At 48.2% G+C, this 66,803-nt stretch overlaps 1 protein-coding gene across 1 annotated transcript; it reads left to right on the plus strand.

The window, feature by feature from the left end:
• The first annotated feature begins 33,984 nt into the window (after window positions 1-33,984).
• LOC118245715 (maestro heat-like repeat-containing protein family member 2B) lies at window positions 33,985-59,609 on the plus strand. The gene is made up of 41 exons (XM_050710370.1): window positions 33,985-34,025; window positions 34,570-34,698; window positions 38,941-39,065; window positions 43,856-43,989; window positions 44,385-44,507; window positions 45,008-45,176; window positions 45,498-45,596; window positions 45,951-46,102; window positions 46,411-46,554; window positions 46,844-46,936; window positions 47,234-47,303; window positions 47,413-47,526; window positions 47,788-47,861; window positions 48,076-48,195; window positions 48,464-48,556; window positions 48,757-48,910; window positions 49,113-49,153; window positions 49,431-49,572; window positions 50,260-50,312; window positions 50,437-50,547; window positions 50,815-50,934; window positions 51,115-51,222; window positions 51,706-51,798; window positions 51,997-52,119; window positions 52,408-52,488; window positions 53,175-53,270; window positions 53,636-53,740; window positions 53,871-53,994; window positions 54,515-54,636; window positions 54,900-55,052; window positions 55,708-55,862; window positions 56,116-56,257; window positions 56,463-56,659; window positions 57,101-57,238; window positions 57,433-57,544; window positions 57,676-57,822; window positions 58,143-58,325; window positions 58,700-58,855; window positions 58,960-59,082; window positions 59,254-59,347; window positions 59,497-59,609. Exons 1-41 carry the CDS (start codon window positions 33,985-33,987, stop codon window positions 59,607-59,609), a joined length of 4,866 nt encoding a protein of 1,621 aa, XP_050566327.1.
• Window positions 59,610-66,803: the final 7,194 nt, after the last annotated feature.

A 66,803-nucleotide genomic window follows, 5' to 3' on the forward strand; every position in this document is an offset into this window, starting at 1 on the left:
AGGGTATCAAAACCATTATTTATTTTTTTATTTATTTATTGTGAATCAAATCTTTGGGCTTTGAACCAACTTCCCATCTATTCATTTGGAAGCCTAGCTTTGTGGGCCACTGATTTCAGTCTCATCCTTGAAATTCCTGACTCTGTATCGAAATCAAAGCCTTTTGTTTAAAATTGAGGCTTTCTACTTCTTCAGACAGTCACCTGATCTATAGCTAGAGTACACAGTGCTCCTACTAAAATCAGATGTCATGAAAAATAAGCCAAGTAACTGGGAAGTGCCAGAGAGATCTGGCTGGGATTTAGCTCTGTTTTCCCCCCAAACAAACAAAAACAAAGGAAGAAGAGACAGCCCCTACTATTCTCCAGATTACTTTATGTATCACTGTGCACAGAAGCTAGGTATTCCTTCCAGACCTCTTCCTTTTTCTAATGAAAAGTCTCATTTCCAAGATGACTGGAGTGTGAATTACCTTCTCCGTTCAATTACAAAGTCTGATCACTGCCTATTCTTTTTCACCACTGATAACAGCTGTTGAAGTAAACCGCTCATCTCTAGTTATGGAAAAACAGGCAGTAAGTCACCTTGAGATTAAAATATATATTGCTAAACCCTTTCTTGGGGATTTAGTGCAGTAATTGCTTGAGATGATGATGACCAAAGGGAATGTTGTATTTTTGTGGAATACTTCCAGGGATAACAGGTGAAATCCTCCACTGGTTTAAATCAGTAATGTTCTGCCAAGCTGCTGCTCTGGCTGCTGTAAATTATCATCTCTTCATTTGGGGTCATTGGCCCAGCACTTCCAGCTCTTGTAACTTGGGGTGTTTCCCTGAAATGTAAACCATAATCCAGGCATTTTCAATGTGAATAACAACACAGGTGCAGTAGATCTAATGTCTCAGTAGAGCTGAAATCCCTGGCAGTGTGCTGGGATATGTTTGTAGGTCAGGGGAGCAATTTGGCATGGCCTTTGCTACCCATGTAGCATGTTGAGAGGTAGCTAAGCAAAGCTCTCCCATGTGTTCGGGTTGTCTTCCAGCATGTCATCACTAAAATGCTAAAGATAAGCTTATTAGACTTTCATTTTTTCTAGAAAAAGATACGGGAGATTGGGGTGCTAAGGGCAGTAGGGAATTCGTTGACAAAGCTGTTGTAGTGCTTGTGCTTTTGCTGTGGTTCTATTGTCAGAGCTCAGGTGCCAAATGACTGGTGAGAGCAAAGGCAGACTCCAGTGCTGATCTCCTGAAGTTTTAAGGAAAAATGCAAAGACCTTGCCTGTACAGCGAGAAAACTCTGGATTCATCATACTAATGGGAAACAGAAGCCAAGAACAGGTTAGGGATAAAGTGCTACAGTTAGATAATATTTGGAAATTCAATAGGGCACTCTTCAAAGGTCAGGTTGTCTCATGTATTAGATGTCTGTGGAAACACTTCAGAGGTGGGAAAGCTCAAAGTGAAAGTCAAATGCTTAACCCCTCGCTTTAAAAGGTTCTACATGCACCTTACAAAAGCAGACTGAAAATGCCCACTGGTACTTCTCAGATTTTTGTTGTTTTTAATCTGCATTTGTGCATAGTTGTGCTTTTTTTTTATATGAGATACTATTCTGTTTCAGCAACAGACAGTTCTTACTGTATTTGGGTGTTGCAGAGCACTGTTAGCTCCCAGGCCTTATAGATAGGAAACAGGAGTGATTTGGCATGTTCTGGCAGTGTCAGCCCAGGCTTAGCTTTAAGCAACCCAGGTTGAATGCTGAGATCACGCACTACAGATTCTTTTCCAGCACTCACATCTTACCTTTTTGTCCACATAATGAAAAATAGCACAGTGCTAACAAATCTACTGTTCTTTCTTCACAAGTTCATGGCAAGACTTCCACAGCAGTCTTTCAAAAATTGAAGAGAAAGCGTAAAAAAGGTGGGATTTGGTCCTAAGGACTGGCCCTGAAAGGCCCCCGAAGGACAAAATCCATTTGCATGCTTTCCTTTGTTAGACTCTTCACAGAGTGTAAGGCAACTTAGGCCAGGTAGAGCTGCCACATAGTGCTCCTGTGTCATGGGTCCTCCTTTTGAGATGTCCAGCTCCTCAGGGTGAACGTTTTGTGAAAGTAAAGTACGTTATCTTTGTGGCATTAGCCCTTCAAGCAAGGTTGATGGCACCATCTGATCCATCTTGTGCGTATATTCTTTGGAAATAGCAGTCTGATACAAGGGGGTCTTCTTTTCTGGGGTTGGTGATTGCCAGCATGAGTCATAAATAGCTGAGCTAGAAGCATTAGTCCAGGTTATCCTAGCCCTGTGAATGTATCGGTTCTAAACTGAGATCATGGCCAAGCTTTTGCTGAACATGGTAGAGAAAACATCAACCTCTCCTTGCCCTTTGTCCTGGTTTATTGCTTCAGCTTTTCCTGTTCAGGTATGTGTCCCCAGCTCAGGCAAGAGTTCTGCTTTCATTTAGCAGGCGAGGATGAAATATGTGCGGTGAACAACGCCGTGATAACAAAGGAGGCATTTACTTTCCTGTACATCTCCATTACATCCTCAGCCTTGCAAAGCTGTCAGTTGGAGTCGGTCACATTTGCAATGAATTTCTTCCTTTTTCTTCCCCCACAGAAGACTTTATTTTCTGCTCTATATCACAAAGCAGCTTATTTTACACTGGAGCCCTCATAGCCTGGAATGGGTCGATTGGTCATTTTTTCCTCTTCCCTCTCTCCTGTATGCCATCCTGCCTTCATTCTGAGTATGAAGGTAAAGTTGAGGTGAGGGTGGTCCAGCACTCTTCCTCTACCACCAGGAGAGTATGTTCATCCCTAAACAAGCAAACGCTGTGGTTGATTTAAGGCATGCCCCGAGCTCTTTGGAGTTTGTCTGCTGTCAGCAATGTGGAAAGCAAGTGGACCAGAGCTGATGTGAGCATGTCAAAGAGACGGCTACATTTTTGCGGCGAAAACTCAATTTGAAGTTCTGTGTTTAATGGCATGGGACTCCGCAGACCCTGAATTGCATACTGTTATTCCAGATGTGCATTGTCTCTGTAGGAGACAATTTCACAGCGATTAACCATTTTAAGTTAGTCGAGTGCTATTTATAGCAGAAAGCACGACAGCAGACTCTTCAAAGCCCCGGTGGACAGAAAAGCCTATTGATCATTCAGTTGATTTTTATTGCTTGGTATTGAGCGGCAGGGCTGCCTGCTCTTGTATGAGCCATGTTTTCTTTTCTTTTCATTGTACTGGACTCATGAAAGAGCCTAGACTGGTGTGATATGGGGCGTTGTTTGAGTGGCATATCCCCTACTGCAGTGCACTGCATTGCTGTTGCACTCCAAAATTCCCATCACATCCAAAGGACAGAGCACTGACATGGGAAGTTTTGGGGGTGTTCCTTGTGCCATGGGGATACATCGGTCACTCCCCCCCCCCCCCCCCCCCCCCATTTATGTTGCCAAGTGCTGGAATGGGTACTCCAGATTCCATGGGGTGACATCAGGTGGAAAAAACAAAGGGAGAAACTGTGGCATAGCATAATAAAATGAAGCGTCAGGGATGCTTTGCACAGCATTGGTGCCTCGAGGCTGTTAATACAGTGCTGGAGGGCAGAGCGCTGGGTGAAGGTAATGGTTGGGAACTGTGTGGTAAATGGGCAGCTACACTGCTGCTGCTCTGTGTCGTGCCTGTGTGTCGTGGCAGACAGATCAGAGCGCTGTTGGGCCAGAACCAGCCACTTAGCTAAACTGTCTGCCTGCTGTAAGCAGCCCATCCTTGGGATAGGCTCTGTGAACACTGTCAGGATTGATTGAATGGGATCACATGGAAATCGAGGGCCCACCTCGACTGCTTCAGGGAGGGAATGAAGTCAGAGTGCTTCAGACATCGTGGTAAAGAACATCCTGAATGCACAGTGTCTTGTGTAAAGCACATTATTGCAAGCTCCTTCTGTCAGTTTTTTTTTTTTTAAAGACTTGAGAGGAGTGAAAGAAAAGTGTATTTGAGATGCAAGGACACAAAGCCATGTTAAGTTTCATTTATGGAGATGAATTGGAAACAGGTGTTTCACATAACTGAGGGGTACCATTCTGAGAGAGCCCTTGAGAGTCAAGAGAAAGAAATTACAAAGAGCAACAGTATATTCAGAAAGATAACTATAATCAAGTCCTTTCCATGGCTATTAAGGGGAAAAGACAACAACCACAAATGCAATGGAGAGATTAAAATTGACTTTGTAAAAAGCCATTTTTTATTTTTTGCTTCTGTGAAATAATTTCAAAACCAAAGGCAGGAATAATTGAAGCATTTACAGAATATATCAATAATACCTCATTATCCAGCTTTGCTTCAATCCACTGATTTCAATTTTCTTTTGAACAAGTGGCGTTTATCAGAGGACTTAGCATATGAATGGGGAGGGGGAGAAATGTAAACTACATGCTGCAGATTTACATGTCGTAGGAAGCCAAATAGCCCTCAAAACTAATTGTTTCTGAAATGCTTTATAAACCTTATCTTATGTGTTGACCCTAGTCAGAGCAATTAATTTCATAATGAATTCTTCCTGCACACACCCTATCTTATTATCCTTAGTCTAAATTAATAACATCATGGTAATAATTAGCAGATATGAAATTCTCCTCACTACTTCTCATGGCATGTGAGCTTGATATAAAAGAACAACAAGGATGACAATTAGAGGAAAACATGTCAGCTGTACGGATTGTTATGCACCTTCACCCTAGCATCTGCAGAATAGGCTTTATTTAAATGGAAATATCTTTGATATTCTCCCTTTCTTTCTCCTTCTGTTTTCTTTCAACAGCTTTTCTTCCTTCAAAGGAGAAATACCTGTGTTTAGATTAGTAAGACAGCCATGAAACTATATCCTCAGCCCTTTTATCACCTTTGCCTTTACTGAATGCATTGCTACGTATCAATCAATTACTGAAATGAAAACTCTCCTCTGATATTTGAAGGTAGGTCTTTCTACAGGCATGGCTGGAAGGTGATAGTCCCTGTCAGTCCAGAGCCCTACCTTTTGGCCCAGCTCTGTGACAGCTGTAGGATTTCATCTCTCCTTTATTCAAAGTCACTTTTCCAGCCTGTGCAGTCCCAGGAAAACATGATGCACCTGCATAAGCAAATTATTGCCTGAAGCCAGCAGCTTGAATAGTCACAAACAGCACAAGGTGCACGAAGAATTGCTTCAGAATGTTTTATTTGTGCACCTGACTGATGATGTTTGATCTACAGCTGTATGGTAATAGGAAAAAAATCTGTTTTGTTGTTTGTTTGTTTGTTTTTAAAGTGTAATGATCACGACCATGGAATACTAAGCACAAAAGGAGAGTCTTCTCTGAAGCAGAAGATAGAGGTCACTTTGGTTCTTGAATGCCAGCAGAAGAGTTCAACCTTAGCTTTTCCCTGGGGTAACTGAAGTTAGAAGAACACGTTCCCTTGATGCCATTTCAAAAAGGTGGCTAATGCTTCCCCCGTAAAGAGATATTTTGATGTTTTGCAAAGAAAGCAGTGGCAGAATCACATTGACAGTTGAGATGCAGGTGACTGTCATAGAAGTGGTCCTTTGCATCATTTTTTTTCCCCAAATCATTTGTGAACAGCTTTCAAACTGTTTTTTGAAGCAAGTATCTTGAAGTGCTGCCTGTATCATAAAATCTGCTTTCAGTGTGCAGGTTAAAATGTTACACACAAGATGTGGTCTTGCTATAGTACTGCTAATAAACAAACATTAGCTGTCTAATGTGAATCCTAGATCTTTCAACCAAGGTCATGGTCCAGTTGTGTTTGGTGCTGCACACATGGGTAGTTGGAAAGATTCAGAAGGTCTCTGCAGAGCAGATGACAAGGATAAGTCTGAGAGGCAACCATGACTTGCCTGGTGCATCATTTCTACACAGTGAGGGCCTACCAGCATCAAAAACATGGCACGGGCAATGACCTCCACAAACCTTGTTCTGTAATGTTCTCAGATCACCTTTGGCTTTGGTTCGGGACATGCAGTTGACGTGAGCAGGTTAAGCTAATGCGAATGAGTTCCTTCTGGTGTCTACTGGTTATGTGTGGCACCCAGAAGCCCTTCATTTCTCGTTTATTCTTCTATCAGGGGATATTTGGACTTTATCCAAGGTACTTTTTGGGTTATTCAAATACAGGGACTGATCTTCAGCCTCACTTTAACTCTGTTACAGGCAGTAATTCCAGCTGTGGCTCTGCTGATGACTTCTCTGCACCAATGCTGATTTAACTAGCTTGAAGTTCAGGTGCTCTTGGGACAGATGTTAGGAGGTTCAGGGCCTGTTTAGGCACTTAATATCTAGGAAAATTTTAGATAACAGGGGTCACTAGTGGTCACTTTTTAGTGACCTAAAAAAAGTGGGATCTGCAGAGCTGCGTTGTCTTGAGAAAATAAGCTGTTTGTAATCTCGACAGCCCAGACTTCATGGTGGTTTAACAGTCTGCAGTGCAGCCTGTGCATGTCTTTGCTCTCTGACCCAACGAGGCAAGTAAAATAATACAGTAATAAATATAAAAATAAGTAAAAGTAATGCAGTAGAAACTGCGGGCAGACTTCTGCCTTAATCACACACAGGAATGTCATTTGGGATGACCTCAGGCTGGAGGGCATGCTAAGTGACTTCCAGCCTGTCAAATCCGCCAGGCACCCAAAACATCTCTGCAGATCTGCATGCAAGCAGCAGGGCTGAGGTGTGGAGGTAGCCCAGAACATGTATTTCAGTGTCTGTGCCGCTAGAGTGCACCTCTTACATAGCCAATGCTGAGGCAAATTCTCTCCTGATGCCTTTTATCAAGCACAGGGTTTCTCACTGAGATTAGGACCAGCTCTGTTACTTGATTCTGTGCCAATCCGTATTCAGTTTTTGAGCTGAACTAATACCAAAGAGAAGTCCTGTTAAAGACTAGTTGTTTCTATATTGAAATCAGAGGATGTTGTTGTACTCTGAAACCCTAGTTTAGTATTGGTCATAGTGGAACTTGACAAATGCTTAATGTTTGGCACATGCTTAGTAGTACAAGCTTTAATTACCTTGCTGAATCAGGATTTGCTTTAATAGAAAATTGGTGGGAAGTGGCAGGTAATTTGCCAGATCAGGTAAGACATGGTCAGCCTTGGAGATTGCATTGAACGGTAAGTGATGTCGATCCTTTAATATAGAAAGCTGAGGTGGTATATCGTGTATCTGTTCAGTGAGCTGAGAAAAAATTCCAAAATTAGATTAAATTGTGACCTTTCTGCAAGGGAAGAGAAAAAAAAGTGCTTAAATTCTGTTATCTTAATAAAGAGACAGTTGCTTCTAAACATACCTTTTTCTTTTTTTCTTTTTTTTTTTTTTGGTGTTTCCAAATGCTGAATCATCATTTCATGTAATTTTTTGTCTTCTGCTTAAAAACAAAACAACAAAAAACATAACAACAAAAAACATTTAAACACTTTCCCTTCTACAAGCAGCTTCACCAGGAATATTTTTCCTATGCAAAACTAATTTTTCAGTGAAACCCTTTCTTTTGGACAAGAGAGTATTATTAAACATGTGCTGCATGCCATGGCTTAAATGTGATTAAATTTCACTTCTGGAAGAAAAAAAAAAAAAAAGGTTAAAAAGAAAAAACTATATAACCTAGCCTCCTGTGTCCTGAATCACAGTATAGAGGAAGTTACAGTAGAGTCTCCTTCCTACCTTGTGCACCTAGCCCCCTTGTGTCACTTCTTATATCCTCTTTGTGTATCACTAAAGACTCATGATGAATTCCAGAGGGGCAGACCTGGACAGAAAAGTCGGTTTAGTACACAAGCAAGTCCTTCACACACAACTGAGACCAAATCTCGCAGGTAAAACTGACCAGGAAAATGAAGGGGAAACATTGTAATGTTACCTGTGTTTCTCAGCTGCAGGAATGGACGTCTGGTCAAACCATAGAAGCTAAATCTGAACTGAAGCTGGTGGATAAGAAACATTGTGCAGTTCATCTGCGGTGAGTCATGAAATTTCAATTCTTTTCACTTAGGCCTGTCAGGAACAAACACTGAAATAAGATTTTTCATTGGTATTTCAGATTTTGATTTTAAAAAATGGTCTATGGCTTTCACAGAAACTATAAACCCTGTGTCATTTAATGAGCTCTAAAATACTGTGGCTTAAGAATTTTCTATGGGCTACCAAAAATTATGAAAGGACTAGTGAAGATTATTCTGGATATTTTTTCAGCTGCTTTTGCTGGGACCCATTAGGTTTGTGTCAGTATTGGCCACACCTGTCAACTAATTTTGCTATGAGTTAAATCACAAAAGTCCTCACTTGCATCATTGTTTACAGAGTAGAGATTTCTTGACATCAAAATTCTTCAGGAAAACAAAAGCAAAACAAGAAAAACCACACCTCATTAATGCTTCATTTTGAAAAAAAAATAAGATAAAATTCTGCAAAAGTATGAGAACTGATTCAATCCTAAAACTTCTAAGATGAAAAACTGTTTTGGAAAACAAGAATACACATTTATATTCTCAGTCCCTCCTGCCACAGTGTGAGTCCACCTTCAAATCATCTCTTGGAAGTTCAGGCTGTTTTTCCGTGGGCAAAAACAGCTGCAACATTGAAAAAAATATATTTTCTTGTACTTTTCTCCACTAACATGAAGTATTGTAGAAGCCCCAAATTATTTTGCAGAAAATGGTTTCTCAGTATTTATATTTTTTGACCCTAATGTGCATCTGATTATGACCCAGTACCAAAGATGAGATAAAGAGTCCTCAGTAAGATAAAACACAAGGGATGAATGATGAATTGGGAAAAAATGAAGCTGAGCAGGAGCAAATTTGGCTGTACATACCTATGAGATGAGGGTAACCTGATCTGCTCACCCTCTTGAGGGTTTGAGGAGTTAGGTTATCATCAGCAAGATGCCAAACTAATTTGATTAAACTGCTAGTGACGTTCCAAACCAAAGAGCCTATTTCATATGAATACATCTCTGATGAGTTCATTGGAAGTGCAGCCAAACCACAGACTAGCCAGGAGCTAAGTCTTGACTTTTCTGCTTTTGTCACCTTAATCTAGTTGAAGCTCGAGGCTGAGGGGAATGGATTCAGTTACCCACTTCCCTTTTACCACCTTCTTTGCCATCTGAGAGCGTGTCTCCAAAAGCATTTTGCCAGCAGCCTGCCAGACAGGTGACAGGGAACGCAGCTGGCCCAAAGCTCCTTTGTAACCCCAATCGCAACTCTTAAAAATGTCCTTTAAAAGATATGCTATAGAGCCATGGTTTTAAAAACAGTTATCGTCTGCAATAACTGAACATGGGTTGAATTTGGCTTACTATTTCACTATGAGCAGAGTGAGGCCTAGCTGAGTGCCTTACTGCCTAGCCTGATATATTATCAGGGTTCCAAGAATTGTTGGAATAATTATTCAATTATGAATATTTGAATTATTCAGAAAGCCAGAAAGTCTTCCAAAGTATTTCCTATGCAGAGAGCGCTGCTGGAGCTGCTCAGATAGTTATGTCATGTTTGCATCTCAGCACCTTTTTGAAAACCTCAAGAACTGCCAGGTGGGCAAAGGCAGGGTGGAGAAAGGAAAACCCTGAGGTCTTTGATGAACAGGGTGGGCATCTGCCGATTGAAACAGCACCAGTGAAAGCCAAATCTACTTCTTTATGACATAGTAGATTTCCTTATGTCTCCTGAAATGTTTTGCTCTCACTAAGTGCAAGCACTTGTGATTGTGATATTAGTGGTACCTCAGACACATTACTGCTGGCTTTAGTTTGTGTACCTAATTAAAGCTGGAATGGCTCATGGCTCACTGCAGCTTTCCATGGCTGAGGCCTCTTGACATTATGTATGCGACTGCTAAGTGACACAGAAACACAACTAAGGGAGAAGCGGAGAGGAGCAAATGGCTAAGGAAAGGTCACAGCTATACCGCTTGGCTGCTTCGTAGGAATAGAAAGAAAAGTTCTGCTCCTCTTGAACTCGTCCTTTTCTGTTCTTTGTTGGTAAGATTAGCTTATAGATTGTGACATTGAGGGCTTACATTTCCTTTTATCAGTTTGGAGGGCTATGAATGCATGTAAAGCAATAAAGTAGGAATATGAATGTAGACAGTATCTTTTAAAACTGCTGGCAATTGGCTGTTGTGCCGACAGTGTCATTTTTTCTTGTGCTTTATGCTGCTGACACTGTCAGATCAGGGCAAGGCACTTAAACATATTCTGTGTTTTAGGAAGATGTGTTGGCATATTGTCTTTTCAGAGCAAATTTGCCAAGCCCAACCAGAAATGCCACTAATAAATATTAATATCATGAGCCCAGGCATGTAGCAAGAGCTCAGCTGACATACCAGCCTCTGAAATACAGCAGGCAGGAAAAAGTGTACAGTCTGATCAGGGGTGTGGAACAGATGCTGTAGGAGCAGCAACCTAGCAGATGAGCAGGTTCAAAGCAAGCATAAGGAAATGCTTTCTTGTACAATATGCAGTACATCTGTGGAACTCGTCACCATAGGGCGGTGTGGATGCTAGGAACTTGCAAGGCTTCAAAAAAGTGACTGAATAAACTCAGGCAAAACAGAAAGCCACTCCAGAGTGCTAGTCCCCATCAACACATCTCCTTCAAAGGGCCTTATGTCTTGGGTTGCTGAAGCACGTAGCTGGGAAATGCTGCTCTGAGCTTGCTTTGGTCTTACCCTCTTACAGAGACACCTACTACTGGCCACTTTCCAGAGCAACCCTCGAGCACAGTGTTTGCATCAGAGAGAGCAAGGAACTTCACAGATGCTTGCTGTGTAGTTCGATCCTTAAACCAAAACTAAACAAACACTCATGCCACATAGAATCTTACATGCACTCAGTCAGGAAATCTTCATGTAAAGTGCAGGATTACTGAATGGCAGGGCCAGGTTTCTTATTTTGATTTTTTTTCAGTGTAACATGCTATTTCCTTTAGGGTCAAATCTACATGCAAATTAAATGCTTCCTGTAGGATTTCTGGACTTAATTTCAAAAACAGTGCAGTGACACAGGAGTTCTCCAATTTGGGGAAAACTCTGCTCAAAATATCCTTCCTGCCCTGAAGAGCTTATAGTTCTTAACTCTTTAGCCTTTCAGGTCTGGGACTTTAATGCACGTTGGCATACTTGCTCTGAATTAATACCATACAAGCAGACTCTGTGACAAAAGAGTTTTAGGAAGCCCCTCCTGAACAAGTACATCAAGAAAAAGCTGTTCTAAGTCTCTCCAGTTAAGACCAGAAACACGATAAAATGGGGTTTTGAAAGGCAAAGGGGAGAGCATAAAAGAAAGTGGAGAGAGAGTGAAAGGAAGCAAAATTTCAGATGGTCAGAGGTGTGCCTAAAAAATAAAATCGGGGCCAGCAGATTAAAAACCATTCCAAGAGGAAAAGACCAGTGGCCTTGCTGAGAGACTGACGGTTTGGCAGGGCAGAGGTGGGGCTTTGTCACACTTCACCACCCTGACTTGACTTAGGCTGACTGACAGTGTGTCTTTCCAATTTCCAAACCATTAACTGTTTCATCTGGCTCATACTGCCTTTGTTCTCTCCTGAACATTCGTTTCTTCCTATTTAGCACAGTGCCATATATCCTGCAAGGGCATTGTGAAAAAATGTCTGCTGTGTGCAGTTTCAGATGAAAACATGAAGCAATCCAGACTCTTATTGCCCATCCCCTTTCCTTTAATGATCTATGTAATAGATGCAATTTTTTATTATTATTTTTTTAAGCAGTGAACTGACTTTGCCAAACACATCCTTTGCAGGACATGGAATAGTTTTGGCATGTAGAGTGTGATGAGTCTTCAATATGCTAGAGAATGTGTACTATGCAAGCCAAAAGCAACTTGCAAGTCTTGTGCTTAGATGTTTACATTTTTGGTCAAGATAGTCTATATGTTATGCTGTTATGCTAGAGGTTCTCAGCCAGAAGAGGGCTGCATTGTGCTGAAATGTCCATGGTATGTTTTGGTTCCTAGGTGTTGTTCAAACTTTAACAAGAGTGAAGTAACACTGATCCCAAAGGATAAGTCTGCTCAGTAGAGTGAGATCTTTCAAATGCAATCTTTTTGTTAACAGGCATTAAGGTCTCATGAAAATGTGTCTCCTGGTATCAGCTGATACCCATGTTTTTGCATCAGGGTTTGAGAATGTAAACAAGGGCAGCAAAGCATTGCAATGTATTCATGTGTTTAAATGTTTCTACTGCTGTTGTGAAACATAAAACATCAGATTTCAGGTAAACAGCTGGCCTCTGCCATGATCATCCTGAAATGAAATCCTCATATTTAAATTGATGTGCACTGTAAAAAACAAAAACAAACAAACAAACAAAAAAAACAACAACTAAAGAAACAAACAAAACAGAACCGCCAAACAGCAGAGCCTTAAAATGAAAACCAGGGAACAGCTGTGATTCTTGGGCTGAGATTTTCCAAGTCAGTTGACTTTGGTGGAACCCTTCTGTGAATCATGTCAACAAAATTAACACTGACTTCAGTGGAGCAGACCTCTCGGTTACTGCTGAACAGTTGTAACCCTTGCTGCACACTTGAGTACACATTGCCAGTTACATTTGACCTGAGCAATGGCATAAAACTTGGGCTCCTCCTGCAGAGGCTGTTGGTGCATGTAGCTGTCAGAGTCTTCATCTCACAGCCTGACAGTCTAGCTTAATTCTTAGAAAGCTAAAGGAGAAGACAGTCCACGGCCTGGGACTCAAGTTGCATGGCCACTATTGTCAGCAGGGCTTGATTAAGCACATGTGCTAGCATATGACTTTGGGGATCCTGTCGCTTCATGGTTCTGAAGGTTCAATGACAGCATTTGTTGGGGTTCCTGTACCAGGGCACTGGTAATGGGACACTAAGAACTGACTGCTATAGGCTTGTGGTCCCTCTGTCATAGGAATCATAACGTGTACATCTATTACAATGATACCTAGAAAGAAGACCCCTGCTGTGGAAATGAAGAAAGACCCTTGTTCTGGTGCTGTTGACTGTATGGCATCATGTTCTGCAGGCAATGGGTAAGCATAACAGGCAAGTAGGGGCGAGGAACCCTTTGTTCTGGTTGTAGCACACAGGTTACCTCACACTCCCTGAGGACTGTGTCTCACATAATGGAAAAGACCTGGAAAGAGGATTTGAAGCCTCACAATGAAGTGGCTTCGCTGAGTGAAGATACTCAAGTGGTGTGGCATCTTACACATATGGGGCAGCCTAGGCCTCGACTGGTCATAAGATGCTGAGCCCGTTCTTGCATGCAGTTGCAGTTAAATCACGAGGGAAACTATCTGTGTCTTGCTACCAGGATCTCTGTTTCACTCTGTTTTGGGTGAAATGCCCAGTTTGGGTTTTGTTTCCGGATCTAGCACCTTACTCTCTAAATCCACCTCTGACTAGTACCACACAACCTCCAGGAGACACACAGGCCTTCAGTGCTGCTGCTAACACCAAGGGCCTTTTTCCCTGCAGTTAAACTCCATCCTCCTTGACGCGGGAAGCTGTTAGTGGGCTGAGCCCTGGGCCTACTGGCCCAGCTGAGAAATAGTTCATTTATCCTGGGGTGTGGGACCACTCAGTAGCTGGCACAATTGCCTTACTGCCAAGCTGGTGTCTACTCTGTATGGCAGGAGCTCTGACTCTGAAGGGTAGGTGTGCTATACAGCAGTCTCTAGGTACCACGTTCCTGGTCTGGAGAGCATTTGCCCGCTGACTGTGTGGCCAAACTTCTGAAACAACTGTATGGTGCATCTGTTTTGTCTGGCTGAAGGCTTCGCAGTGTGAACAGCCTTGTTCAGAACTGATCTGGCCCCTGTTCTGATCCAACGTACGGCCACGGGTTGGGGAGGGCTTTGGCAAACGTGCCTCCTAGTCTTTGCTGTAGACGGGAAGGGAAGCCTTGAAGAAGATAATTAATTTAAACCCATCTGTAAGATAAGTGCCTTCCCTGTAAAGAGCATTGAAATCTCCTCATGAAAAGAGCTAGGTATTAGTATTATTAAGTAAGACTCAAAGCCTTCAGCTCTTCCTTGTTTCCAGTTGCTTGAGCAGTAATACGATCATCTGATGGAAAACTCACCCGTGGTTTTCCCTGCATGAAGCTTATATTAAGTTCTTCTAGGTGGATTCATAAAACATTCCTCATAATCCCCACTTACTTCAAGCCATTTTGCTGCTCTCAATAGCACAGTAGCTCATAACATTTCCTTTAGTTCAAAAAACATTTGCATTTTATTTGTGCCTCAGAGGAAGAAGAATCCAAGCTGATTACAATCCAGAGAGACGGTACATAATGAAAAATTAATTGCACCAATCGTTTTGCTGTAGTGGTCTTAACAACTCATTTTCAACCGGTCATTCCCCCACCTGCTCACCCAGGCCCAAGCAGCTGAAGCAAGCACATCTCTGACACTGACTGAATACCAATGCAGCCGAGGTCACCTAAATGTCAAAGGAGTGGGAAGATAGCACCCAGAAGAAGCTGTCAGCATTCTGGACCAGCGGTGATCACTATGTGAGAGGAACCTAATGAATAACTGGAGCACAGATCTTAGTGAATGCACATTTTCATACACGCATGCATGCAAAAGCAAAGTTGCAGCAGGAAGGAAGGCTGTGTCTCAGGCAGCACAGCAAACAAAGCTCGTTCTGGCTCCTTTCATCAGTGCCTTCACTTGACAAGTGTTTTGATGGTGGTTGTAAATCAAGATTTTCATGCTCGCTCCAGTGCTAGTGATTTGTTCTACCAGGTAAAATGCTCTTGCAGAACGCATGCTTATCAAGGCTTGCTTTCTGCTTTTGGCAATCAAGGCTGCTAAAATACGTGAGGAAAAGTAACCAATAAGAACAAGTACTTTACAGCGCAAGATAAAATGAGGGGAATGGTACCTGCTGCCTGTCTTCTTCAATAACCCTAAAAGAGAATCATTTTCATCCCATGCCTTCACTGAAAATATTCTTTGGGTGCAGTTCAATGTAAGTGGTATATAAGAGAACTTCATGTGCAGGGAAAATTAGTATTCCATGTTGACCCATGGAAAACTACCTGAGCTGGCGAAGGAGAGTAATTACTAGATCCTGGCTGACATGGCTTGAATTTTCCCTTACGATTTGATCGGAACTGTCAGGTTTAGGGGATGTCTGAATTCCAAGCGTATTTTAGAGAGTTTAGTTGTCATCCACCTCCTTGCCTGATGAAACACTTGTGTTTATATTTCAGCACAATTTCAGAGTGTTTTTGGATGAGGGCTGTCCCATATATCTCTGGTCAGGTTTCCTTTTTTTGCCTGGGTGCATGCACATTGTCTAAAGTAAGCAAACGGGTAATTTTGAAGGAGGATATTTTATCTATAGGAGGCCCTACATAACATGTAGGAACTTTTTGACAAAGTGGAATACAACGTTCTTGAAAATATGCTGTGGCTACCTCTGTAGCTGAAGAATTTAAATTGATTTTTTTTAAAATGGATTGTAATCATTACTTTTAATTTTCTTCTAGAAAATGCTTGCTACAGTTCAATAATGGAGGGAGGAAACAGCTGGTCTCCACATTTGTGAGTGAACAGCATTTAATAAGGTAATATGTTAATTTTCTAAGTGTCAAGAATTACCAATTCATGCCAAGCCAAATTAATGCATATTTTCACACAGCACGGTGAAGAGCTCCCTAAGTGAGTGCTGTTGCATTTTGGGTGCTTGTAAAGCAGCTAATTCTACTTTAAGAATTAGAGGAGAGCCTCTATGTAGTGGGGATGCAGCCTTTTATAACAGAAGTGGCAGGTTACATCTAAGCTGCACCTCAGTAGGCCCCTCAAAACCAAATCCAACAGAGCACTGCCAGCTGTAAGCAATGTGGTTATATTTGGTGCACAAGCCCTAGGCTCCCATCCTTCTCCTAGCACAAAGAGCCCCATAGCGTTTCAGTAATATGAATAAAAACTAATTTTCCTTTGTCTGCCAAGACAGCAATATGATATTGTTTGTAGTGTAGATAAAAATCAGTTCTCAAACTCTATTAAACTTCAGGCTAGGCTTTTTTGCTCCTTCCCAAAAGCAGATAGTAAATATTGACTAAAGTAGGTCTATCAATATTTATCTTCAGGGGAAACTAAATCTTCCTGTTTGCAGAACTATAAAACCATTTTATTAGGGGGAGAGATGACTCAAATGGTAAGTTTCCCAATAATAATCTCAGTGCCTTTCAGCAAGCTGAGTACATTAAAGGAATGATCAGCTAGGGAACATCTAGAACTGTTGATTTTCCCCAAATGGAGAAACTTGCTGAGGTGCAAAGTTAGAACTCCATGAAAGTCTGGAGTGCTCTGCCTCTTACATAGGTGCCTAATGTAGTGCTCAAGAGCAAAACATCTGGGTTTCTACCTGTGAAAGTGCTGTTTGAATTCAGCACCATAAATTGAATATCATAAAATTAAATAAGGTTATTTTGATGTCTGGGATCCTTAGAGAGCAATTCCCTCCCCCCAGAAAATTAAATTCCCAATTCTGTATGTCTCCAGGACCTCAGAGGAATGTTCATCAAGGTTTACCTTCAAGTTAAATATATATATATGTGTATATATATATATATTTATATCCCTTCTTCTATAATCCCTTCTTGGGTCTTTTCCTCCTCTGTGTCCTGTTCTAGGTAGACTCACTGCTTTTATTTTCAAGCTTTTGAGCACATCATTTCTGTAATCTGAAAGTAATTTGTTATAACACCTTCACGCATGTGGTACGGTGATGACACTGTGGTGTCATCTCTGAGTTCTCAGCAGGGCTGCCCAAGTCAGTGCTAAACCAGGCTTAAGCTGTGCCAGAGCAAGCATCTAATAGAGAATGAAAAGTTTTTTGTGAGAGAAGGGTGAGGGTGGTGGTGGGAATATGGTGCAGAAAAAGCTCTGGGATATTATTTAATGCCATGCCTGTAGATCGAGGGCTTTAATAAAATAAAAAGAGCAAAGAGAAGACTCTGTGCACTCTGATGATGGATGAATATGCCTGCTTCGGTACTTCTGGGATGGATTAAGCTATTGAAAAAGCATTCAACATTGGCTAAAGAACTGTAATATATGTGAAATTCCACAGTTAATGCATCATTAAATAATTTGCTGGAACTGATTTATAGGTTCAATATACTACACTGTGTCAAACCATGTGGGATAATAAATGGTATCACAAAAATATACTATTGAAACTTTTGTTCTAATCAGTCTTTTGACTTTTAGTAGAACATAGTTCTGCAGAATGGAATTGTCCTATTGATCCTGATAGAGTAATAGGTAATAGCTTCATGCTATGTATATTTTAAGGCTTTTTTAAGCAACCTGGTTTGTGGTCCAGTGAATCAGGCACTGGACTGTGACTTGTGGGACCCACACCCTGGTCCTTGCTCTGTCATTGAAATTCTGAGCTGCTGCTCTGAGTTCCTCCAGGCCGAGCGCTGTAATGCCAACTGTGAGATCTGAGATCTTGAGATCCCTTCGCAGGGCACCATGCAGCATCCTGTCACTTGGCTGCGTGTATTGGTTGTAGAGAGCCAAGGATGTTAGAATGAGAAATAACATGTGAACCCAGCCTTCACAGGTCTTGGGTGACTTACTGCTTCCAGGGCACATCTTCCCACTCTATATATGCAATATTTGGATGAGAAATGTTTGTTCCCTCTCTTCCAAAAGGCTTTCTTTTCTTCTGAAGCATGTTGCAGGAAGAAAGCACCCCACTCCCCCATAACTGCTTCAATTCAGTGGTTAAAGCATGTACAGAAGCAATGAACAGGCTCAGTTCAGTTCAGATCTTGCACAAAATATTATTCTCCTTGCCCTCCCCATTCCAATTTCCAGAGTATGCCTGACCTCAGGGTTGCAGGGTCTGGCTAAGCAACATTCTCAGCCAATCTTGCTGAATGAGTGTTCTCGCATACAGAAAATAATCATTTACTGGGCCAGGTAAGAAGGGATTTTTTTATTATTATTATTATTTTTTTACCTTGGCAGACCAGTGGTGGGATTTTCAGTTGCAGACAGTCCTGCCACCTAGTACCTAGAGGATCCTAGCGGATTGCCTTTGTGCAAGTTCTTTTGGGGGCCAGAGGAAAGAGCCCTTATGCTGGCTGGTGCATTTAGATGCTACTATAACACCAATGGATGAGCTAACTGTAATTAATAATTTATTTGATTAATCTAGCCTCTTTAAACTTCTGTACTGCATTGTTTGCAAACAAGACTGATTTTTTTCCATCATACTGAATTATTAAGCAAGTATTTTCTGCAGCTATATTTCAGCCTACATGAAGTAACTGCTAAGACTCATTTGAATCTTGAATCTGTTCATACCGTGTCATGCTATAATTAAAATCTGTCTTCTTTCACGTTTTGTTGGAGTCCAGAGTACAATGATGACATGTAACACGTGTAACTTCTACTGTTAGTAATGCTGAAGGCGGTGGTAAGTAAAAAACATCAAAAAGGGTGTCTTGTTACCTTGGTTAAAAGCAGCATTTTGAAAGTGTTGGGAGTACTGAGAGGTGTGAGGCCCCATTTAGCAGTGATTTGGGCATTTTGAAGAAGATGGTATCGTGATTTGAGTGCAACTTAACATTTCTACGTGCCTGAGTGCAAGACTGTTTGCAAGCAGTGATTAACAAGAACTCTTAAGTTTATACGTAGGAGGTGTCATTAATGTAATGACAGCCAAATCAAACACTGAAAGGAAGAGTTTCAGTGAGAAGGAGAAGGATCCGTATCTTCTGGCTAGATTATTAATACCAATCACAACCAGACGGCTCATGGAGGACCAGTGGTTTTAAAATGACTTTTAAAGATGATCATGTTTTGGGATGGAGGAATCTCTTCCAACAATTAGGTGCTTAAAAAATTCTGTCAAGAGGTCAATAAGTCTTATAATTTCGTGACAAGATTTCCAAAAGCATCAGAGGTGCAGAGCACCCAGACCCCTTTAAGAGCTGATGGAACAGGTGCTAGTAAAAGATATTCCACTGCTGAAGAGGGAGTGGACCCTGAAATGTAAGGTTTGTCAAGATTCAGCATGGCAGTGCTCTTTATGGTGTATATCCTCAACAGAAGTTGATGCGAATATTAACTTCAGTTTCAGTGAGTTCAAGAAGTACCAGGCACTCAAGGGAAACCTGGAGCACCCAGGACTACTAGCAAATTTTTGTGAAGCCAGACCAGTTTTCTGCTGGTGCAAATCAGGCTAGTCTTTCTGGCCTCTGTTGCAGAAATTGGTAAAGCATAATCAACCTACAGGGAAGTACTCTACTTTAGTCCAACTGAGAATCTGTCCTCAGGTATTCACTAACTTCCCTAGTTCACAGAAAATGTTTCCTAGACAAAATAGTGACCTAAACACTTCCATCAACACCATCACTTCATTAATACTGTTTTTACTGTATCACATAGCATGCAAAATATAGGTAGTGCAAGACAAGGGAGACTACCGTCAAGATGGAAAACCTGCTAAAGGAGTCAAGTTTATTTTAAGCCTTGAAAATACACTAACTTTGGGAAAACAGGCACTTGTAAAGGACCTTGGTGAATTATGGTCCATTGTCAGAAATGTTGCAGCTAATTAGCAGCTAAAGCTTCCAGAGAGAAGAAACTGTGACATGATGGAATGGCTGTTCGCAGAGTCTCAGCCCATAGGTGTTTTGATGCTGGCAGTGTTATTGATGGGACTTCTACATTAAATTAATTTAAAGGGGGAGCCACAGCACAAGGCTTCTAAATAAAATGAATGTTCAGTAGCTTGTGCCTGTTTGGTACTTGCTTACTGACCACTGCTTTTTCAATTAGAGTGTTTTCAGGAGATGCCATTCTGGTGGAAAGTGAGATTTTATGGCCCTTCGTCTGCTCTGTGTCACTTACTACTACTGTTAGTGTTCTGTGGGTTATGGTAAGAGTTGGAGGCCTTGATCATTGCCTCCTTATGCACAGAAGAACATATGTCTTTGGGACAAAGTATTTGCACTGGATCGTCCATGGCCTTTTCCACACACAGCATGTTATCGTAGCACCTCCAAAAAGCATGAGGAGTTTCATTGCACATGCACAGTCACCTGCAGGATACCTGCTGTTGGCTCTCAGTGAGTAAAGATTGACCAAATGATTGCTGTAGCTCTCAGACTGGCCACTCTCTGTGATTCTGCTTTTCTTTTAACTGCAGTATTTTGATGCAGCTTCCAGGGCACAAAAGAAGAAATGGTGCAACTTGAGGTGAATCTTGGTGAGGAAGCAATCCAGCATGGCATGAATTGCCTGCCACTATCTGGAAATCACTTGTGTGAGGTAAAAGCATTTAAGTGGTGAATGAAATGTCACTGTCCTGGTTGCATAAAGGAATGAATAAAAAGGGATAGTATTGCCACATAGCTTGGTAAATCTTCTGGTCTTCTGAATGTACACTCACATCATCTCAACAAAGACCTCTTTGTTTGCTTTCAGCTGTTAATTCCCATTTCTTCCTTGAAAGAGTTGCGTGCAGACATGGCAACCTTCCTCCTGTATACACTGATTCAGTATTGGCCGTGCTGAATGTGATTGAGTAATGAAACAAAAGATCATCGGCTTCTTGTATGTCGGCAGAATTGCTTGTTTCTCCTGGTATAGTTTACCTCGACAGAGGTGCTTTTGAAGAAATGTATATTCTTTCATGTTTTAGGCAATTTTTCTTCATCCAGGTCAGTATGTGCAAAAGGAGGGAGTTAGAAATTAATTATTGCCACTTGTACATTTTTGAGGCTTGCTTCTGCAAATGTTATTAGAACCTGGATACTGTCTCTGGGATTTCAATGAACAATTGGCACTTTACCGACCCCCCTCCTCTTGCAGCTATTTCAAGAATTAGATCTTCCTCTTGTGGCCGCTGTCAACAGCTTTTGTTTGTTACAGGAGACTGAGTCATGCTCTCAGACTTGCTCAGACTCAGATTCTGGCCTGAGATTTTTCTCTGCTGTGTTTATTCTCTTTAGCGGGAGACAAGCTTTTGGAAAATGGCTTCCAAAGCACTCTTCCTACAGTGTGTAAGTTCGCCCTGCGTTTCATCAAGCATAACAGGTACTTTGAACGGAACATACAGTTGTTGCCACAAGTTTTGTTTTGAATGGTTTTCCTTTACAGAATGATCTCCCACTGAAGGTAGTCAAATTTAGCTGCTCATCCACCTCATAAATATTACATTGTAGCTAATAAGTCTTTTTTTTTAATTTTCTTTTTCGTGGTGGTAATTTGAAATTGTGCTACAAATGCCTGGCCTGTCAAAGCCTGCATACTAATTATAAGTAAATGTGACTCTTCATCTTTATAAGGAAATAATAGCTTAATCTCAGGACTGTCACTTTTCATCGGGAATGATGAAGCCCGACAATGATGTCAAACAGCTTATCACAGCTGATACTTCAAAGGCTCTCAGGCTTGGTTAATTGGTGAAACAATAAAATAAGGAGACATTCAGCAGCCCAGTGAATAATTCCATTTGTATTTCTCCCATTCATAAGAGTCTGAGCTATCTTACTGAAGAATTATTATTTTGTGGGTGAATATGCAGTGAATATATGGGTGAATATATGGGTGAATATATCCAGCAGTTTATGGGGAAACCTGCTTTTGGAAGATAATTAAAGGCAGATTGACTTTTTTGATTAGTGTGCATATAAACCCAGATTTTCTGAAATGCACTCAAAACTGGGGTGAGATTTCCAGAATAATTTGCTTTTTATTAATGGCGTTAACAGGCAGATCTGCAAAAATCATCAGCACATGGTAGATGCCATTTGGGAAGCGAGGCTAAATGCAATGGTGTGAAATAGGGAGGATTGGAGGTTATTTTTCTCATGATGGGTTTCTTTGAAAATTGAGCCAAGTACATCACAGTTAGAGTTGCTGGAACTTGCTTACTGCCAAACCTGGTGTCGGCCATCGGTAGTGGAGCTGCTTGTGAATTTTTGTCCCTATGGTCTTGGTTGAAGCTGCCATTCCCAGCATTCACTTGTCTCCAGCATCAGACTTCTTGTTTTCTCTACCTTAGAGGTGGAATCTGACAGGTTTGCCGTTGAAACGAGGATTTGGCTCACAGGGGCAAAGCAGATCCATCATGAACATTTCTTAGTCCCAGCTAAGGTTCTCGTCTGCAAAAACCTGTGCCTGGTTTTCTTAAAAACAAAGAAATTTTCTTTCAGGAAGCTTGAACTGAAAAGACTTTAAAAAGCTGGCTGATGTTGGTTAGTCTCATCTAATGGCCCTTGCTCAAAAGCAAACTTTGAGTAAGCTTTTCTCCTTTGTGTAGGGTGTAGGAGCTCTTGGGACTTGAGAACAACTAAACTTTCTGGTTCTTGCCATGACCTAAAAGCCTCCCAGAGCTAAATTAAATCCCCATTTGTGTCCCTGATTTTGGTCCCACCTCGTATTTGCTGTTACTCAGACTAGCTCTGGATTCGTGGTGCATTTTTGCCAGCAGGATTTTTTGGAGAATCTGAGGAAGATCTATTCTAAGCACTGATGTTTCGGGCTGTGATGGTGTTACGGTGCCTTTCTCATAGGAAAAACACCTGCACCATGGGCTGTGTCATCAACTGTCTCTGTACCAGCCTCCTTTTGTCCAGCATACAGGCTCTACGCATGGCCTGTTTAAATTAAGGGTAGGTGGGCAGCAGGCATCCCTGGTGTGCACTACCTACTGCTTTTTGGCAGCTTCATGTGGGCTCCCACCCACCCACTGCCCATGCATCCGGGAGCTCCATGTAGGCCCAGGGCCTGCAGTCCTTGCTCGAGCAGTGCTGTAGCTGTCTCTGTCTTCAGCCCTTCAGGTTCAGTTGAGGCCCTGATCTACTGGGTGGCATCTCTGCTCATGGTAGGGGCGTTGGATCTCAGCTGATCTGTAAGGTCCCTTCCAACCCAAGCCGTTCTGTGGTATATCTCCTGGACAGACAGGGCATGTAGTGTTGCTCAGAGACAATTGTTCTCGTGACTGTGGATTCTGGAGGTTCCTGTCACTTTGGTAGCTCCTGGCATCAGGTGCTGTCAGTAAGGAATGTCAGAGACTCCCTTGAAGCTCCCCTATCTAGAGACATGCGGAGGCATGAGGTACGGAGAGTGATTTACCAGTGCCCCAAAGGAAGTGGCGCTTTCCTTGAAAGAGAAAGACACAAAATTAAGATCTCCAGGGACTTTGTATTTTTCCTCATCCATAATAAAAACTGAAATACATGCAAAGCAGTGCAAAGCACCTCAACAGTTTTATCCTGTTGTTATTCTACAGGGTTTCTGCTTCACTCCTGAGTTCCTATAGCTAGAAGACTTTTGTGAAATATGTATGTGTCTGTAGCGTCAGCATGATTGTACTGTCCTGAAATCAATGATGTAAAGCCTATGGAGCAGCAAAAAGCCTAATATACAACAATATGAAGAGAAGCTTCAATGTGGAAAGGAACAGTTGTGTATATTCAGGATCTGACTCTTCATCAGCTTCACTGTTTAAAACGTATCTGCTAATACTCTCTTAATTTAATTCCAAGCAGGAAACTAGGTGTGGATATCAAGCGTTGCTTTTCCTTCTTTCAGTCTGAGGAAGAGAGTGAGAGAGGTACTGAACAAAATATTGCTATGTAAACAACTGAACCTGTGGTTGCACTTGCTTCATGTAACAAAGTATTACAGCCTCGCGCATCACAGAACAAGTCTGTTTAGTAAATCCTGCACGCTGTTTTCTCATTGTCATTCAGAGCATTCCAGTCTCAGAGCATATTTCTTCTGATACATTTCATTTCCAGGTGCCAACATAGAACTCAGAATTTGGTTCTGCCATTTTTCTTCTCATCGTTAAATGCTATTAGATTAATCAAAGGCCGTTCTAGAGGCATACGTTCATCGTCTGAGGCAGGAGAGTGAAACTTGATTTTTATTTTTAAATTTAAATGCAGTTAGGTTTCCAGGAGAGGTGGTGCGTGTGGGAGTAGTTTGGGAGGAACCCAAAACATTATTCTTTCTAGAATAGAGAAATCCAAGCAGTATCTCACATGGGTATTAGTTTTTCTTCAGAAAAGCTGCTACGTCCTACTCAAAGTCATACAATGGATTTTTAGGATCACAGGGACACAGGACCAGGACTACACCCACTTTCTTCAGTGTCTTGTCCTCCACAACACTTGGCATCAAATGCTTCTGCAGAAGGAGGTTGTCCCTTGCTACCCATGTCATTCTCATACTGCTCTCTCGTAGTTAGATGTTGGTACTTCTGCATGAACTAGGTGCTCAGACCTTCAGTGTTTGTTCATAGACGTGCTGTTCTTTAGGGCTGCTAAGGAAAAAGTCCCATCCTTTCATTCTTTCTTTCTGCTGACCAGTCTACAACTTAAACCACAAACTTTTTACGTTTTTTTTCCCCTCTCAGATCATCACTAAGTTCTTCCACAAGCCCCCAGTTCACTTACAGATCCTGAAGTGCTGAGCTGCTGACTGTCAGTTGAATTGGTTCTCGGTAAACTCTCCAGTGTCTGTTCCTGACTTCTCATGAGTGTTTGGAAGGAGTTCGAAAGGGTACAAGATGCTTCAGGGTGTGTCAGTGTAATCTCTCTGCTCAGCACTTACACCAGCAGCATACTGAATGGAGCCAAACTTTCCTGAGTTTATTTCATCTTATTCTGTAGTTATGGTTGGATCTATGCAACAGTCAATGTTGTAATGGACCTTACACAAGAGGCTGTGTATTCATCATCCTTTACAGTTTTTCACGTTGCTTTTGCTAAAGCTGCACTTCTAATTTCAGTGGCAACAGGACTGAGGTGACTGCATTTGTTATGTTCCCTAACTAGAAGGAAGCTGTTCTGATAACCACAGATGCTAAACACAGAAGGTCAATTATGCATCACATTGTCAGAAGGAAAAAAAAGAAAAAGGATGTTTGAAGGCAGATGTGAGTGTTTCCAGGAAGCCTCTTGGATCTGCATGATGACTTTGTCCTTTAAACTCTCAAATTGTGAGCAAGCAACATGAAAAGGACACTGTTGAGATATTTTTCATAATGTTCAGCAATCATTGTAGTTTATCTCCTCTGTTTGTATTAATAACCCTTTTCAATTTTGACACTGAAATCTGTTTTCTTCCCGAGAGCGTTCCCCTCTGTCACCCATGCACAAGCACCTGGTTAATGGGAGGCTGCTGACAGGGAAATTAGCTTTTTTTTTTTTTTTTTTTTTGAGACACTCGTCTCCAGCATCAGACTTCTTGTTTTCTTTTCCTTAGAGACACTTTGAGACACTTTGTCTTGCGGAATTCTCCCAGCCTCTGGAATAGCCTCTTTTTGGGGGCAAGGACACTGAGCACTAGAAAATGAAGTGTCTGAAAGGATGGCTGGTGTTACATTTCACAGCCTTAGCCTCACAGACATAAGGAGAGAGAGCATAGACAAGGGAAAAGAAAGAAAGAATGGTGTGATGTTGGTCTTGTCTGCACCGAGGAGGAAAGATGAACCTTTTTAGGAATGTTTGTAGGGCTCAATTGTCTTGTGTATGGAAGAGAACGTTCCCTTCCTAACACATCTTTTAGCCCATCTCTGCCTCCATTTGCAGGATCTATCCAGAGACGCACAGGTTTCTGTGGAACTTAAGGTCTAGAAACACATTTTCTGTACCTTGAAGCAGGTCTAGCTTGGAGCTTCTTAGCCACACAGCTATTGTTTAGGGGATGGAGAAAAGGGACAATGACATTTTAGAAATGAGTGAGTTGTCGCTAGGAAAAGAGTAGGATTTCAGGGGAACTTACAGAGGAGCTAATAGGCTTCTGGAAGACTCTGTGAGGCTTCAGGTCTCCTCATTCTGTCCTGGAAAAAGACAAACTGTCCAAAGACATGGTGAGGTTATCCAGAGAGAAGAGAAAAGCACCAGTGTGGCACTTCCTATACCTGCCTATGTGAAGTGGCAGCTTCCTGAAGCAAAAGCTCAGCCAGGGACCCCAGACCCCGACTTGGACTGTTTTGGTTTCATCCTGCATAGCAGTGAATCTCACCATCTGTTTCTTACGAATCAACTGCATTTCCAGCTTATTTCCCACCTGGCCCAATATCATAGAGGTAGATTCATAGGCAGGCACTCTCTGCCTAACATTGTCCCAGTGGCACAAAGCAAACATAAAGCAGGTCATAAAGCCTGTTAAATTGAGTTTATGGTTGCTTTGTTGTGCTAGATATGTAGCCCACAAGATAGCAAGGAAATCAAACCACTGTCTTCTTCAAATGATATCCCACTGGAGGGTGTACAGCACCACTGCTTATCAGTAATTGTCTTTATTGTTTCTTCGGGTTCCTCCAGTTCCCATCTGCCTGTTGTTTCCATTTGATGCTTCTAGGTTGCTCCTGGAATTGCACATTTTTCATGGAAGGAACCAATTAATCTTTCCCAGTGTTACTACAGTGCTATTTACTATGCTCTGGTGATCCATCATTTGCCCTTCTTTGGCTGCTCCAATGTAAATTGTCATAATTGTTATGGCAGCATGCCTGAAAGAAGGAATTATCATCTCAGGTAAGAGGAGAGATACTGAACTTGGAGTTTGAGTCTGGAAGTAGAGTTTTACAGCTGCTTTGCACACAGGAGCTTGAAACCCAGTCTTTGGTGGAAGATTCTGAGCCATATTTCTCTCATTTTCAGTGGAGCAGTGGGACACACCATGTAACTGCGTGATGTTCCTTCCAGTCCTGTTTCCTGTGGCAAGCGTGATGGCATGTGACACCTGTATGATTGTCCAGGAGGTCGGTGGATTTGAAAGAGCCTTTTCTTTCTGTACGCTTAGTATTCATCCTTATACCTGGTTTATGCCCTCTTCCCTCTGACACACAACTTTAAGTTGTTCCTGTACAGGAAGTCATTCAGATATTGTAGTACTCGGGAACAACTCTGCACAAGGTTTTGTTCTTCATCACCAGAGTGGTACTACAGCAATGATCAGCTGATGGCTCATCCACAAAAGAAACAGATTCTAGCACAAATAGCCAAAATATCCTGACAAGAGTTACAGTGAGGCACATTAGAGAGTCTGGATTTTACATATATTTACAATTCAGGACAGATGTGTACTTGCTATTTCTCTTCCCTGCTCACCCCCTCGCCCCCTCAAAGGAGAAAGGCAGATGCTAATGTAAAATCTCACTTCAAGCCTAAAGGAAATTGTGGAACCGTGAATAAAATGTGTTGCAGGTTTTCCAAAAAAGCAGTTGTCTTTTGAAAGCACTGATGTGCTGAAGAGAAATGTTACCAGGAATGAATGAATGCTAATAAGATTTGTGAATGAAATCAGTTAAACAGTTGCCATTTTCTGTTGATTTCATTACGTTACATGAACCTCTAAATGACGAAACATGTTTTTGACAAAGCAATAATATTGATTTCTATATTTTGTTTCGAGAATAATTTCTATATTTTAAACTAATTCCAAATAGCTTTTGGACATTTTAAAAATGTCTTCCAGTGTGGAAACCCCAACATTTTTTTGTGGTGAGATCATTTCAAAAGGCAGTTATTTTTGAACACATAAATTAATGCTCTTCTAAATTTGGAGCTCTTAGACCTTATTTTGCTTCTTGAGCTGAAGTTTTTAAAATAAGTGTAAGACTAAAACACATACTTTAATCAGAAAATAAATCAAAGATGATCTAAACATCTGGTTTCACAATGAAGCTTTGAAAATTTATTTACCTGATCTGAAGACAAAAGATCAGATTAAGTACAAACCTCGCTTACACCTTGAAAATAAACACAGCGGAAGTGACTAAGTTCTGTGTTATTTTTGTCCCATCAGAACATGGCATTAGAGGCTGCTTCTCTGCTCTGCTAGTACAGAAAACAAATGGATGGTCAGAAATAACAGTTTCCAGTGCATTAACAGCAAATAGAAAAATACATCAAAATGGGAAGCTCCATGTCAGAAGCATCAATTTCCTTTGCTCCCCATTTGGGTTGGGACAACCTTTGAGGGAAAGCATTGCATGAACATGAATGACAAGCAGGGAATGAAGATGGTGCTTGAAGGTAGAGTGGGAAATGAGTGCAAATGGTGTCAAATCCTCGCCACTAACGGATTCATCTTGCCGTTGGGGTACAATGGAGATGGATAGGAGAAGGCAGGAAGAAGTAATCTACTTTAGGAATTTGTTTAGCAGAAACATAGCTGAAGCAAAGGGATAATACACAGACTTAATAGTGAAATATAATCAGATTCACATCAGCTCTTGCTGGACAATAACTCTAATCTGTGTCTTGGTATAAGTCTAATACATAGTGCTTCACATTTCATTCCCTCTGCTTTATTTTCAGTATTGAGTTCCAACTCTCTATAGCAATGCATTTTAGAACAGTGACTGATCAGCTTGGGGACATAGATGCTGTAGTACTGGCTGAGTTAAGCAATAGACATTGCTTTAGGAATAGTGAGGGAGATTTCATAGTGTGTAAATTCTATGACTCCTCATTAATTGACACCAGTGCTTTGCTGATTTCAGAGAGGCAACTCGACGGGCTGGATCTAGAGCGTGAACACAGTACCTCCGTATGAGGCAGTGGCAGACATGCTAGGCAGAAGTTGTCGGTGTTTGGACAGCTTTCCACCCTCTGCCCCCATTCCTAATCTGAAAACCTGACAGAGAAACAGAGAAGCATTTTCTTATGAGTGTAATTTATATGCACTTAAATACACAGGCAAGGCTGAAGAGTGTCTTGTGCCTTTTCAGAGAATTCCTTACATCCCTCTACCAAGCACATTTCCAAAATCTACCCCAAAGAGATTAGAGAAAAAGGAGTCTGTCTGCAAGATGCAGAGCTGAGATGGTTTGCCCAGATATCCGTTTGGATTCTGTAGGAGACAGGAATGCAATCCCAGGCTCCAAATCTCAGATGAATACTTTATGAATGAGCACATTTTTCTTCTGTTTTCTGCTTGAAGTTGGCTAAAGCTTAATCGACCTGAGTGTGGCTTCAAACTGGTGTAGATCAGAAGCTGTGACCAGCGGGTTAACACTAAAGAGAGGAAGAAATGTAATATTTTCTCTTGTCAAATTCCTCATGCATCAAAAAGTAAGTAAAGCCAGGAGGACAAGGACATTATAAAGGAATGCACTTTCCAGGGGCTTCTCTTTTTCTTAGTCCTGGCTTACGGTGTCAATACAGGATGAGGTGTTTGATCGTTCTCTCCTCTGAATTTCTACTAGGCATCTAGTCTGTGTTTGGTTACTGTCGTCCTTTGCTTTGTGTCTAGAAAATGTTAGACAAACCCAGCTGTTCTAGCCACCCTTTGTTGTCACCACAGACAGCAATAGCCTTTACGCTTTGTTTTTTAATGAGTATCCATCAGGGAACAAACGATCAGGGGAATGCTTCCTAAAGAGTGCTGTAATTCACCAAGGGCGATGTGTTTCCTACAAGATTAGTGCTGTGTGGTATTTACCCTCTCAACTTCGGATTAGAAAACCCAGTGGTTATCATGTCAAGACTAGACATGGTAAGGCTGCATGTACCCATCCAGGTACAGAATATAGAAATCTGTTAGTTCTTCCTGTCTCCAACACATGCAGTAAATCTCAATTTCAAACCTCATGTCCAGGAATCAGTATCTTTGGAATCTAGGAAAAAAAAGAGTATTTAATTTACACCTGGATTTGAACAGCATGTGTGCTAGTAATAATATTACTGTATGAGAATCATGTCCTTGTAGTCTGCTAGTCAGCAGCTGAGTCTAGAGTTCACCTGGTGCTGACTCCGGCTGATTCCTTTACTCAAAAGCAATAATATCCCACCAGTTGTGTCGGTGGCATTGGTTTTAGCAGGGTAAGGAGTTAGTTAGTATGCTGAGAGAATCCATCCCTTTGTTTGGGAACACAGTCTGCTTTGTGATAAAAGATGTCAAATAATCACAGGCTATGGCCTTGATTTGGGTAAATCACTGAGCTGCAGCAAATTTTAATGAGGCTAGGCCTATTTACACCAGAATGTGACCTCCTATTTCTAGTTGGTTTAATACTGCCTTTGGCAATTCACTTGGTACAAAAGGAAATATTGAACAGGAGATCTGTGGTAGCTCTGTGTCTTCCAATGTTAAATACAGTAGTGAAACTGAGAAGGGGAAAATTCTGAGTGTTGAATTTGGGAAAGGGAAATTTTCTCAGCTACTCCAGCAGGCATTCTTTTTTTTTTTTTTTTTCAAATCAGAGAGAACACTACTAAATCATAAATGTAATATCAAAGCAACTGTGTAATTTGATTGTTTTTTCTCCACTCACACTACCTTATTCCTTTCCTGTGTCCCTATGTCATAGTCAGCATCTTAACTCTTTTAGCTTCGGAGATTCTTGCAAGGTGGGCGCGTGATGTTTGCACCCGACTGTGGTGTCTTCCAAGCTAGACCTTAGCATGCTGGTTTTGAGCTAGCAAAATGCTCCATGGCCTCTCCATGTTTTTTGGTTTTTACCAGAACTAGTACGGAAGGGCTAGATGTTGTCTTGTTGATAGTGCAATGTTCAAACTTGTAAAGAAAGGCCAACCATCTGTAACAGTTCAATTTCATCTCAGAGTAGCCCACCATGACACTATCCTAAGATGATTAAATGAAGATTTTTACCTGTTGAATTCTGGCAGAGGGTTCCATGAGCAAGCTCATGAAAGTTCCTCCACACTTGAAGCAGTCAGCTTGCTTTGAAAGTATATTACTAATGGGTACTTGAAAAGCTGCAGTATTTATTTTGCTTATATTGCTTTCTGTGCATTTCATTTTTCAGATATGGGTCTTTGTTGCAGATTGTGGCATTAACAAGCTAAACACATGCTTCGAGTCATCCTCAGATGAGCCTGTGTATTCTATTCCCTTGGTTATCTTCCAGGTTGTCCTTGATCTATTGGAGTAAGAGTTAAAAATATCTTCATGTGTGAGTCTTACAGGCATCCAGTGTAAGAACCCCAAACTAAGAAGAAGAAAAAAACAAAAAAAAAAAAAAAGAAAGAAGGAAAGAAATGACTCCAAAAACCATTAGAAAAGTTCTGTCTTACTGTAGAAGGGACTGAAGGCTCTGGTTGATTCTTTTAAGGTGCAAAACCACAACTTAAAGGGTAACAAGTCCTCACTGTTGTCTGGAAAATAAGGTGAATAAGGATTATAGGGTTTGTATTTCTGGTTTATTTATAAATAAAGCAATATATGTTCTCTGCATTGAGGTAGATGGAGAGAGTGAGGTGTCTAAGCTTAAGTAAGCATTAAGTCCAGAGTTTTGAGGAATTATGTCTTTTCTGTCAGGCTGCATCCTGCTGCAGCAGAAGAGTATGGGCAGGTTTTACCAGGTCAGTTTTACCCCCAGTTTTACCTTTGTGCAGCTGGAGATATCAGTATCCTGCTTTTAATCTTTTTTTTAATTTTATTTAAAAAAAAAAAAAGCTGTGACTCAGTTGGAGTTCAGCCATCTGTTTGTGCATGTGAAATACAGAAGTATGGGTTGACTTTTCACTGGAGGCTAATAGGATGCTGCCTCATGTGACAGCTTCATTTCCCTTTCACCCCTTCTGAAAGCTCAGACTGTCTTTAAGGCTGTTTCACACATTCGCAGAAAGACCTCTGCAGGCCTTTGTACTGTGAGATCGTATGGCATCACCTGCAGAACAAAGAATGATCATGTCAGAGCTATGTCTACAAAAAACCAAATCGTGAATTTGGTTTGCAAAACTGTAGTAGGGCAGATGAGGAAAATAAACCGATTTGTGTGAGGAAAAGGATTGTGTTGTTTTGTTGCCATTTTGATTGGCACATAAAGGAGAGAGGAAAATCCTTGTTCACAGATGAAGATTTGCGCGTTCCCCAGAGCAGCCACATTTATTTTATATTTACCCTACCTTCTTATATATCTGCTCTGCAGGACTAGGCAGCAGGGAATCACATGCTTCACATTTGAAAGAAAGGGAAAATAATTGCTAGTCCTCCTTATCTGTTATTGATGATATCATCTTGTAGAAGGCATTAGCAGTACTAGATAAGACTGACAAATATTCTAAGTCTGGAAATGGAAAAAGGCAATTGAGAAAATTACGGCAAGAAATAAACTTTTGCCAGACAAAGTCTTCCTATTCTTGAAGGTCAGTAGATAAGAGACGTTGCAGGTAACTTGAGAAGATCACTTATGCCACAATTCTTAGCTAAGGTAAATAAATTTAGCTCCTGATAACAACAGTTGCTATGGTTTATTCCAGCTGAACAACTGACTGTTTCCACACTTGTGAGATCAGTGTTTTATGAAGCTTAAAACCACACTAACAGAGGAACACACACACAGAGTACTACGTGCAACTGTTTTATGGCGACATAAATTCAGTGACTTTGTGGGAGAACTGCCAGAGCAAAAATTGTATAAATCAGAAGAACAATAATCTCAAGCCTCTTAAAGGAAAATTAGAGAAAACTCTAATTTTTAAAGGAAAATTAGAGAAATCTCTAACTTTGTTATGGCAGCAGTGCATTTGAAGATTGCCTCTCCTCCATCAGCCCTTAGAACACCCCGTTGTCCTGAATGGGACTGAGAAGCATAAAGCAGTCATCACTTGCAGGGTAAACCAGGCTGAGCAGACATACCAATGAGCACAAGGGTAGAATCCTTCAGTGAAAAGTGCTTTTGGGAGATGACTTAGATCTGTTAAAGTCCTGTATGGGTAAAACCCCTTTTGCGTTCAGCACGACTTGAGGAATGAGGCAAAAAAATATAACTGCAACGCTAAAATGAACAAGCTAGTTCATGGACCCCTTCACTGTGACCCTACTCCTCTTCAAGCTGACCTCACTGTTGCTGTTTCTCTACCTTTTCAAAACCGAGTCCCTTCCACAACTTGACAGAAAGCCCTTTGTCCTCTGTGAACATTATTTGCCTTTTAGAAAAACAGTAATGCAGCTAGCTTCAAGCAGAGCCATCACCGAGCAGGCTTTGTGGCCCAGCTCATCTGATACCCCATAAATCCAAACCCACATACCCGGGGCTGTCTCTTACCCACAGTGGGCACAGTGCTAGCACCATCTCCAGAGTACGGCAGCAGACGGTGTGCTCTAGGGCAAAAGAACTGGCAGAATCTGGCAGATTTTGTAACTCGGAGGCGATCACGTTTTATTCTTTCGTTCCCTTGCTCAGCCTAAAGGTGACAAGGTCAGGTTTTGACACGTTGCACTTTAAAGCAGCTGCAAATAGAGTACCTAAATGGAATGATTGCATTAAAAGCCCTCTTGGGGCATGCCTGGTTCACTGGTTCACGTAAGTGAGGTGGCCAGCTTTTCAGAGGTGCCTGGCAGATGCAACAAGGAGTCCTTTTTTTTTTTCAGTGGAAGCCGTTGGGTTCTGAGTATCTGTCTCACTGTGCCAAGATTTCATTACCATTATTTTAATCAGGTGCCTTGGAGGCAAATTACAGGCTGATTAAATTTATGAATAATAATTTTTTCATTAAGGTATACTGTACAATTAAGTACCTATTTTATTGTATACAGACTTTTTAATTACCTTTTTCCTTTTAATCACGTCACTTTGTGTAATATCTACAGAATTACCCACAACATTTTTGTTAAGGAATGATCAGAGGCAAGCTGAGAAATAAAGTTATAGCATACCATAATCCACCTGCTCCTATAATTAAACTTGCTAATTTGCAATATTAATGACATTTACAGGTGTCACGAAAACCGGGTTACATTGGGTGTGCTGCTTTAGGAACTGAAGCATTACAATTCTTTCTTGGTTTACATCTTTTTCTTCTGAAGGAAGATGCACATCTTTAAAAGGACATTAAAATGTTGCTCTTTAAAGAAGGGCACATTGTGCGTGGTCTTTCATTTTCTGTTCTGTCTCACCTTGCTGTAGAGTCTGCCTGCCTGAGTTGTCACCAAGAGCTGTTTTCTGCTGCTGTTGGATCTGGCCATGGAGCAAACAGTAGATGATTCAGATCAGACACTTCCCAGGTGAGTTAGTCAATGGCTGTGCTAATGGAAACAGAACACTGGCAAGTTAGTACAGCGATTTGAAGTTTAGAGACTGTCTTAAAAATAGTTTTAGAGGAGGAAGCAAAGCACCACACTTATGGCCATGCAACTGTGTTACTCCACATGTGTCCCTGTAAATATATTGAAGGCTTTCCCCATAAGCCAGGAGGACAGAACAAATTCTGCTACTGCCTGGAAGCTTCCTTTAAATATACTGTCTTTTCATGGGACCTGGATTGTGTTTAGGTGCTGCATTCCAATGCATCATGTGCATTGTTGGTGACATGCTGATCAACCAGCTGAGGGTAGCTCCGGGGTTTGACAGGAAGAGAAGAGCCCTTGGCGCATATTGGGCTGTTCTTGTGGGTGTTTACATGAAGGGATTTAGTTCCTATTTAACAGCTTACAAGCATGGCGAGTTCCAATTTCTTAGTCTCATATGAACTAATTCTATCTCTGGCAAAATGAATTTTCATCTTCAGACAAATGGGTGTGTGCCTATTTCTTGCTCTTCCTCCTCCAGGAAGCTGGACTGGCTGAGGCTTAAACAGAGTTGTGGGAAGAGATTTGGACATTCAGATTTCAAAAAACATTGCAAACCTTTCCACTGGGATCTCCACAAGTGGAGGCTAGAAAAAGGCAGCCAGCAAAGGTAATGTCTGAAGATACTACCGCCATCTAATGTCTACGTTTGTGTTAATTCAGATGCTTGACTACTTTTCATGTCTCAGGAGATTTCCTACAGTTTCACATTATTTGGAGCTTCTGGCTTGTTGTTTGTCTATACAACACTTCATATAAAGGGAACGGGATGTTCTACTCGGAGATGCTGAACAGACCTGGATTCATAAGCTTTGAAAGCAATCAAACGTATTTTCTCTATCTGCCAGAGGCATGAGGGAAAACAATCCAGTGATGATCTGGAAACCTTTTAGTGTTCTCGTGTCACATCAGTTTTGGAAGACTTATCATAGAAGTCTTCCTGGTAAAAATCTCCATGTTTTCCTCAACAGTCTCAAATAATTTCTAAAGGATTTCTGAAAAATAATCTTCTAAGTGATATGGCCTTTGCATGGACTAACATTCATCTCCTGTGGTTTCCAAGAGTACAGCATCTAAAGATAGCATCAAATAGGTCACTATTGGTTAGCTGAGGAGACCTTGAGGACAGTTAGGACATAATAATCTGCTGTGCATTATTTAACTGCTGGAGGAAGTAGGATGCTTTATAGAGAGCGGGATTTTTTTTGTTTGTTTGTTTCTTTTCTGTTGATACAGGCCTGCCCGTGACACAGGTGCATCATCAGAATTTCAGTGATGAGCCATGTTCACTATCCACTGGAATGTTTCCACCTCCTTACACATTTCTTCCTTTTGTTGTCAATGGTCTGGGTCAACATCTTGGATTATGGCTAGAAGTCGATTTCATTAACACTCTCAACATCAGCTGGGAATGTAGTTCACGGTGTAAAATTAGACCCTCAGTTGTATCTGTCCTTTGCATTCTTAACTCCAAAATAGGGATGTAGCGAGCCACTGCTGTTCTTGGTAGTCTCTCATATACTTCCTGATCATGTCCAGCCACAGAGAGGAGATGTAAAGGGAGATATGTGGGAAATGAACAGCGTAATCTAGATTTGTGGGAGCAGTTCTGGAATAAGACAATGTAAGGACAGATATTTTAGAGTTGCACAGTACTTGGTTGGCCGATCAGTTTCCATGTTTCTACTCATACACTTCAGATTGGGCTTACATGAGTGGAGCATCTCTGTGGTAATGGTAATTCAAGGTAACAGCTGATATTTTCACACAGGACTTGACAGTTTTTTAAGAAGATGTAGAAGAGAGGAGAGCTGATGTGTGTCTCAGTGGGCAAGTGCTCTTGGATCACAAGGATGGCTCCACAGCTGCCTTGAGTGATTTACAGGTGGGTAAGCAACAGGGTTATAACCAGCACCTGTTAAGAAATCAGCTGCTGTTTGGCTTTGATTATGCCTCTTCTACAGACGAATTGGTGCCTCATGCTGCAGAACTAGTGCATTAGGCTTGGTCCTCTGAAAGTCACCTCACATTTCTGCTACATTTCACTGGCAAATAAGGAGCTGGGCTGTGTGCCTATTTCTTCTGTTTGGTGACATCTTCCTTTTGGAGGCAGCCTCACTGAAAGCAGCAGTGCCACTCAAAGTGTTAGTAGTAATACTGACAACTTTTTCTAAAGCTTGTGTCAGCCACAAAGACAAATCCTGAAGCACTTAGAACTAAAACACCATTTAAAGAATGCAGGTTCTTCTCCCTACTCTCAACCCACCTTTAAGTGAAAAGATCTGCCACAGTCTCCCTAGCTTTGGCACAAGGGAAAGAAGATATTAATGGGTTAGATTTGAGATTCTTGCTTTCCCTGTATAAATCCCTTTATTCTAAGTAATTCCAATAAAATAAATGAAGGATTTCAGAGAGCTAGCAACTTCTCAGTGAACAGTCACAGCCAGAACTTGGTTTTTGTGTGTTTTTATTTTAGAAATGAACTTTGAGAAAGAAAAATGGAGTAGATTGAAGTGGAAATAATAGTAGGAGACTTGGAAGAGGATCTTTCTTGAATTATTTTGTTCTCATTTATATAGCATAATATTGCTAATATTAATGAAAGACAGTTGTAACTTGGCTGTTCAGTTATATGACTCAGAGCAGTGTTTTATAAAATACAATCTGAAACATTAATAGCAAACCATTAGCAAACAGTTTATCCAAGACTAAGGAAAAAAAAAAAAGAAATAGGAAAATGAAATATGTCTTCTAGTAAGTCCTGAAACATGTCTTGCAGGCCACAGTACAAATATTTCAAATGTGTAGAGAGTAGGATGACATTTCCTGAAGTCAAAGGAAAAAAGAAATAGCTATCATGGGAATCAAGCTGCAACACTTGCCTCTTCATCACCTTGATTTACAGTAGAAGGCTAAGGCTTATTTACTGGAACTTTGAATTGAAATTCGGAACCTTTATGCACCTTATCGATGCTTTGCCTCTCACACAGAAGTGAAAATGCTGTATTTCTCAACAACGCCCACTGCTCTGTTCATTACTGAATTGATACCTGAACTCAAAGTTAAAAGGAGCCTACAACACACCTCCTTCTGTAGCCTGTTATTAAACTGATAAGGACTTTTAATAGCAATCCTTGGGAAAAAAATCTTCGTAGATAGTCCCCTGCCTATTTTACCAGACCTAGACTGACACATGGCTCAAAAGATTCATCACCAGTGGTGAACATCATAGCGTATAGTTCCATTGTTGGTATGTTATCAAAGACCTCATTGATGCAGAGAACATATTCATTAATACTGGGATATTAGTATCCAAAATAGTGTACAGACTTGCAGTCAGAGCTGCAACATAGTATAGAAATAAAATCTAAAATAAAAGTTGGATATAGACATACTGATTTTCCCCCACCTAGAATGTCTTTTTGGTTGGAAATTTTCCAGTGACTTATTTTCTTGTTGGAATTTGCTGTGGCTTGAAATCGTTCATGAAACTCAAGGGTAACCTGGGGTCTTTTCCCAGAGAGGGCAAAAATTGGGCTGCTAGGACACAGACCTCTGCTGTCAGCCGCCACACCAGCACTGGTGTAGGACATAACTCCTTGCCACAGGACACTATGGGAAGTGTAAATGTGGTTCAGAAAGACAGTGGAGGATTTATGCATGGGTGCCTATTAAATAGAATGGTGCAGATATAACCAACAGTTCAGGGGGTTCTTAAAATTTTGGCACCTGAGAAAAATGACACAAAGAGAATAATCATTTAAACCTTCCTTTCTTCTTCTGTCTGTTTCCTAACCATGGGCTTGTGCCCCCTGTCAGAAAAGAGATCTTTGGCCTGAACTATTTCCATTCTTATGCCCACAAAGGTTCCTTTTCCTGAGAATTACTTCTGTAACTGGGACAAAAAGAAATTTTGGTGATCCATTTTGTGAAGGGTTTCGCTGATCTCTTCATCTCCTTAAGACACCCACATCTTCTTTTCCATCAAAAGTTACTTTCTCCCTTGAGCAGGGCACAAGACTAAAAAGAACATGATCTTGGCTGAATAAAAGGGATACACCGAAAAGTGCTTTTGCTTTTTTTCTTCTTTCCTCCTCTTCCTCTCTCTCTCTTTCTTTCTAAGGACTGATGTCACTGATTTTGATGCTGACATTTGGGTCAACTAAAATGATTGGGATCGGACAGCATCCAGACATCCCTGCTGCTGAGCCACAATGGTGCACAATCACTTGGGTGAAAAGAATGAAGTAGCTTCTACAAACACTACTGAGCTCCAGGCTGTCAGTAGAAACACATAAATGCCAGATGGAAAAGATTACAGAGCACAGACACTAGCCATGCCTTATTACCTTGCCTAATAAACACCCTTTATTGCCTTTGAACCTCTCAGTACAAAGCTGTCCTTTATGGATCCATGATTTAACCTGGCAGTTCAACCAGAGTGTTAATGAACTTCTTGCCAGGGATGCTACTGCAATACAAGGTATCTGCAATTTGGGTTGTTTTCCTCTTATTCTGTTTTTGCACCTGCCCAGATCAAAGTGACCCTGAGAGAAATGCGACCCAGATCCAGGGGAACTGAATTGATGCAAGTTGCCTTGAGAGATGGCTCTCGTATTATAGTGCTCCTAGAGTCTTCTTTAAAATGGAGGGGAAACAGCTTTCTCATCACCTTCCCTCTAGTTGCAAATAAGAGTGCTAGAGAAGGGCTGATGGGAGTGCGTGTAGATTCCTGAGAGGGATCAGCACCCTGTTCTTTGTCCCCCATCCCTGCTACCTTCTAATTCTGATGGATGATCATGACTTCTCTTTGCCTCACCTTGTCACCCACCTCTTTTTCTTGTCCTTTTAGGCTTTGGGCAGACTGTTTCTGCTGCAAGCTGGCAGAGGAGTCCCCAGCACAGTGCACAACAGTCCTGGTTACAGCCTGCAGCCTTGTGCTCCTGCCCGCAGTCTGGAAGTACTTGACTCCAGCAGGTGAGACGCTGACTGTGAAAGACACAGTGCTCACTCTTCCATCCCCACAGTTTCGGCCTGAACATAACCAGTATCACAGAAGAGGTGTCAACTATCAACATACTTCCTTTTTGAAGTTAGAAAATATTTTAATTCAGCTTTTCTCCCATCTGGAAATACCGCTTCATTTGTTATTTTCAGTTTCTCCTGAAATGTTTTAGACTCTTGTTCTTTGGTAAACAGATCCGTTGAAGATGACTGTGCAGTAACCTCTGGGCTAATGATCCCTGGAGGGACTGTGTTGAGGGGATTTCTGTCCCCAGAGCTGGCAGGATTTGTTACCAGTTAGAAGGCAGCAGTGTGCTTACAGGTGGCTACAGATAGTTCAGCCACCAGGAGGAGATAAAGACTCACTGTTTTACAGCGTGTCCTCTTCGGACCACTTTGCTCAGTGCCTGCCAGCTGGACTGTTTGCAGCCACCTTTAAAGCAGAGTTAGAAGGGAGATGATAATGCCAGACAGAAAAATGGGCAAGTCTGGGAGGAAAAGATTCTGGGTCACTTCTGTAGTGCCTCGTGGTACACACACAGTCTTGATGGAGTTTCAGGACATGGCTGAAGGAGGTGCTCACATCCATGATTAAGTGAGGAAGGCGCTGCTTGTAGGATGTCTTCTGGTCAGTTCTCAGCTATGCTGGAGGCTGAGCATTTGCTGTATCAGCTTACCAAGGAAAACTGTGCAGAGCCAGGGAAGGAGGATAACATCATTTTCTTAAACTCAAGCAAGCACACAGGACAGCTCTGCTAAGTCAGCAAGATGGTCAGCCATGGATCCAAGGCAGCTGCCCTACACCTTTCCAGGGGAATGGTAGTTGGGAGGAGAGGATACAAGAAGAGAGGAGCAAAGTGACAGAGAAATGATCTGTGCATAACAACATCATTTGTGCAGTGTAGAGTCAGGTGAGTCATTGCCTGTGAACCTAAGCATTGTGAACCTGAGCCTAAGCATTTCCAGCATAGGTTGGAGCAGATGAGGAGCTGCTCAAACTCATGCTCTGAGTGAGAGACCACCAACCATTCGTGAACAGGTGGAGGAACACAACTGGGAACTGGGTGAGTTCTCACAGACCTGCAAGCACTTGTGCTCCCAGCACACAGGAGGCCAGCAATGAGGAGAGGTAGAACAAGCCAGATGCAGACCATGGGCATCGTTTGAGGAGCGATAATGGGAGATGGCCTGAGCTCTTGGCAAAGGAACCCAACTCACTCAACCTCCAGAAAAGGCAGCAGCAATGTACCTCCAGGTAGCAGGCTTTTCAAAATGCCAGTGTTATTTTTCAGAGTGAAATGGATTAATGATGTTTAGAATTAGGTCGCTGACTGCCTAGGGAAATGTACCTTAACCTTTGATAACCCTCATTCTGGGAAGTAAATGTCAATTAGGGCTTATTTAAAGGCGACTGACCTTTTTAACCTGCACTACTGTGTGGAAGATGCAATTGATCTATGGAGAACCTGGGGAAATGTGTTTTGTTTACCCAGAGAAAAAGATTGCAGAGAAATTAACCCTTTTGTTTTCTGAAACTCACATGCCATTTTAAGGCTGAATGCAAAGCTGACCAAACCCTTCTAAGCCATTAGGAAAATCAATAATTGACATCTCCAGTAGAAGATCACTAGAATCTGGTTAGAATATGAGGCAAAAATTGCTCCTTGAGTCCTTCAAAAGTTTCACGTGCTCTTTGCGTTCATTGTTTGCAGTGAGGATTCAAGCATTCATTACTCTTCTTGCTTTCTGTGGCATCTAGGCAACTTAAGCACCATTTAGGATGAAGTAAGCTGTTTAAATACCTACATTTAGGTGAGAAGAGTTGAACATTTTGCTAAAGGCTGCTGTGCAACCACGCACTGAAGAGAAGTTTTACTGCAGACATTTGTGTGGTGTGACACATGTAGGTTTGAGAACTTGATTTTAAAAAGCCATAACCCCCAGGTTCACAGCATTCCTTTGAACTATCCTTAGGGTGAAGCAAGGACAAAGCTTCTTTTATCACTTCGCATTATTAATTCATTAGGATCTCTTAATGCCAGTGGTATGACATTTCAGTCTCTGTATATCAAGCATTAGTTATTGTAGCCTCAGGAGTTGTTTTCTGCCGATCTTTGCAGCTACAGTAAATGTTTTCTGTAGGTCAGCTTTAAGATAATATCTTACACCCTTTAGCCCTTCTTAATATCCTGGAGAAGGAATGTTTTTCACTTCAGTGTACTCTAAAGATTCCTTCTGACTATAACTAGACAATGGACAAGGAATGTGCCTCAGAAGTCAGAGCGAAAGCTGCAGATAAAACTCATTTAACACCTAACAACATTGAATAAGAATTAATAGAAATAAGATAGAAATACAATGTTTTGTTCTGCACAGTACTGCAGAATTATTTCCCAGAATTAATTTTTCCCAGAAATAATTCTGGGAATTAGATGAATTGACTTGACTAAGCCTGATGAGTGGCTCCTGTGCTTGGGTACCACAACAAGTATTCCTGTAGCCACTAGCTTGGATTTGGGCTGAATATCTCCTTTCATCTACCTCTGTCACTGCACTGTCTGAGCCTTAAAGAACCACGAGCGCTTTTGTCTTTGCAAGCCTCCTTTGAGCTTGGGAAGGCATTCTATCTAGACTTTTTCCCAGATGTGGTACTGAAGCATGAAAATGAAGTGAAAAGCCGGATTGACTGTGAAGTCTGCTACAGGCTGCGCACCTCTGCCTCCTGACACCTGCTCCAGTACCTTCAGCGCAAGACTGGTGTTTTTCTCGGTGCCCAGTCTTGGGATTCCACTGGTCAGTGTAACACTCCTACTGGGCTCCAGCTCTCCTGTCCAAAACATTTTCATCCCTTTCATTTTCTAAAGAACAACAAAGGCCTTTGGTCAAGGAATCTGTACTGTTTGCAGATTGTGGAAAAAAATCCATCTGAATAGCAATCTCTCGTGGTAAAGGCAGCATTAATGCCCTTTGTAGTAGTGCAACCATTCACTAAGTGATAGACGTTTAATACTGAGAACACTGAAGCTCCATGGAAGGCAGTATAAAATATTTTATGTGTTTTTATTGGACTCTACAGTCCAAGAAAACTGGGAGACAGGCATTCAGATAATACGGAGTCACTTGTAGTTTGAGGGATTTTTTTGTATCAGAACTAATAGGTTTTTGCACCCATGAAGATTTTAAGTCAGTCTTCCCATGTTTGGTTCTCTAGATCACAGCAGCGTAAGCTCCTGTATCTAGTGCTACAAAACAGAGAATTAAACAATCTAATAATTGTTAATTTATGTCTACATGAGCCACATGTCATAAAACTGAAGTTATCCTTTGTGCAAGAAGATGCGTAAGTTCCAAAAGAAGAGGGTATTGTGCTCTAGGAAATAGGCAAGTGGTTGAATGGGTTTCTAGCTAGCAAATGAACTGCATCTGTGACCCACGAAGAAAACCCTTGAGTGAGTGCTAACATTTCCCATGATACACGGTATTTAGTTCTGCTGCAGTACAGAGTCCCCATTGCTCTATCCCTCTGCCTGACGGGGGCTGAGTGCTGGGCAAGGTTCTCCGTTGTGCAACAGAAAGAAGAGCTTGTGCCCATTTCTTTCTGCACGTGCATGTCAGCCCTACCTTAGCCTTGTCATGCTCACAGAGCCTGAAACTACAAAAAACGTCAGAGTTCCCAGTATTTCTGTGCTCAGTGCTGTGACGGAAAGATCCTCAGAGTCAGCATTTAGATGTAGCACTGGGTAAGGCCCTCAGCAAATGGGGAGCAGTGGAGTCTTTTGGTCTGAGTGGAGCTTTGCTAATAAACACCGGTTGTAGATCATCTATTTTCAGAGAGTACCTCAAATCCTGAGGGGATAGACTTTACAACATAATTTACTTGTTGTTTTAGGTTTCCTTAGATAACATTTTAAAAGAAATGAAACTGAAAAAGATGAAACTAAATAAAATTACGTGAAACGGGATGTTTTCTCAACTGGTCTAAAGGTGCTCTTCTCACAGAGGCCACCCCTGCAGCCCCCACTGCAAAAACCATTGATGGTGACGCAGCTGGGACCGCGATGGGTTGGAGATCTATGGGTCGCTTGTATCCTGGCTGGGAAAGGGGAGCAAAAGGCCATGGAGGAGACTGAGGAGAGGACACACACGGGCTCAGTGTGCACAGAACCCTCTTTTTTTGGAGAAAATCAGGCAAAGAGCAGGGGCGCAACATCCCCCATAAGACCGCATCCCCTGGGGTCCCTGGAGAGTGGAACCAGATGGGACCGGGGCTGGGCAGAGAAGTGCAGGGAAGGCCGTTGCTGAAAACCACGCAAGGACCGGAGCGAACTGGAGCGATGGAGAGTGGGGATGTGCCGTGGGTTTGGGCCGTAGGGGTGCTGCCACCTCCGGCCCTGCCCTGTGATGTGTCCCCGTATCCATGGCAGCCCCTCTGTGAGGTCACAGCGGCTGGGTGCCTCATAGCTGCTGCGGTGAGGGCAGGTGGCCCATTGCCTCTCGGCGGCCACAGGAGGAGGACCTGGAGAGAGATTCTGGGGTGATCCTGCTGTGATGGAGAGGCTGAGAAGATTTTTTGGTGAGGGGCAGTGGGAGGCCGGGGGCTGCATCGCCATGAGTTCCCAGCACGACCAGAGATGGGGACCCCAGCCTGTGCTGCTGGTGCTGGGGAGGATTCCTCTCCAGGCTGGGAGGATGCCTGCGCCAACCTGGTGCGAATCCCCACAGCCAGCCAAGCTGATGCAAACTCTTTGGTTGTTTCCTTCCAGCTTCCTTTGCTTGTGTAGGGGTCAGGACTGGACCTACACGTCATGCGGACGGTGGCAGAGAGACGGGGTCTGAGACTGTTGCCATCTCTGCCACCGTCGTGAATTCCTTGTTAAAGAAGCTGCAAGACAGAGAGGTGAGCTGCGGACATCCCGCTGTGCGTGGGGGGTTGAGGGCTCCCCTCCACCCTGGGTGCCACCGAGGGGTCTTGCCTGATGGCCCCTCTGTCCTGCTGCTGGTGCCCGGTCCCCAAAGGCTGATCCTGCGGTCACGCTGGGCTGACGCTGCTGCGCCGCCTCCTTTCCCGCAGCAGCTCAGCCTGGAGCTGCCCAAGCATCCGTCCTTGTCCTAGCCCTGTACCGTGGTCCCAGGCTGGTGCCTGGTGCTTGGTCGGTTCCCAGGGCTGCTGCTCCCTCGGCTCCTTTGTGTAGCTGGACACAAGCTGGGACAGGATGCGGTGGTGCTGCTTGTGGGCTCTGCAGAGTGAGGGGCGGCAGAGGCAAAGCAAGTGGTGTCGTGCTCTCTCCCTAGGGTGACCGAGCGGAGACTTACCGCCGCCTCGAGCATGTCTTGCAAGGAGATGATACCCGTCTGCAGAGCGGCGTTGTGAACCGAGTGCTCGCAGAGGTGTCTGGAGACATGAAGGCAGCCCAGGTGAGCTTGTTCTCTAGAAGGGCGAACGGAGCAGCCTGCCTCTCCCCAGCTGTGGGTGTGACATGGAGTGGCGCAGAGACGGTTCACTGGGATTCAGGCCTGGGGACTTCCCCAGTGCCCCTGTGGCTGCTCCCTCTCCCAGGGAGCGCATCCCGCTAGGGGAGAGGTCGTATCCAGCCCTGCTCCAGACTGTGCAGAGCGTGGTGAGCTCCTCCACGCCAGGCGACGTGTGCGCCACCTGCCAGGGCTGGAGTTGGGCCGTGCAGTCCCCCAGTTCCTGCCTCGCGTGACTCCTGCTTAACGGAGAGGCTCTGGGGACGTGTCCCAGCTCGGGCACAGCTGTCCCGGGGGTGTTCTGTGGGGGAGACGCGGTCGTCTCCCCAGTGGCTCCGACAGCAAAACGATGAGCTGAAGCCCCGTGGTCCTCACTGGCCAGCAGGGCCTGACCTGGTGCCTCAGCCTTTCTCCTGGGCAGCATTTCACCTGTGGCTCTTTTTCAGGGTGCAGTGAACGATGTGACAGCAGCTGCTGGTGACGTCCTGGTGGCTCTGGCTCGTTCCCACTTCGAATTTGTGATGTCCGAGCTCCAGGGCCACCTGAAGATCATGAGGGGAGGAGCATGCCAGGAGTTTGTGCTCACCACCTTGAGCAAACTGGCCAGCAACTATGGTATGGCCCCTTTGGCCTCGTGCTCTGGGTTATGGGCCACGACGGCCAGGAGCAGGGACCCTGCCCCTCCCTGAACGCTACTTTGGGCCGCAGGGCTGCGGGGCTGTGGCACCTCCTCGCCTGGAGCTGGGATTTCCGCCCCACCACCCCAATGCCAGTGCTGCAAGGGTGGAAGCTGCTGGGGACTGAACCCGCAGCGACCTCCCCTGTCCCTCTGACACGTCCCCCAGCCCGGCAGCCCCAGCTCTCCTGCTCGCAGTGCTGCTCTGGCTCTGGCTGACCACGGCTCCCTCTGTCCCTCTGCCCGTCCTCTCTCTGCAGCCCTGCGGTGCATCCCCTTTGTGGAAATGACGCTCCCTGCTCTGCACGCCATGCTGAGCCAAGTGGGGAGCAGCCGGATCCTGCGCGCCATCTGCAGCGGTGAGTAGAGGGGAAGGGGCCGGGCGGGCCCTCGGTGCCTCGCTCCGATCGCGGCATGGTCCTGCGCTGGGGGGCAAACTTTGGGAAGGGCAGGGCGGGGGCTGCAATGGTAAGTGCTGGAGGGGAAGAGGCCTGCGAGGAAGAGGAGGAGGAGGAGGAGGAGGAGGAGGAGGAGGTGCGGTGTGCAGGAGGGGAGAAGGGGCACCGTATTTTAGTCCAGATGCCTGGAGCGCAGCACTTGGCAGTCCCAAGCCGACGCCTGGTGAGCCAGGGACTGCTCCACGCGGGCGTGGGTGAGGGAGCCAGGCACGCTGCCTGTTGCAGACTTTGACGAGCTCCTTTCTTCTGGTGCAGTGCTGGAGCAGTGGTCGAGGGCGATCAACGCCTACTTCAACGCCTGGGAGCAGTGCCCCTTCCCTCGCGTCGGGGAGGAGCAGCTCTGCGAGCAGGTGTACTCCCTCTTCTGCCACGCTGTGGGAAACTGGCTGGGCCGTAAGGAGGAGGAGGTGAGCGCTGCCGGGGCAGCAGCGGGGCTGTGCCTGGCTGGGGCTGCCCGTGCCCCCTGGGTGGGAGCAGAGGGGCGAGGGGAGGGAGCGGGCGGGCTGACGCCGTGCCCGGGGCTGGGGGCTCGCAGCTGGCAAGTGCTTGGGCCCCAGGGCCCTTTGGCAGGGGAATGCTTGCTGTCCTCTGGAGAGAGCCCTTCTGTGGGGCAGAGGGGAAAGGGGAAGCCCTCTCTGTGCAAGGGCAGGCATGTGCTGGGGGACGCCGAGTGCTAGAGAGCCCTCAGAGCATCTCGTCTCTCTTCCCTCTGCAGGACAAGCAGGCCGTCTTTGGAGCGGTGGCTGCTATGATGGCTGTCGTCCTCCATGATGCGCAGCACCAGGACGACGTGTGGAAGCAGGTCTTCTGGCTCCTGCAGCAGTACCAGGAGGTCCAAGATGCCTCCCGGGTGACAGAGGTGAGGCGTCGCGCGGCGTCTGGTGCGGCTGTGGTGTGCGTGTGAGTGCCACGAGGTGTCGGGGGGCCCTCCGAGAAGGCAGGGGGGCAGCAGGGGAGCTGTGAGGCTTCCTGGGCTGCTCGGGCAGGAAGAGAACAACCCAGGTGAGCAGGAAGCCCTGTGCAGGAGCTTTGGGGTTCTCCCTGGGAGCTGGGGTTAGGGGTTCCCCATGCCACAGGCGTGCTGGGTTTCTTCCTTCCCACGTGGCTTCAGTGGCTTTAACCCACTCGTCCTCTCCCTTCTCTTTTAGAGCCTCCATTATTTCCTGAAGACCTTGGAGGAACTTCACGCTGTCGCCCCCCAGGACAAGCTCCGTGCCATCGCTGCTGCTGTGCACCACCAGGTAAAGGGAGCCCGTGCCTGTGCTGCTGGCCCAGGTCCTGCAGGCTGGATTGCCACAGAGGGGCAGGGCAGGGCAGGGCAGGGTGTCCTTCCACCAGCACCTTCCCGGAGGTGCCTCGAGGCTGCGAGCACCCTCATCCTGGCTGTTTTGTGCAGGCCCGAGGGGCAGCTCAGTTCCTTCAGCAATTGCCCTCGGAGCCACCTGGCAGGAGGACTCTGGAGTGCCGGGACCCAAAAGGCAGCCTCTGATCGCTGCTCTGCCCGCGATCTTTCTCTAAAATGGACCTTTTTCCCACAGCTTGTGGACGAGACCAGGCAGCACAGCGCAGGCCACAAAGAAGAGCTGAGGCAGTGCATTGTGCTTCAAGGTAAGGGAGGGAATGGGACGATGCCCGTCGTGCCCTCGCAACTTCCTTGTGAACCTCGGCCATGGGGTTTTGCTGACTATTCATGCAAAATGTGGTTTCTCGCCCGCAGCTCGAATCTACCCGGAGGAGACGGTCATGTTTCTGCTGTCCCAGCTGAGCAGCGAGAACCAGGGCTCCCGCGGGACAGCGCTGACCCTGCTGGGAGCTGTGGCGCGCTGTGACGGTCAGTACCACAGGCCAGGGCCGCCAGCCAGGGCTGGGGCAGTCAGGGGGCTGAAGCTATCTGCTGTCAGAGCTTTCAGGCCCTGTAACGCAGCAGTAGGTGCAGAAACAAAGTCCTTCTGGGACGCCGGTGCTTCCCCTGCAGTCAGAGCCCAGCCCTGCTGTGCTGTCCCGCTCGTCTGCGAAAAGCCTGGGAGCTTCGAGGGATCCCTTCTGCCATCTGAGCCCTGCCTGAGCGCGTACCTCTCTGTGTCTCTTGTAGAACCTGCAGTGAGAGAGAAGCTGCCCCTAATTGTAGAGGCCGTGCAGCCCTTGCTCATTGAGTCCGGCACCCAGGTGAGCTCATTTAGGCAGGAACAGCGAGACCAGCGGGGCAGAGAAAGCCCCCAGAGCCGGCAGGTTGTTGTGCTGTACAAAGCCTAGCCCCGACCCCAGGCAGCGAAGGCTTCTCCTGTGCACTCGTTGCCTCTCCGCGGGCTGCCCCCAGGCAAAGGTGGCTTTCCTTTGGCTGCTGGCGGGGCAGACCGTAACCGCCCTGTCTCCTTGGCAGTTGAGGAGAGCGCTCCTGGGTTTCATCAAGGATCTGCTCAGCGTCAGCATCCCGAGCTGCTCGGCATGGGATGTGGTGGCGCACATCTTTGTCGAGTTCAGGCGGGCCTCGGACAGACTGGTAAGGACAGAGCGGGACACCCACGGCCTCGGTCCCGTGCCCAGGCTGTGCCGAGAGCTCCCTCAGTGGCACTCACAGCATCGCCTGGGCCCCGCAGAACCTCATGTGCCCGACAGCCCTGTGCAGCGCTCGCTGCTCCCAAGCTGCCCAGCACTTCCTTGGGGCTGGGACGTGGCCCCTGCGCGGGGCCTGGCTGTCCTCATCCTCCACAGAGCCTCCTGAGGTGGGAGCTGAGAGTAATGGGGGGTTTCCCAACGCTGTCTTGCAGGCACTGGAAGACGTCCAAGAAGAAAGAGACCTTCAGGCCCAGTGCATAGATGTCCTGGAGTCTCTGGATCTCTCCGTGGGAGGGATGACCGAAGTAAGTCGTCCTGCTCCCTGCTGCTGCAGCAGCCACTTTTCACCTTCAGGGTGTTTTTGCCAGCCCTCACCTGCCCCCCCGGAGCTCTGCCCTAATGGGCTCCGAGGGGCACAGGGCTCAGGGATGCGCAAGCCGTCCTTTTCACCTGCGAGCCGAGATGGGAATGCTGATGTGCCAAACTTCCTCCTCCTCCTCTGCAGCTCTTGTGGCCACGGCTCCTGCAGTACGTGGTGCCGGCCCAGTACTGCGGCATGCTGGTCCCGCTGTCCCGTTGTCTCCAAGCCCTGATCGAGAGACAGAAGCGAGCAGAAGGGCAAGAGGACACCGAGAAGCCCGCTGACGTCCAGGAGCAAGGTGGGACCAGAAGGTGCCCCAGCAACCTGTGCCGGGCTCGGCCAGGGGCCTGCCTGGTGCGTGCCTCCCTGCACCCTGGCAGCCCCCAGGCCGGCTCTGCAGCTGCACGGGTACTCTGAGCCCCGCGTGGCGGCGTCGAAGGTGCGAGGGGCTGGGTGCAGAGGTGCTCAGGGGCTCACCCTGCCTTTTTTCCTCCTTGCAGCCAAGAAGCCCACGCCACAGGCACTACTGGTTCGGCTGCTGGTGAGTAGCGGGGCCCCGGGGAAAGAGCTTTTCTGGCCAGGGGCAGGCGGAGATGCTGGGGCAGGGATGCTTTTGCTGGCAGCCCCGAGGAGGAGGCAGCGCGTCCCCGCGTGCCCAAGCCCGCCAGCTGGGGATCCCGCTCCCTCCCTGGGGCTGGAAGCACGTGGGGGGAGGCGCCGGCACCCTGCTGCTGGCCGGGGCGGACTCAAGCTCCCTCGTGGGAGAAGCCGCGTCCCTGGTGGAAGGAGTGACCCCATCTCTCTCTGTCCTCGTCTAGGTGGTGGCGGCGGCTTGCGATCGGTGCAGAGAATGTGCGGTTGCTGCCCTACAGCTGCTGCAGGCCCTGCAGAGCAGGATCCACGGATCCCTGAGGGGACTGTGGCCCGTCCGCATCTCCTGCATGCTGCAGTACCTTGAAGGTAAGGTGCTAGTGCGGAGGGCCGGGCTCAGGAGAGCTGGAGGGGGCAGGAAAACAGCCTCCCGGCACGGCGGAGGGGAACCGCTGCCGTCCCCCTTCCAGGCAGCCAGCGTGGAGGCTGGGGGCAGCGATCTGAAGGATCAGGTTGTCCCAGGGGTGGACGGGGCCATCGATGTCCCCGTGGAGGGCAGGTCTGGGCAGTGTCCCCCTGCCCCTGCTGGGACGGTGCTTGGGGCAGGGGTGGGACCAGCGCCCCCGGCTCTGGAAGGCCGAGTGCCTGGGGCAGGTCTGCAGCAGCCGTTCTGGGCAGCTCGGTCCCACGCTGGGCAGCGCAGGAGCCTGGGACGAGGCCCTAAAGGGGCTGGAAGTGTTGGGTCTGTCAGGAGAAAATGTGTGCGGCTGTGCACACTGGGGCACGGTGCTCGAGCTGTGCGGGGATAACAGTCGGGCAGCGGCGATCGGCCCCAGTCAGTCTTTCCTTCCCCGGCGTGAGTCGGTGGCTCTGGCAAATGTCCCGGGGAGCCGGCCGGGGTCTGCAGCCTGGCAAGAGCTTTGGTGCAGGCAATTTTAGGCCCTTTCAAGCCTGGGACTTCTGGGATTTTTGGCTCCCAGGGAAGGAGAGCACTGAACTCTTCTCCGGTGCTGGCTTAAGTGACAGCGAGGCACTTTGCTTCCTCTTGCTTTCCAGAAAAAACAGAGGGCTCCCTGGACTCTGCAGAGTGGCAGTGCTATCTGCTTAAGGTACAGCATCCCTGGGGGGTGAGGCTGTGGGCAGTTGTGCCCCGACAGCTCCTGGGACACGTGAACGTGAAAGGCCCGGGCAGAGGGCGAGACGACATTTGCCTCCTGTCGTGTTCCCCCCCAGTTCCTGACGGAGTCGGTGGAGGAGATGCTGGTGGACCAGCCATGGGTAGTGTGCCTGAGCCGGGAGCTGAGCCAGCAGCTGAGCAACTCCTCCAGCAGCGCCGAGGACAAGGTTTGCGCCCCGCCTGCGCCCTCCTGGCAGCACAGCCCCGGGGCACCCAGCTCCGGGGCTGGGGCTGAAGGAGCGCGTTCCCCGTGCGGGCCGTCGTCACCGCTCCCCCTGCCCTCGCCCCAACGATGCCTCCCTCCGTGCTGCCCAGGCTCGGCTACAGGCGGGCGCCGCGGCTGCTCCCTGGGGTGTTGGGGCCTGTCGCGGCCAGGCCCTGCCCTGACACGTCGCGCCGTTACCACGTCTCGGTCTCGGTCTCTTCTCTTTCAGAAGTTCCTGTACCGGGCTCTCGGCACGGTGCTGGCCTCTTGTCGGCAGCTCACCCACGTCCAAGGGCAGCTGCTGAAATACTTAAAAGAAACGGATGCCACCAGCCCATGTGACAGACAGGTGAAGTTTCCTCTCCTGCCCCTGCTCTGCCCAGCGTCCCCTTGTCCCAGCCCTGCTCCGGACCCTTTTCGTTTCCTTGTAGCTGCTGATTCCCTCGGGCAATGTCCTGCCTTGCCGTCGTAGCTGGCCAGGACTGGCCAGTGTGTGCCAGAGCTCACTCCCATTTCTCCGTCATTGCAGGGAATAGCTTCAGTGGTCTCCTATGCTGCTGAGCGCCACTTCTACCTGGCCCTGGATGCAGTGTGCATGTTCACCAAGGGGCTCATCGCATTCGACAGACGTCGAAAGGTAATGGGTGCAGGGTTTTAGTGTTCGGCCTTCTCTTGCCCCGTTTTCACTTCCTGAGCAGTGGCGGCCGAGTCGTGGCAGCCGCATTGCATTTACCCCTCCCGTAAGAGCTACCTAAGACGCACTGCCCCCTCCAGAAAGCTGAGGGCCAGGAGCCGGAGCCCCGCGCGCTCTTGCTGGCTCTGCCCCTCACCTGGGGGCCACGGGCAAGCCTTTCACGGCCAGTACACCGCTGACGGGCACAGGCTGCTCACCTCAGGGCAGGAGTGGGACAAACTCCTTCAGATGGTTTTCCACGGCCCTGCACAGCTGAGCCAGACAGCCCCTTACAGCCCCGCTCCCCAGCCCCACAAATTCGTGGAGTCCTGGGCCACAGCAGGGCCATCGGGCTGACATCTCGGGGCATCTTAGTCAAGACAGGCGCAGAAGAGAGACCAGAGAGATCAGGCCACTTGGACTGCAGTCATGCTTACCTATGGCAAGGTTGCACTGCGTGCGCCCAAGTCAGAACTGCTGGCCTGCGTGGAGGAAGGCATCCTGGCCAACATCCTGGAGCTCTTCCATGCCTGCAGAAAGGTAGGAGCGTGGGGCACAGAGGGGCAGGGAGGGCTGGGTGCCCCCACGTGCCGAGATGGACGGTCTCTTTCTGGACGTCCCCTGAGCGGTTTGTCCTGAATGTCCAGGTCCAACCGCAGCCCCTAAGAACCCCTCGCCCGTGTTCCTCTCCCAGCTCTTCAAGCAGTTCAACCGGTGTTTTTCTCTCTCGGGTCTCAGGAACTGCAGCACAAGCTCGCCCTGCTGAACAGCATCAGGGACGTCACCTGTGCCATCCGGGCTGTGGACACCAAGCACAGCTTCAGGCTCTGCAAGAAGCCGGAGGTGCTGGAGGTCCTGCTGGTGAGTGCCTGCAGCTGGGGCTGCCCGCAGGGGAGGCTGCTTTTCCCGGAGGCGCGATGGTCTCCCCCGGCCACCCACCAGCTCCTGAGCTCCCGAAGCCTTGTCCCCAGCTGCTGGGCCCTGGGGCGCTGGCACTCGCTGGCTGGGGAGCACGGTGGCTCTGTGGTGGCCGTGGGGATGAAGGGGCTGGTGCGGGCGCAGGCCTGTCAGCAGAGCCGGCTCCCGGGGCGGGTGGGCAGGCTCTCCGTGCCCCTGCCCACCCTGAGTGCGTCTCTCTGCGACTTGCAGGACTTGATGGAGGAGGATGCCTGCGACACCCCCGTGTCCCAAGTGCACCTCAAGATGCTTCAAGCTCCTGGAGCAGCTGAGGTGAGGTCTGTGCCCCAGGCTGCGGGGGCTCGCCGTGCGTCCCAGCCCAGCCGGCTGGTGCAGCCCCAGTGGTCTCGAGTGTGGGGCAGGGAGCTGCGGGGCTCTGGGCCGGGGCGGCGTTCCCCGTCCTGGGTGACTTCCGAAGGCCGGGGGGGTGTTGGGGCTGGGGGGCCGCATCCGCAGAGACGGGGCTGGGCTGTCACGGTCAGCGAGCCATGAGCGCTGTGCTGGCAGAAAGGCCCTGGCTCTCCAGGGGACGGGGAGGGCAAGGAACGGGCACCTGGGGGGGTCTCCTTGCCCCTGGGGGTGAGTGCTTGGCCGCTGCCGGGGAGGTGCCAGGAGCTGCCGGAGCTGGAGCTCACCAGCACGGGCTGGGGGGGCCGGGGCTGGGGCTCAAACCCAGCCGGCGTTTGGGCCACTCCGGAGATTGCTGGTAAACCCCCTCCCCGTTTTCTCCTTCTTTTCTCCATCCAGCAAGCTGAAGCCTTGCATGGACTGGGAGAACAGGTGCTCCCAGGTGGCTGTGTGCTGCCGGAGAGTCCTGTTGTGCCCTCCTGCGGAGACAGAGCTGCAGGTACCTGCCAGCCCTTCCCTGCACACCCCTCCATCGGGATCGCACCTCAGCGCTCCCTGTGCCCTGGCAGCTGCCGCGGCGCTCAACCTCCCTCCTCCTTTCCCGCTTTCAGTCTCTGCAGACATCGTGTGAGGAAGCTCTGGGCCAGCTTGTGTCAGCCCTTCTCAAAGCAGAAGGGACCTCCAGCGCCTTCGCGGCCATGGTCTCTGTGAGTATCCGTGGGGCAGTGGGGCAGAGTTGGGGCCTTAGGGGATGCTCAGAGGAGGATCCGTTCCCTGCCGCAGTGCCAGGGCAGGCGAAGGAACGGGCCCTGCAGGAGGCAAAGCCAAGAGCCAGGCTCCCAAGCGCCAGGCTGGCACAGGGAGACGCCGGTGGGGAAGCGGCTCCTGGGTGAGGGCGGGGGTGCGTGGAGCGAGCGGGGCAGGGGGGGGGCAGTGCCGGTGCTTGGCGGGGCTGGGGCCACGCGGAGCCGCAGGGCAGGCCCTGCGGGAAGGGGCCAGAAGAGGAGGGAGGCAGAGAGGGGCGCTGGGGAGAGAGGGACACCCGTCACGAGACGCATGCGCTCCACCCCAGATCTTGCTGTGCCACCTCACGTCAGCGAAAGCATGGGAGCGAGAGAGGGCCCTGCAGGTCTGCGCCCAGCTGCTGGGCACTTACGAAGAGCTCTTCAAGTGTTCGGTGAGTAGGGAGCCCCGCGTGCCCCATCCCCTCTCCCTGCTGGCCACGGCCCCGACGCCTGGCCACGGCCTGGGGAGGCGAGCAGGCACTGGGCTGCCTGCGACCTTCCTCCTGCCTCTCGCCCCCGCAGAGGGAACTCACCTGCTCGCAGTTCGGCTCCTTGGTCGGCGTGCTGGGGCCTCTGCTGAGCGACTCCCAGGCCACGTCCCGGCAGAGAGCAGGGGCCTGCCTCAGCTGCCTTCTCCGGATCCAAGGTGAGGAACGCGGGTTCTTCCTGGCCCCCATCAGCCCCATCTTCTCTTCCTTCCCTGCCCAGCGAGGGCTTTTGTTTAAGTCCCTTCCCAGCCAGTCAAGAAACACTGTCGCAACGCATGAAGGGAGTGGACGGGGCGCTCTGTGGCCCTACACAATCACCGTTCCCGCTAAGAACTCAGTTGGAAGCGAGCTCCTGCCCCCTCCTCAGTGAGCAGCGTCTGCGCTGAGGAATTTGCGGGGAGGTTTGCTCCCTCCCAGAGACGCTGGTGCCCGCTGCAGGAGCTGGGGACGCAGCGGCTGGGAGCAGAGGCCTGCGGCTGCTGGGACCCCACAGCCCCAAAACAGCTCCAGGGGAAGGAGGGCTCTGTGCGGCCCGGGATGTGTCAGCCACGGAGCCGGGCTGGTGGCATCCTGCCACGGGAGGGTTGGGAGGGCCCCGGCCTTTGCTCCCCACCCTCCTCTATCCATGTCTGGCGCCAGAGATTCAGTTCCCCTAACCAGGACTCCCTCCTCTCACAGCATGTGGCATGACGAAGACCAGGAGAGCGGTGCTCCAAGCGCCTGACTGCAAGGAGCTGTGTGAGAGGCTGGGGAGCACGGAGGACGGGTCTCTGTGTGAGGACCCTGCCGAAATAGCGAAGGTAACTGGCTCCAGAGAGTGAGGTGGGGGCCCCAGTGCATTTGTCAGGAGGTGCGTTTCGCACGCAGGGAAACAAGACGAGAGGAGATGCTTCTAAACCCCTCCGCTGCAGGAAGTACAAAAAAGCAGCGTATGCACAGAGGAGCGTGCCCTGAGTGCCCTCCCAGTGACCAGCGAGCTGCTGAGCTCAGAGGCCCCGGGAGGTTCCTTTCTGTTCTAAAGAGCCGGAGCAGAGCTGTGACAGTGTCTCTCCTGTCTCTCCAGGGGGTTTGCCAGTACTTCCCCCAGGGACAGGCCAGGAACTTCATGGACGCCATCATGAAGACCCTCGCATGCACTAACGAGGAGCGTGCACAAGCGGCTGGCGACTGGATGATCGTATTCCTGGAAACGCGCGGAAAGGAAATACGTCCAGAGGTAAGGGAGACACTTGTTCCCCTCGGCCTTGACTCCTCTCTGTTGGCTGTTGTGCTGCCCCTCGTGTGGGCTGCAGAAATGCAGCCCGAGCGCGGAGCTGAGGGGACCGCTGCTGCCTGACGCGTTCTGCTCTGTGCGGCGACGAGGACTCGGGCACTGCACTCTCAAGTCTCAGGTCTCAAGTCTCCAAGTCTCTCAAGTCTCCCGTTGGCGCAGGTCCTTGCCCCGGGCGAGGCAGTTACCGCTGGGACACACCAACCTTCCCGTTCCTCCCCACCGCCTGCAAGGCGTCGGAGCCCGCCGGGTTCTGGGATCTCGCATCGCTGCAGCCATGCGCCGGCGATTATCCAGGCTGTTGGGCATGAAACGTGCCCGGGTCTTCGGTGTGCCCAAATCGCTCAGCTGCTGGCACCGCCGGCCCCAGGCACGCGCAGCGACGGAGGGGGGTGTGCGCGTGTGCACGTTGGTGTGCGTCAGCGCCGAGAGCTCACGCGCCCCCAGCCACGAGGCAGGGCTCAGGCAGGGCGAAATCTGGGACGAGGGCTTGTCAGCGTGCCAAGGCGGCAGGCGTTGCTCAGGCGCCGAGCGACCGTGCCGGGGTCCTGCGCAGGCAAAGGATGCGCTGAGGTGTTCCATCTCACCCCTTGCCTCGCAGGTGCCTGACGTCATGAAGACCCTGTGGAAGGCCATGTACACCATGCAGCAGAGCACCCTCAGGGACCTCCTCTTCAAGGCAGCCTGTCTCCTGGCCGGCTTCCACCTCCAGCCTGTGGTGGACAGCCTCCTCCAGACAGAACTGCTCTCAGAGAGGTATGTGCGCTCCCCCCTTGCCCCGCTGTGGCCAAACAGCAACCCCAAGCTTGCCTGCAGTAGGGAGATCCAGGGAAGCAGCAGGTCCCGTTCCTCCCCCAGAAGCCTGAGCTCTGCGAGATCGTGCGCTCGTGCCTCTGGGGAAGCAGGCATCGTGTGCCCCGCTGCTGGCGAGGAGAGCGTTTGGCCTCTGGGGAGGGCACCAGGGGTGCCAGAGGACGGGGCTCACGGGTGAATGTCTGTTTGCTTGCAGAGACATGGTGCAGCTCTGGAGGAGCCTGGGCAGCAGCGACCTCGGGCCTCGGGTCCTGAGGCGCTTAACTGAGAGGCTGGACAAGGCATCTAAAACCAGACCTTTGCGCAACGATGCTGCTCAAGAGCTGGAGCGTCTCAAGGTATGTTCGTCGGCAGAAGCATTGCTACAGCTTCCCACCTGCTTTCTAACTTAGCTCGTCAGGGTGAGGGAGTTGGGGGTCACCCGAGGCTGTCCCAGGTGCGAGACCTGCAGGCAGGAAGAGTCCCCCCGGGGGACAGGGGCACCACCGGGCTGGTGGGAAAGGCGGTGTTTAACAGGCTGTTGTGGGTCACATTTCCCTGCAGCTCCTCTGTGCGATCTCTGAGATGGCGTCTGCTCTGCTGAGCACGGAGGCAATCCGGGACCTGCTTCCTCACCTCCTTCCAGCCCTCCTGCAGGGGGTCAGCAACGAACTGGGGGTAGAGCTGCTGTTTCCCCCTCTGAGTCCTCCAAGAGGACTCCTCCTCTTCAAGGACATGGGACAAGAGGAGCTGTTGTGCGGGTAAGGAGCAGCAGGGGCGGGGAACCCCGGGGGGCTTCAGTTCCCCAGCCAGGCACGTTTGTTCGTGGTGCTGAGGGAGCCAAAGGGCTGCCCTGTTTCCCAAGCCTGCCCTGTTTCCCAGGTGTGGAAACGGGTCGCCGGGGCTGCTTTGACTTCTGTCCTCTGCTGGAGAAGGATCTGTTCCCAAACGGGACGGGACTGACAGCTGCTCTCGGCCTGTCTCCTCTGCATCCCCGATTACAGCGTGTCCTTCCTCTCTCCGGACCGATCCAGGAGAGACCGGGCGTCAAACCCTGCGCAGGGCTGGCAGCTCTCGGGATAGGGGAGCCCCCAGGCGTGGGGCAGCCCGGGGCGCTGGGACCGGGGCGTTTCGGCAGAGCCAAGACAAAACTTCCCCTCCAGTGCCACGATGTGAGATTCCTGTGCGTTTTCTTTCGCCAGACTCTACTGTGATGCTCTGGAGCAAGTGCTGAGAAGATGCCTGGACGAGAGGTGGCAGCGGGTGCTCTGCAGGCATGGAGTGTGGCCATCCCTGGACATGCCTCAGTGGCACTGCAACAGCGTGCAGCTCCTGACCAGGTGAGAGCCCGGGGCTGCATCTCACCTCCCCGCGGGTGGCTGTGCCCCGGGAAGCAGCCGCAGGACCCTTCCCGTGTGCCTGGGGAGCTCTCCTGGGAGGCAGGGCAGCGCCTGCGTCGCAGCAGGGGACGTTTCGGGCCGCGGCCAATGGCCTTCCCACCTGACCACGTCCCCTGCTTGTGCTCTGTGTGCAGTGTGCTGCTCCGTGCCCGGCTCGTCTCGCGGGCGCTAATACGGACCTTCCTGCCGTGGCTGCACTCCCCCTTGCCAAACCTGCAGGTCACGGCGCTGGCTTTCTTCGCCGAGGTGAGGCGGCGCGTGGGGAGGGGCGGGCTCAGGGGGCTTTTCGGAAGAAACTGCTGCTTGGGGTGTCTCTTTATGGAAGAGACCAGCCGAGGCCCCATCCCAGCACTAACAGACCTTTGGCTGTCTTGTAGCTGATGAAGGACCCGCCAGCTGAGGGGAAGGATCTCCTGAAGCCCCTGCTACGGCTCTTCCTGGAGAAGCTGCAGCATCCGAGCTGTGCCGTGCAGCAGATGGCAGCGAGAGGCCTGGGCAGTGCTGTCAGTGGCTTGCCCAAGAAGGTGAGGCGCACTTTCCTCTGCTCCGGCTGCAGCCCCCCAGCAGAGAGCCGGGCAGAGGCTGAGTGAGAGCCAAGCAGAGCCGCGGGGCGGTTCGGGAGCCTGGGGCAGAGCAGCACGGGCAGATGGGGGCTTCCCAACGGCCAGGCTGCTCTCCAAGCTCAGCACGGTGGCGGCGGGGAGACGTGCTGCCAAACGTGCGAGTGCCGTTCGTCACGGGGTTGTGCCGCAGCCGCACCCCCTTGCAAAACAGACGTGGGGAGAAAGGGTGGGCACTGCAGGCAGGAGCCGCGAGCAGCTTGTGCGCATCTTTGGCTTTGCAGGTTCAAAAGCACAAGAGGAGCATCGTGGCAGCACTGGAGCGTGAAATGAGGACTGCGGACCATCCAGAGGTGGCTGCGGAAAGCATGTTGGCCCTGGCAGAAATCCTTGCAAAGCAGACGGCGAAGGGCTTGGGCGGGGCCTTCAGACGCATCGCCCGCTCCGCCAGGAAGTTCCTTGATGCCGTGAGTGAACCTGCTTTTCTCCCACTTGTCCGAGGGGCGTGGGGCGGGCAGGGGCCTGCCCGTGCTGCGTGGAGGTGCTCCTGCAGGCAACCAGCTGCCGTGGCCCCTCTCTCCCTCCTGCGGGTGGGACGCACCGAGGGCCCCGGCACTCGGGTCCCATTTCTTAGGGATGGGACGAGGAAGGGACCTTCCACGTGGCAGGGAAGGGGCCGGGACGAGGTGACCTCGTTCTGGACCTGGTTGCCGAAGCGCCACTGCCAGCAGCGCTGTGCTCAGTCGCCCTCAGTTGTCGGTCCCTGATGCGTCGCTGTTGCAGAGAGGCTGGCAGACGATGCCTTCGTGACCCAGCTCACAGATGGCTTTCTGGGTTGCAGGAGCAAGAGGACCTTCGTTTTGCGGCCTTCAGTCTCTACACGGCCCTGGCTGCTGGCGCCAAGGACAATCTCACCACGTTCTTCAGCAGAGAAGTGGAGCAGATATTGGGCAGCCTCTTCCTGCACCTCCAGGACCCCAGCTGTGCAGTATCCAGCGTAAGAACCCCCTGAGCTTACTTGCAAACCCACAGAAAGGCTCCCTGAGGAGCTGCCTCCCTGGCAAGGGACAAGGAACGACCGAGCACAATGCTCTTTTCCAGGTTTGCAGGACAGCCCTCTATGTCTGCGCTCCTTTCGTCGAGCCAAAGGGGCTGCAGGTAGTCATCATGAATGCCATTGGGCGCACTGGGGCACAGCTGCAGAGCGAGGTCTGCTCTTACCTGGTGAGTGAGCCCTGTCCCGGGGTGACGCTGGGGCCACGGGGCCCGGCACCGAGCGCGGAGCATGGCGTGACGCGTCCGTCCCTCCCGCCGCATGCTCCCCGGGAGTCTGAGGGCTCGGCAGCGAGGCCTCTCCGGCCCAAGCAGAATTCACACCTCCCTGCTCTCCCCCAGGAGACACATGCTCCCGAGCTGCTGAAGACACTGAAGCGCCAGCAGCAGCCACCACTGGAGAAGCGGTTCGGAGACGCCACTCTCCACGTCCTTGGTGAGAGCCGGGACGGAGCTCTCTGCTCCGCTCCCACCGCGGCGGCCCAGGGGCCGCCAAGCGCTGCCCCAGCCGCCTTCCCTACGGTGCCCAGGAGGGCACGGCCAGGGGCCGTATCTTGACACTGCCTCTTCTTCCCCACGCTACAGAAGCCAGCCCGGAGCACAAAGAAGCCAGCCCAAAGCATGCTGAAGACAGCCCAGAGCATGCAGAAGATCTCTCGGGGCACACAGAAGACTTCCCCAAGCTTGTAAAGGCCTGAGCACCCACAGAATAAAAATCCAGAGAGCACAGCGGCTGTGGACTGGGTCCTTCCCACGGTGCCATTGGTGGGAGCTGGGGCCGGGCAGCGCTGCCTGCAAACCTCTCAGCACTGGTGGGATGGGGAGGGGGAGGGTCAGGGCCAAAGCGCCAGTGCTCCGATCCCCCCATCCATGTCCAAATGTAGTCCCAAAGCTGGGAAAAAACAAGAAAACCTTGAAGAAAATGGGGAGGCCTGCAGCTTGTGTAGTCTTTTAGCTGAAGCAAAAAAACAGGTAGCCTTGAGCTAGCAGAAGCAAGGAAGATAAGGGATAAAAGGTTAAAAAGAAGGAGAAAACCAGCTCCAGACTGGTTTTCTAACTGTAGTTACCTTTTGCTCATTAAGGGTCATTAACATATTAAAAATCACACCCATCAAAGTGCTGATGTATGCTGATGTGGGATTTGGTGTCCTCCCCTCCACCACTGTTCCTTTGTAATGAGCAAACTCAGTAGAGATAAGTTAAGTGGGCTATGATAGCCAATCAAAAGTAACCAAAGAGAGAGTTTTCACAAGTTTGCTGTGTATAAATTATGGTGATTCGAGACAGAGGTGTGCTTGCTTTGAGAAAGACCGCCAGGCACCCGACCCTGCAGAGTTATATAATTAATTATTTAATTAAACGACCTTCATGTGGATTCTGACTGTGTGCGCTTGTTGGCGCGGGCACGAACCTACGGACTACACAAACACTGGCCTGGGGCAGAAAGAAAAGCAAAACGGGGGCTGCTGATGGCGGCTGGGAACGCAGCTGGGGAAACTGGGCTGGGGCACGAAAACAGAGGTGAAACGTTGCACGTTGGGGCTCAACGCCAGTCTCTGTGCACTAGCTTTGGGGCCCAATGTGGAGATGAAGTCATCATCTGTCTTTGGGGGGCTCAAAATGAGCCTTGTTTGGCCGGTTTTCAGGCTCAGCAATGCAGGCGGTCCTGTGGTTTTCAGCCTTTACAGGAGACTCCTTGGGCAGCTGTGGGCGGCTTGCAAAGGGAGACCACCTGCTGTGTTTTGTGGGCCCGGCCAGGCTCATCTGTCCAGCCTGGGGGCTCAGAAACGGAGAGTAGGCAGCACATTTGGGGTCTCAGAATCGAGCCCAGTGCCAGTGTACTCAGGCTCAGAAACTGAACCCACCGGCTGCTTTGGGGCCAAGCCCTCGGCCAGGCCAGACTGTATTAGTTACTATGTATACAGTGCACAACTAGGGCATCCCGCATTAACATTTCAGTTATGACAGCGATCGAGTTGCCCAGGCTTTTTGGACAAGCACCAGCTGCAATTACCTGCAGACAGGTCATTACACGCACAACACCGCCCGTCAGCGTTCACACAACGTGTGACCACAGCACGAAGAGGAAGACCGACCATCGTGACAGAGACGCATTTACGGCCCTGCCTACGCCCGGGCTGGCTCCAACGTGACCGGAGGGGGCCGGGGCCTGGAACAGGGGCCGGGAACCGGGAACAGGGGCCAGGAATGGGGGCCGGGAACCAGGGAACAGGGGCCGGGCCTCGCCGCGCGGCTGCCACTACCACGGCGCCGCCTGGCGGGCGTGAGGCAGCCCCTCAGCGCCCTTCCTGAGGAGACCGTTTCATGGCTGTTAGGTGGCCGTTACAGTCGTTATGTGGTCGTTAGGGCTGTTAGATGGCCGTTTCTGCCTCAGCTTTTCCATTCTTCACCAGAAGAAACGAGTCTGACACCCGAAGTTGAGGTTCCCCGTGGTCTGAGTGCTGCCGGCCCAGTGATAGATAGCACAGGTGGCTCAGCAGTTAGTTCCGTTGGCTTGTCAAAGCAAGCAAAATTTAATCACACAGTCACAGAATCATCTAGGTTGGAAGAGACCTCCAAGATCACCTAGTCCAGCCTCTGACCTAACACTAACCAGTCCTCCACTAAACCATATCACTAAGCTCCACATCTAAACGTCTTTTAAAGACCTCCAGGGATGGTGACTCAACCACTTCCCTGAGCAGCCCGTTCCAAGGCCTAACAACCCTTTCAGTAAAGAAGTTTTTCCTAATATCCAACCCAAACCTTCCCTGGCGCAACTTGAGCCCATTCCCCCTCGTCCTGTCACTGGGCATGTGGGAGAACAGAGCAATCCCCACCTCGCTACAGCCTCCTTTAAGGTAGCTGTAGAGAGCGATAAGGTCGCCCTTGAGCCTCCTCTTCTCCAGGCTAAACAACTCCGGCTCCCTCAGCCGCTCCTCGTAAGACTTGTTCTCCACACCCCTCACCAGCTTCATTGCCCTTCTCTGGACACGCTCGAGCACCTCCATGTCCTTCTTGTAGTGAGGGGCCCAAAACTGAACGCAGCACTCCAGGTGTGGCCTCAGCAAGCCGAATACAGGGAGACAATCACTTCCCTAGTCCTGCTGGCCGCACCGTTTCTGATACAAGCCGGGACGCTGTTGGCCTTCTTGGCCACCTGAGCACACTGCTGGCTTCTATCCAACCAACTATCAACCAGTACTCCCAGGTCCTTCCCTGCCAGGCAGCTTCCAGCCTCTCACCTCCCAGCCTGTAGCACTGCTTGGGGTTGTTGTGTCCCAAGTGCGTGTCCCGGCACTTGGCTTTGTTGAACTTCATACGGCTGGCCTCAGCCCATGGGTTCAGCCTATTCAGATCCTCCTGCATAGCCTTCCTACCCTCGAGCAGATCAACGCATGCACCCAACGTGGTGTCGTCTGCAAACTTACTAAGGGTGCACTCAATCTCCTCATCCAGATCATCAATAAAGATATTGAAGGGAAATGGCCCTAGTACTCAGCCCTGGGGGACTCCACTAGTGACTGGCGTCCAACTGGATTTAACTCCATTCACCACAACTCTTTGGGTCCAGCTATCCAGCCAGTTTCTAACCCAACGAAGCGTACGCCAGTCCAAGCCATGAGCAGCCAGTTTCTTGAGGAGAATACTGTGGGAAATGGTGTCAAAAGCCTTACTGAAGTCAAGGTAGACCACTTCCACAGCCTTTCCCTCGTCCACTATGCGCGTCACTTTGTCATAGAAGGAGATCAGGTTCGTCAAGCAGGACCTGCCTTTCATAAACCCATGCTGACTGGGCCTGATCGCCTGGTTGCCCTGCAAGTGCCGCATGATAACACTCAAGATAATCTGCTCCATGAGCTTCCCTGGCACCGAAGTCAGACTGACAGGCCTATAGTTTCCCAGGTCCACCCTCCGGCCCCTCTTCTAAATAGGTATCACATTTGCTAGCCACCAGTCGACTGGGACCTCCCCTGATAGCCAGGACTGCTGATAAGTGATGGAAAGCAGCTTGGTCAGAACTTCCACCAGTTAGTTCTCTCAGCACCCTCGGGTGGATCCTATCTGGCCCCATTGACTTCCATACATCTAAGTGCTGTAGCAGGTCGCCAACCATTTCCTCATGGATTATGAGGGCCACATTCTGCTCCCCATCCCCTTCCACCAGCTCAGGGGGCTGGGTACCCAAGAGAACAACTGGCCTTGCCACTAAAGACTGACGCAAAGAAGGCATTAAGCACCTCAGCCTTCTCCTCGTCTCTTGTCATTAGGTTTCCCCCCGCATCCAGTAAAGGATGGAGATTCTCCTTAGTCCTCCTTTTTGTGTTCATGTATTTATAAAAACAGTAGTCAGATTGAGATCCAGATGAGCTTTGGCCTTTCTAATTTTGTCCATGCACAGCCTCGCAACAGCCTTATCGTCCTCCTGAGTGGCCCACCCTCTTTTCCAAAGGCCATAAACCCTCTTTTTCTTCCTGAGCTCTCTGTTCAGCCAGGCCGTTCTTCTTCCATGCCGGCTCGTCTTTGGGCACGTGGGGACAGACCGCTCCTGAGCCTTTACGATTTCCTTCTTGAAGAGTGCCCAGCCTTCCTGGACTCCTCTGCCCTTCAGGACTGCCTCCCAAGGGACTCTGCCAACCAGTTTCCTGAACCGCTCAAAGTCTGCCCTCCAACAGTCCAAGATGGCAGTTTTACTGATCCCATTCCTGACTTCGCCAAGAATAGAGAACTCTACCATTTCGTGGTCACTCTGCCCAAGACAGCTCCCAACCACCACATCTTCCACCAGTTCTTCTCTGTTTGTGAACAGAAGGTCTAGTGGTGCACCTCCCACCTTCCCTGGTAATACAGTAAAGCAAGTCCAGGAGATGCTAGTTACCTCCATTTTTTTTTATATATATATATTTTTTTTTCCCCTCAGTCACATCTGCAAACCAAGCCCATCGAGTCTCCAACAGCAGAAATTGCTTTTTTGTGCTTGTACTGCAGACTCCCAGTGGTTGGCGCACAGCAAAGCCCAAACGCAGAGGTAACAGCATCCTGTGTGACAGCCACCCTGGGAGGGGAGCGTGGTCTGTCTGAGAGAAGTGGGCATCATCTGGCACTGCTAATGATAACCTGGTATTCATATTGTGTAACTGCTTTTTAAAAAGTCTCAGGCAGAACACAGCTGGATCAGAGCGTTACCGCTTAGAGGTGCTGGAAAAAACAAAGATGCTGCATCTCTGGAGCCACTGAAGAGCTCCCTGGACTTCTTGAGAGCCACCCAGAAAAAAAATGAGATGGGGTAAAACCCAGAAAATGCAACTTACTCCTCGCAGCACTGATGGGGAAGGGAGCCCCGTACACCAAGCAATGCTGTGACTGCTCTGAGAGTGCCCAGCAGCTGAGATGAGGTGAAATGATACCGATGTCTGGGCTCTGCGGAGCCTGGTTGCCTCTCTGCCATGGCTGGAGCCATATCATCTGGGAGTCCTGTCAACAGAAATAGTTGTTCCAGGCAGAAAACATTGCTGGCTTTAGACCCCAGGGGTTGCCCTATGAGCACATTATGGCCAAGAAGCCCCTTTCTCGCTTTATATTCTGCTGGACGCAGCAAATCCCTCTACACACATATAGAAATTATCCACGCTGATATCTTTCTTTGTGCTCAGGTGTTAGGAACATACTGTTATTTTTACTAATCAGTATTAATATCAAATCAATTACCGCTGACTAATGCCACAGACAAAGCAAATCACAAGATACCGTGCAAAACAAATCCGTATTGCATGGCTCTTACTGTCAAGTGACAGCATTCATAAACCTGCCAAGGATCTTCGCCAATTTTGTTTTATTAATGAAACTGTTAGGAGGGAAACACTGAGCAAAGAAACAGTGCCAAAATGTCCTCTCCCAGCTAGAAAAAGCTTTCATCAACAAGGAAAGGGAAAACACAAGAAGACTTTCTCCACACTGCAGGGGTACCTTTTGCCACACCAGGTAAGAACACCTGGTAAAATGACCTGCAAATACAGGTGCGTTTAAAATATGCCAGCCCTTTTTCTTAGGTAGCAATCAAAATGTTCTGGGGGATGTTTTCAGAACCACGTGAAAGAGACAGCTGACACCTGCAAGAAGGCGGTATTTGCATTTTTGCAGCAGTGTTGAGGCCCAGGGGTGCCTCAAGCGTCCCAGTTCTGTGGCTGCGAGTTGAGCCGATGGCCAGGACAAAGCACCCACACAGCCACATTGCCCCCAGAGGGCCTCCTGGGACCTCTCCCACACACCTTGTTTAGCAGAGATGTCACAAAATCATCAGGGCTTGGAAGGAAGACATCCTCCTCTATCCTTGGCCCGTCCCTTCGCTGCTGTGGGACAGCCCAGTCAGCCGCCCCTGACCTCCCTGCTAAGCAGAGCCGATGGAGAGGTTTTCCTGCTGTCATCCATGACTGGTGGGGCTACAGCCCTTCGTAGGGCAAAGCACCAACATGGGTAGCTCAAAGCCGAGTGACAATTCCCCACCCCCCCACCCCAAATTACGGGGACAGTTTAATTGCTTTGCTGGCCGGAGGCCATGTAGAAAGAGCTGAGCTGCGAGTGGACCAGGCCACTTCTTCACCCCGACGCAGGAGAAGCTTCCCCAGCTTGCTGCCTCCCCATCTGTGTGCAAACAGTCCCCCAGCTCAAGTCCAGCTGCAGTAGCGGCTCAGTGTGTTTTCTTGTGCTCAGGGATTTATCATTGTGGAGTTGAGCAGCAGCATTTAATATTGTAAGGGTTATTGGTTTCCTTATAAAGGATGCATAGCTTTGTCTTTATCAATTTGTGGTTCCTCCCCTTGAACACCACATTTTATTTTGGCTCCAGCCCTGCGCCTAATTAATCACCCGATTTCATTGCACATTAACATGGCTTCCCTCCGCCCTGCCACAATTCTTTACCCACGGTCTCATAGTGCAAGCCGCCCGCTTTTTCTATTCCCATGCAATAGCCAGAGCTCCCACTTCTGTTAGGGTCACAGCTTCTCAGGGACAGCCAGGATGGCTGGTGATGTGAGGGAAGGCCAATGCAAGCCCCAGCAGATCCCAAAATTTGCTGTCTTGGGGTCCAGTCCAGTGGGGCACAGCACCTGGTGCAACTGCAAAAAAGCAGAAAGGGAATTCTGTTGCCTATTTGCGTTGCCCACCGTGTGTTTTCCCCCATGTTTGACTGCGCATGTGCACCATCGAATGCTGGGTGCTGCTCTAATGTGGGTGCTGATGAAATTCAGAGCTTGGCACAGCCCACATCCTTGCAGGCCACCGGAGCCTGAAATTATCATTAAGTATAAATAGTCTCACAGGCAAAAATTCAGCACAGGAACACGGTCCAAGGACAGAGGAAGGAACTCACTCTTTGGCAAGAGGCATTTCTTCCACTTGGCAAATACATGGGAGTTTTCCTGCTTTTCAGGGATGACAGTCTTCTTTCCCTCATGGAAAAACGTTCCTCGAGGGAAACACCCACCATCATCCTCAGGATGGATGCCTGCTGTGCGGGATGGTGATATTCCCCTGCCCTCTCACACCTGGGAGCATCACCTGAGGATCATGCCATTTCCATGGGCAGGGTTGCAGGCAGCAAAAAGCAGTTTCTGAGCCTGTGCCCTTGCCTGTGCCCTGCTGTGACTGTCACCACTCCCAAGCAGGGATCGCCCATGGGAATGTGTTTGCCCCATGCCTCGCACAAGGCAGCCTCAGTCTTCATTTAAGAGGGCTTCAGACCTCTTGCACTACCCGCTGTAATTACTAATAACGCTGAGCAGTGGGGATTGAACCAATCTTGAACACCGTTTAATTCATCGAGCACTTTCAACCCAGAGTAATAAGCCGGAGGCCCTGCAGAAAAATAGTCTGAGGTCCTTTAGCTAAAC

This window comes from Cygnus atratus, chromosome 4, assembly GCF_013377495.2.
Source record: "Cygnus atratus isolate AKBS03 ecotype Queensland, Australia chromosome 4, CAtr_DNAZoo_HiC_assembly, whole genome shotgun sequence".
Classification (NCBI taxonomy): domain Eukaryota; kingdom Metazoa; phylum Chordata; class Aves; order Anseriformes; family Anatidae; genus Cygnus; species Cygnus atratus.

Coding starts and splice junctions, on each gene's coding strand:
- LOC118245715 (XM_050710370.1), top strand. CDS start 33,985: ATGGAGCAAACAGTAGATGATTCAGATCAGACACTTCCCAG. Junction 45,597..45,950: donor CCTGCGCGCCATCTGCAGCG/GTGAGTAGAGGG, acceptor CTTCTGGTGCAG/TGCTGGAGCAGTGGTCGAGG. Junction 46,103..46,410: donor TGGGCCGTAAGGAGGAGGAG/GTGAGCGCTGCC, acceptor TTCCCTCTGCAG/GACAAGCAGGCCGTCTTTGG.